The following is a 71344-nucleotide window of genomic DNA, read 5'->3' as shown; positions in this document are numbered from 1 at the left end:
ATTTGTCATTTTGAGCCTGTAATGCACAAATTCAAAACATATACTAAAAGTGTCATTGTGCGTGTTTACTTTTGAGGCAGATTTTACGACAACACACAAGCACCAATACATTTAAATCAACATATCAAGGCCATGTTATAGATTAATAAATAGATGTAACCATGAACAGAAGTAAACAGAAGTTAAAATACTGGTCGCAGGCCTCCATTTGAGTAAAAGAGGTAGGTCCAGGGACGGACTGACAATCTGTGCGTTCTGGAAAAGTCCAGAACGGCCGTCCAACCGAGGGCCGTCGGCAAAAAACAAAAACAAAAAAAAAGTCTAATAAAGCAATACAGCCAACAGCAGGGGCACTAATATGATCACTTATATGCTACGTGTAAAAAACAACAACTGAGGAAGAAGAGTCGGCCTATAGCCACTGACAGAAAGTTAGTTTTATAAGTCTGCACTTTTAAATTTGCTTACTTGAATAGCAGCTGGTCTCCTGTGAGTTGCCCGCTAAACACATTCTATAAATAGCCCCAACTTGCCGTCGGGGTTCCAGACTTCGAATAAATGGTATAATTTTGCGACCTTTTCAACTAAACGTTTCAGTTTGAACTTTTGTATATAGGTAGCCTATATAGTAACTATGTTTTATAATTACAAGTTTGTGTAATTTGGGGTTTCTGTAGTGACATTTCATTATCTGTATTTTATGGCATTGTACATTTTTTGTTTTTATTTGAAGGCTGAGGCTTCATTAATAAACACAACCCCAATAATCATCATTAGTTTTGAGATGTTACTTGCTGTGATTAGCTTGTCTGATAGGCTACAGTAGTGTGGCTTATAGTATCAGCACATCCTGGCTAGTGTCTGTTGCACACGGCTAGGCGAATGGGATGATGGGCCTATTTGGGAGAAAGTCCAGGGCTGTTTTTTAGCCCCAGTCCGTCCCTGGGTAGGTCTATATAGCTTCCCTTATTTTGTAAATAAATGCTGTTGGCCTACTAAAACAAACTGAAAAAAAAGTTCAAAACTGGTGAGCATTGGGTTTCAAATCACCTCTAGATTTAACATGACTCAAAACTAGATCATTTATGGGAAAATGTAAAGTGGCAGAACCAAGGTAAAGTATAGTGATTACCTAATTCATAAACAGTATCACAGAATTCATAATACATATGGTAATGTCATGGTAGGCCTACTTTGTGATACGTTTACTGTTTTCAAGTACTGTTAAGTGTTTCTGCTGTTGGCAAACATCTTACCTGCACCTGCAGTACAGAGTCATTTAACCATTTGAACCATTATGAGTGAGTACATTAAATGAACTAACTGAACAGAGTGATTCATTCATGAAGCGGTGAAAACTATTCAAAACAGTCGACAGTAAATAGGAATACATGAAATATATGAAAAATGCTTATCTGTTAGAGTAGGGTAATTTTCCTTGTCAAACAAAGTTTATCTGTGATATTTAAATAATACTGGAGCTTGTGGCAGGATTGACAGATCAGAGAAATGAAGCCTTTTATAGTAGCCATGACACTCCGTCATAAGAATTTGATTCTTTAAAAATAATTGTTTTTTTATAAGAAACTAATTGTTTTTTTTGTTTTTATTATTATTTATTATGTTATTTTAGTATTATAGTATAGCTTCTTTTTATGTTTGAATTTGTTTTTAGTTAAAGTTTTAGTATTTTTGATTGTTGATTTTTTTTGTCATTTTTATTCGTTTTTGTTTTTGTAATATCTGTATTGTTTTTTTTTTATAGCTTTATGTAGCCTAAATAAAAGAGATTTTTTTTCATATTTTATTTTATGTCAGTTATTTATTAAGTAACATAAATGCTTTTTAATGGTTATATAATGATATGTATAAATAAAAATAGTTCAAATAGTTCTGATTAAAATAAAATAAATAAAATAAAATAAAAACACTTTTATTTGTATGACAATCAGACTTGCCGCTCCATATGAGTTTTCATTTGAGAGAAAATTCTCCCTCACAAGGCAGCTCCCTGTGTAGACATAAAAGCTATACAAATAAAAGCAACACATATTTTTCTCATTTCCTGATGTGCTCAGGTAGATGAAGGAGGCATGCGCGCACGTCAGTGACGGGACCGGGCATCTTTCCCATGCTGTCCCATCTCTGAGTCACAGGGTCATAGCGGTGAGTTTGCCTTGCCTCTCTATAGTCCTCCTGGCAGTAACCGCCTAGAATATACAGCCTCTCCTCCAGGACAGCAGAGGCCGCGCCAACGTGGGGAATGGGAAGAGGAGTGAACACGGTCCAGGTGTCGTGTACCGGGTCGTACATCTCGCAGACCAGCTGGTTGGTGTAGTACTTATTAAGGTTGCAGACCCCGCCAGCTACATAGAAATGGTTTCTCATGCTCTCCATACAGTGCTGGGCCCGGTCGTGGGTCATGTCAGCGAGGTATGTGGTTCCTCTCACTGGGTGGTAGAGGAACATCGACATCAGGCATTGGTACTTGCAGTTGAAGCCTCCAGAGATGAAGATTTCACCTCCCCAGACGGTGGCAGCATGACCGCTTAAGGCTTGGTCCAAAGGATGGGTGAAGCTGTTCCACAGAGCAGAAAAGGCAATTGACTCATTTACAAATGACTCATTTATGCCTATGTTTTACTTATCCCAATTAATCATAAAAGAGAAAAGCCTGAGACAAAGCTGAAAGAGCAACCTCAACACAATAACATTTGACTTTGGACTGGCAAATCAAATGATTGTCCAAAGATTCTCCATCATTTACAGGTATGTTGTGCTTCTGAGAGCCACAAGATGTCAGTCAGTTTATTCATTCTGTGCATTCTGTATTTACATTTTTATTTTCACAATAACAGGTAGAATATAGTTAATTATTACTAAGGAATCTTTTAGAAAATATTTAACTTGCTCTTTTATCCTGTTTTACGTTTTTCTCCTACCTCCAGGAATCTGTTTCTAGTGAGTATTTTTCCACGCTGTCAAGATTTGTGTTGATGTCTTTGTCTCCTCCGATGGCATACAGGGCGTCTCCGCTCACCACCAGCGTAAAGTTACTCCTTAGTTCAAGAAGGTCTGCCAGCCTTTTCCAATGATCTCGCACAGGGTCGTACCTGTTGATGCAGATGTGCGGATAGAGAAAAAGTGAGAACAGGTGAAAGAAAAGTGAATAAATACAGGCTGACATAGCCACAGAAACACTACGATGCAATGCAAATTCTGTGTTTTATATGTTTTTAGCTAAATTGATAGAACAAGACTTAAAGACCTCATTACATTGTTTGATGAATCAAGCCACAAAACCGGACTTTGGATTTTGTGAGGTCTTTAAGTATGCATTACTTTACCTGTAAACAGATTTCATGACGTCATACTTTGTGTAAAAGTGGCAACCTCCAGCTACATACAGTTGACCATCATGGACCCCAACGCCATGTCTAAATCTGGCCCGATCTGGCATTTCTCCCAGCATTCTCCACTCTATCTGCTTCACAAGGCCTGTTCCACTTCTCAGAGAGTTAACAAACCAGAGCTGCTTGCTGGGAAGTCGTTGATCCATGTCTGGATTCAGCTGATCGCCTCCGACCAATACCAGGGCATCTTTGGGGTGACGCACACGTTGCGCCACACGGTCAGAGATGCCAAATCCAAACTCCTTCAGTGCCGATTTGTAGAGTTCAACCTCAGATTCTCCACTGCATTCCATGCTCAGGTTTACAGCACGAACTTCTCGAAATTCTTTGAAGGTCATAAATGAAAAACGCACCGCTTGCATGAGCTCTTCGGCCTGTGGGAGCCGTTCAGCGAGATCTGTCTCCACCCAAGCGACGACCGCTCGGAAAACTGCCAGCTCCGATGGAGTGGACAGCGCGTCGCATCGGAGGAACGCCAGAAGCTTCTCGGCCGGGAGGTCCTGAAACTTTGGGGTGGCAGATACTTCTTGGAAGTGTCTCAGGACAAAATCCTCAGCCAGCTCCATCAGCTCCGCCATCCCGTAGGCCTCTGCGAAAGACGCCACGTCCAGGCAGTTGTGGGCATCCATTTCTTGCTTTAAGAACTCAAGGCAGACCGAGATGACAGGCTGAATCTGAAACTGGAGGGAAGTAGAGGCGAGGTCAAACACGCAGCCCCATCCGAGCATCAGAGTGCCGCTGTAGGCCCAGTTCAGGAGGGGCTCAAGCTCAGCGGCTCCGACCGACAGCAGAGACACAGACTCCTGCTGGCTCTCCTTCATACCGCTGGTAAACATGCCTCTGAAGTAGTCGCTGCTGGCTGCCAGTAGCACCCTGTGAGCTTCATGAGGGCAAAGAATTGAGTCTTTTAAAGATGCTACTTTCTCTGTTCAAGGACTATTGAAATGTAATTTTCTAAATTTTAAAACATTCAAATATGAATGGTCACTGATAGAACTGTGTAGAATGGATGGAATGGAATCAAAAGGTTTGTGAAGTCATTAACATAACTGTCATTTTGTCTCTACCCCTGTCCTTCACTATTGAAGACTAGCTAATGACTATTGTTGTCTTTTTCTACAGCTGGATAAGTCAAGACCAGCATCTGACAAAGTGGAGGAATTTCTTCTGTCCAAATTAAAGTTTTTAAAACGTTCAAAGTTTGTGTTGAAAATGTGTTGATTATATGGAATCAAAAGGTTTATGAAGTCACTGACGTAATTGTCATTTTCCCCTGCCTCTTTTTTTCCACTTTTACTTTTTTTTTTGTCTTTTTCTACAGCTGGATAAAAGTCAAGACCAGCATCTGACAAAATGGAGAGAAAAACGATTGTTATTTTCTTGTGTTCAAATTAATTAATTAATTTCTAAATTTGAATAATGCATGAATGGAATGGATTCAAAAGGTTTGTGATGTCATCGAAATAAATGTATTTTTTTCTCTACCTCTGTTGTTCACTTTTAATGTTCTTCACGGTAATTTACCGGGATTGCTGTGTGAAAGGGGCTAATGAAGCAACCATATGGCAACATCCTGGCAACCAACCACAACACTAGCATTGTGTTGACTCATGGGCAAGCATCACTCTTTCTTGCACAAATGGTCACGATTTGTGTGGGTCCTCTAATCATATTTAGGATGTTACAATGTCTCAAGGTGTCTTACCTTGAAAAACCATTCCTTCTGCAACCAGTTCAACGTCACATCCCACTCTCTTGGCCCACAAGTCCTTCATGGACTGCAGGCCAACTTTCATCTGCTCCTCCGCTGAGATCTTACTCAGTCTTTCTTCCCTGTTACCTCCATCTTCCTCCTCTTTGGAGATCTCCAGGACTCTTGGTGCTCCCAGACAAAGAGCTGCAGTCTGAATCTGTGGCATGTCGTCTTTGTTCAGATTGCGGATGGCTCCAGTGTAGGCGAACTCCACCACTGCAGCCAAACCCGAACCGTGAACCTCGGGACCCAATCTCAGCGAGATCTCCTTCTCATCTCCATCCCTCTCCTGGAGCTTTTGCTGGATAAGGGAGCTCACCACAGCCAAGATGAGCGAGTGAACATGGAAGCTCATCCCATCCTCGGTGCTCAGGATCAGATCCGTGAGGATGTTCTCCATCTTCATCTCCCCTAGAGTCTGGAAGATCTCGCTTGGGTAACTTTGTCTATGATACCTTCGTAGAAGTTCATCTTCCTCCATATTATCGCACTCGTTGTCCTTCACTGCCCTCTCTTTCATTCCCATCCTGCTGTCGTTGTAGGACATGATCCATTTTAGCTTCCTGTTTTCTTCCTCAAACTTCTCTCCTCCTTCCTCTATCATCCTTTTCCTGCGCTCCTTCTCTCTTCTCCAGCGTTCCTCCCATTCCATGGGCAGATATTTTCTTGTAAATTCCATGAAAAAACAATACTTCTCCTTACTGCCGTTCTCTGTTTACAGCACTCAGTCTAGTCGGCACTCATGTATGCTTAAGTCATGTAATTCCCTGAAGTCAACAGCATGCTAATAATAGCTTATGAGTCAGTAGATCTAATTTAGATAGACATGCAACCTTTACAGAGGGGACACAATTATTAAGTCACAATTAATATGAAGATAGTGTTACAAGTTGTTTATCTTATTTTATTGTAATTTTTATTTTTTAAGTATTGTATAATCTGATGATGACTATCAGGGATACATTAAAATATATCTCAGTTCTTTTTTTTTTTTCATCTCCTTTAACATGATAATTATGGTCAGTTAAGGCGAGACACTATACAGGCAAAAACACAGTTTTTTCATGCATCTGTCAATTTTGAGATTTTGGCCTTTTTAGCTTGTCATAGTGTTTTTTCAGACTATAGTGAAAAGAAAACATCCAAAATACACTTTTAAGTGTATCTTTTATAGCACTTTATCTATTTGCTTCTGCAGATTTCAATTACCGTACATATCTTTAAAGGTAGGGTAGGTAATCCTGTTCAGAAACACTTTTTTTTATACTGGGTGAAATGGTCCTTCCATCCTGATAGTAGTCAATACATTATGTGTTTAGAAAAAGGAATGAAAAAAATCAGACCTCTGTAGCAGCTGCAGGACAGTAAAAACTCTGACCAATCACTGCCATTCGGTGCGAATGTAAAGAACCAATCAGATGCCTTCATGTCTCGTGCCCGCCCCGAGCCCACTGCGCGCGCTGCCCTGCGTGCACTCATCACATGTCACCGTTCCCGGAAATATTCAGCTCAAAGCACCTGCATATGCAGTCAGCGAAGGCAAACAAGGCAAAAACTACTTCCTCGGACCCTGCCCGCACTCTTGAACGACCTCCTCTGCTTCGCCCTCAACCCCGGACCTGTCCTCGAACCGACGATGCGGTACTTGTCTCCGGACTCGGAGTGTACGTTAGTCTTCATTGAGTCAACAATGTTTTCATCATGGAAACTCTTACATGCAAAACACCGTATATGTTATGAATCTTACACGAAATTCATCTTCATCACAGTGTAACTGATGGTAATGGAAAAACGTGTATCAATGCAACCTGTTTTGCCTTATAAATATAGCTCGTTACCGAATGAAACTTTACCATTATCGATATGCTAGCTTGATAGTGAGTACTAAAAGAAATCTTATTTGTTTATATTCATAGTGATAAAGTTAGGTATTTTATTACATGTGATTCTGACATGATGTCACTGTATGCACTGTGCTCCTTCCTCTCCACTCGTCTCAGGTAATAAATGCGTCTTGTTCCAGCCTGAGCGTTTGGCGCAGTGTTGCCAACTATTTTCAAAGGAAAGTAGCTAACGCCTTCCCTAAAAGTTGCTAAATGTCGCTAGATGACGTCATACGTCAATTAGCATATTCATGACGTCATCGCGTCGTACTTGCGTTCTGCCTGCCTATGTGTTTTCTCATTAAATTCATGCTCACAAACTGTATTTTAATATAATATAATATAATATAATATAATATAATATAATATAATATAATATAATATAATATAGCCGATTGTACAATAAAGCTGTTCTCATTTCATATATAATTTTTTTTGTCAGACAATTTAACGAGTAGGCTAGATAGTGAATGACTGCATTTTCTATGAGTAAAATTATCTGAATTGAGAGAGTTCGGGAACTGGGTGAAGTAAAGCACTGTAATAGTTAGTATTACAAGTGATAATCTCAAGAAAAGAAAGGGGAAAAAATGGTCAAACTAAATTCTTAAATATAAAACAAAAGAGAAGCAGATAAGTGCGTAGAAACAATTCATTCACGTCTGTCAGCTGCCGTGCTGCTGCTCCTCATTCACCGAACAGGGTAGACGCAGAGAGAGGTGTGACGGCAGGGAGAAAGCAAGACCTCGCGCTCGCAGGACTGTGCTGGCAACATTTGGAGGTCACTGAGGTTTGTCCAAAAAGTCGCTAGATTTGTCGCTAGTCGCTTTTTTGAAAATATGTCGCTAAGGGGGTCTGAAAAGTCGCTAAAAATAGCGACAAAGGCGCTAAGTTGGCAACACTGGTTTGGCGTCGCGCGTTCATGTGTTTTGGGGGCGTGGCTTTGGAAGGAGCTCAGAAGGGAGGGGGTGGAGTGAATGGAAATAATGAGCTGTGTTTATTGCAGATTAAAAGGTCTACAGTCACTCGATTTTTAAATTTTCTTTTTCAGAGTACTTACATTTTAATTATGTATTGGTATATAAAGACAGTTTAAACAAATTTGGAATGTTTTTTTTTTAGAAAAATGATTACCTACCCTACCTTTAAAGGCCGTTTTCTCAAAATTAGTTTTTTCTTTTGCTCTGAGCCATACATCTCCACTTCAGCAGCACTTACTTAACACCAAACTTTACACTTTTATTAATATCTATATTCTGAAGGTTTTTACAGAGGGGTTTGTGTTTATATAATTTGCCTGATTTTATACAACATTTTATTCCTAAAACAAAATTGGGAAAAAAAAATTTCTTTCTGGCTGTTGACAGTATTTTCTGGTTGATCAAAATCCTTAATGTAAAAACCTTTAACTCTATATGTTAAAAAAATTAAAGAAGAATTTTGAACCGGCTGGCTTTAACTAATGTTTAGATTTTTGTTCTAGAAATGTATGCAAATTAGTGCATATTTAATTGCACTAAGAAATAGAAACCTTGTAATATACATACATACATATATATATATCATTTAACTGGGGAAGTGTAGTGATATCTATTAGTTACTTTTTTACCCTATTCACCTGGGTTGTCTTGCCTTAAAATAACATATGACATATCTAAATTCTCAATAGTATAACCGTGTTTTCCTTTTTTTTTTTTTTTTTTGGGGTGAAAGTTTGTTTGTGGCGAAATGAAAACATGAAAACAGATTTTCTGTTTTATTTTTTTATCTTGTTTAATATGATCATTGTCATAGTCAAAATATGTCATGTTAACATGTCATGTTTTTGGTATAATTTTGAGCACAAATTCTGTTCAGTGATAAATTTGATATTTTAAGGAAAATTCATTAGAGACATTTACATCTTTGTTTGACAGATCAGAAAGTGTTCAGATGTCGAAAGAGGTGGATCAAGTCAAGCAGAAATACAGCAAAACACGTTTCCAAAAGCTGAGCTGGACCCGCCTGTTTGACGTCATCATTTGCCACGTCAAAGGGATTTGCAGCAAAAGTTAAAGGTTTCTTGATGAGAGCTGGTTCGCTAACTGTGTTGTGTACATGTCCATCTTCATTTTTAAACTATATAGATAACGTTTTACTTTTACACATAGGCCAGTTCATACCAGTCACACCATTTGCAGATATTATCTGGTGTGTCATTTCACATTTTACAGTATAAAGCGCAGTAACACATTCTTGATAAAAGAAACGGAGTATACCAGATGTATTGACTAAATAATTGGCCATAGCTGACAAATATAATAACATGCCCATCAACCATGCATTAAAAAAAAGTTTGTAGGTTATTTATATGTTAGTAAGTTGATATGTTTGTTTAAATCTCTTACGTATAGTCAAATGTACATGTTCTCTTTAAGAGATCATAAAAGTGAAAAAATATTTTTAGTGATGAATAATGTTATTAATTCCATGTGATGATAATGAACAAAAAAACAACTAACTTTAGAATAATTTTGCTATACTTCGAACTTGCTCAGAATCAAACTTTAGGTTATGAAACATGTTTTCATCAGAGTTTGATGGTTTGACCTTCCAGAAACGCTAATGCTACATAATACCAGAGACCCAGGAGACTTTCCTGAACATTTTTCCTCTGTTTACCACAAAGTAGACGTGCACTTTTTTTTTTAGAAAGATGATTCTTATTTAAGCACAGTCATGTTGTTTCTGTTTGGGGAGAAATCCAGGAATAACATACTGTTGAAAAGCACATCAAATCAAACACAAATAGCCATGTGACCGGAATGAACCGTATGTAATGTGACCATGTGGAAAAAAATCATTGTATTTATTCATGTAACATTAAAGATCTCATAAAATTAAAAAAAAATAATCATGTATCAACCTGATAGTTTTAATGTATTTGCACAGAAAAGAAGACAAGCATTTCAAATGCTGGATAATAGTGTATGAGATCTAAGCATTTAATCACCAGCAGTTTATTCAGATTTTTTTTTATGCATTGAATGATTTATGAAAATGTTCTGTACATCAACACCTAATTTCTAGTTTGTACTATTCTTTGTACTTGTTAACAGAGATGACATTTCGAGACCCAAGGTCGCTTACACCAAGTGGACAAGCCCACCCAAATGGGAACGTGCCCAATAAATGACCAAAAAAGGCCACGGTAAGAAGTTTTACTGTTCATAAAATAAACTTTTATGAACTTCTTTATGGCATTCAGTTCCATGAAACGTGTATAAACAGTGGAAAAGGTTTATTGCTCTTTGAAATCAAAATTCTTGGAATGGACAGAAACACTAACTGATTGGCTAATGTCCACTCTATAAAATACATATCCTTTGGCAATCCATATTTTGCCCTCATGAAAAGCATGATGGTTCCAGTAAACACAACCCTGCATACCAAGATGTGATTGGTTAGATGGGCATGTGGGTGTGTTTACCAAATACCCCAGTATAGATAGTCGGAACATTTGTCATGAAGCTGGAACACGTTCCCAAAGAAAACCCACATCAACAAAACATTTTCATGTTAGTACTCACAACAAATGAATGGGAACACTAGGCAAAAGTAGCAGATATCAGACAACACACATATGCTGGTACTGCCGGTTCAAATCATTGTCTTTCACATATAACAACAAGGCTCTTTTACAGTAATTCCATTTGTGACCCTGGATCACAAAACCAGTCTCAAGTCGCATGGGTATATTTGTGGCAATAGCCAATAATACATTGTACGGGTCAAAATGATTGATTTTTCTTTTATGCCAAAAATCATTAGGATATTAAGTAAAGATCATGATCCATGAAGAATTTTGTAAATTCCCCACCTTAAATATATAAAACATTTATTTTTGTGAGTGGATGCAGCACGGTCGCCAATAGAAATGTAGAACTTTAAAGGCTATTTTCTCAATATTTCAATTTTTTTGCGGTAAAATTGTTCAATGTATCTCGGCCAAATGGTGTCCTATCCTAATAAACCATACATCAATGGAAATATTATTTATTCAGCTTTCAGATGATGTATACATCTCTTAAAAAAAAAAAAAAAAAAAATACCCATAAGACTGGTTTTGTGGTCCAGGGTCACATTTGATAAAAATGGAAAAATCATGGAAATGTTCTTATTACATTTTCATGACGTTCATTATCTTGCTTATCATAGTTTTATGTGTTGTCATAATGACCCATTTTCCATTGATGCAAAGTTTAAATTCAATTACGTTTTTTTACATATAGTGCTTTTCACAATGCAAGCAGGTTTACGAAGGTTAGAGAGCAGTGGAACAACTCCCTTCAATGTTTTAGGAGGAAGAAACCGACTCAGTTAACATGTCCAAGCATGTGTTTTGGGCAAAATAACATACAAAAAAAGTAAACACAGATAGTTATTGGGTAATCAATTGTAAAAACTGATCGATCTGAAGCAATTGGAGAATGCTTTTTATTATTTGGAAACAAAAATTCTTTAATATCTCAGCAGTGAAATTAAAAAAAGCAATGTGTGACTTCTTATAGTTTCCTGCTTGTCAGATGTTTCTCCTGAGAAAGAGACCCCAGTAACCTCAAGAGTTTCAGATGCGATCTCAACAGTGTCTCAGATTGTGCTCATGTTTGCAAAGACACCAAAGTCTGACATAAAAAATCAGCGATCTCAATATGAACTCGAACATTTCACATCAAATGATCTGAGCTGCTTCTTACTGGATGACAATGAGTGGCTCATTTGGGTCTGATTTGATTTCAGGATAACTATTTGAGATTAAGTTGATGAGCAACATATGAGCAAGTCTCTCCATTTCATGTAATTGTTAGGAGAAACAGTCAATATGTTAAAAAGATCTAATTTGTGTCTCTTAATTTCCAGCAGATTTTGTGAGCAGGTTTGAGATGTTGCACATGCTTCTCTAATAACAGCTGGACAAACTTTAAACATGCTTCAAAACATGGAAAAAATCACAGGTTTTAGGGCGAGTTTCCAGCCAGGCCCGTCCAGTCATATGGGGTTATGCAAGTCATTTCAGACCAATAATAATTGCATTCATGATGCTCACTTTAGGAGAAAGATATGTGATGTCCACACATCGAAACTGTTGCTAGACAAACTCCATTTGACAGATGTGAAATCTTGGGAAACCAGTTCGTAGATATTTCTGAAGAAGACTTCAAAGATAGCAAGAGAACACAATACAAAGAACTGCCAGTCATGGTTCTTCAAACATGTTTGTGTACGTCTAATAATGGGTGTGTGTTATTAAGGTATAAAAGAAAACGCAACTCATGTTCCTGACAGCAGAGAAAGGTCAGTTCATCTCCACTCGGCTCGGCGCTGTGATTTCCGTGGATGTGTTGGAACATTTCTGTGATCTCCACAAGGATTAAAAGCAGGTCGACTTCTTAAAGTTTAAAGTCCTACAGGATCCACGATGGGCAAATATATTGATCGCATCAGAAACTTAATCCCGGGTCTGCGGCGCCCGGACAACAATGTCCCACCTCAAGGTGTTACCGTGGATGTGGGAGAGGTTGATTATGAGCTGGAAAAGAAAAAAATGTCGTTCTACAATCCGCTTGACCCCGTACCAAAATATGACTTTTACGCCAACGACACATTCTCTGGACGTATAAAAAGCACAAGACCATCACTGGATGTTCTGCGCAAACCAGTAAGTCAATTTTAATTAAATAGTTATTTGAATGAAAATTCTTGTCTAATTTATCTTATTAACACATATATTTGAGTCTATTGAATATTGTACGTGACGAATATTGTTTGGATGGCAGCACTTTGAAATTTGGTGTTGATTTTCTGTGTGTTTCTGTCAACAGCCGGATCCTGATGATCTTCCTCCACCACCAGAGGATGATGAACGGCCCAAAGTAAAGCTTGTTCGCTTTGGATGGGTTCTGGGAGTCATGGTGAGAAAACAGGAATCATATATTTGATCTCTTTAACATCGCAAGAAGTTTCTCCTAGACGTTAAATGACGAGCTAATGTTTAAGTCTCCAGCTTCTCCGATTTTTCTCCTGAGAAAAAAGACCCCGATTTGTCTCTACAAAGGAGAGATCTCAACATCAGAGAGCTGTGGGTGACCCGAGTTTAAATCTCGGCTCCAGTCTGGCCTCATACTGTCCTATCTATGTAAAAAGCAAAATATTAACTTTAAGTCAAGTCAAGTCAAGTCATCCTCATTTATATAGCACTTTTAACAATGTAGATTGTTTCAAAGCAGCTTTACAGAGATAAACATATAATTTAAGGTAACAGAGATTGTTTTGGCTTTATAGCGGTTCTTTAATAAAGTTATTTTCCAGATAAGTTTTTGGTTCATTGAAAATTATTGTTCATTTAAAAAATGTGTCTCAAACTGTACTCATATTTGTGAAGATAACTGCTGTCAAAAGCCAGATGTCTCCCTCAGAGAACTCAAAAACTTCTTATCAAATTCACACAAGAGCTGATGTTCTGAGATACTGTCCAAATTTATTTTATACCTCTATAGCCTATAGAATTCAGGTCACATTCAGCAAAAAAAAAAAAAAAAAAAAAAAAAATTTGAATACAAGTAATAGCTAGGCTATTCTCAAGTCTCTCGGTACATTTCACCCAAATTGTCATTATCATAAAGCGTCTGAATGTTTCTTGATTCTCATTACAGTGATGAGAACTGGGACATTATGTTTAGCAGGGATAAAACTGCTCACTTTTCAGTTAATTCGCCGTTTTGAAAGCAAAATTGTCACCTACTTGATTCTTGCAGAAACGAAGAGTTTTGTTTGGTGGGTTTGTGGCGCGAACACATTTGTCAACGTTCGTTCTGCACGCTTTCGCTTGACTACAGTAGCGGCCAATCACGTGGCTGACTCCAGCCGTAGCCAATCAAACGTCTCGCAATCGCACTGCTGACTAGAGCAGCGACCAATCGCGTGACTGACATCAGCAGCGCTCGAACAGGGATTCTGCTTCTGTGTTTTGCTGGACTATTGCGGCTTTTTCTCGATGCATACATTTGTATTTACATAATGTTATTATACATATGATTGTTTGATGCTATGTATATAGGTATGCTCCCACATAAAAGTGTATATAATTGTAATTTATTTATTGTAAATATTGTTTTTTAATCAAAGTAAATAAAAAATAAATAAAAAAAGAAGTGCACTTGAAACTTATTCTTTCATAAGAAATACCCTTTGAAGCATTTTTCAGATCTGCAATTGTCTCCCGTTCATGAGTTTAAACAATGTTGAAATAAACACACCACTAATGAGTTTGCTGTGATTCTGTTTCAGATTCGCTGTATGTTGAACATCTGGGGTGTCATTATGTACCTGCGGCTGCCATGGATCACGTCTCAAGCCGGACTCAGTGAGTTGATCACTTATCACTGCTCAAATTACTCTTTTTTTTCCTTTTTTTTTATGTTCAAAAGTCAAATGACTTTTAACAGTTTCATGTTTCCTCCCTCAGAGAATTGAAAGATCTAGACCTTATCTTAAGTCATTTGACACATTTGTACATTTTTGCTTGCAGTTCTGACCTACGTAATTATCTTCATGTCTATCGTTGTCACAACAATCACTGCGACGTCAGTGTCTGCAATCTCCACCAATGGGAAGGTCAAGTCTGGTGAGTCAAATGAATTGTTTACCATAAAAACAGGAACATTTGATTTCAAATGGGTTTAATCAGAATCTTTGTCTCGTTTTCCAGCAAATATATAAATATATGCTACTTAAAACAATATAAGTTTACCTGAGATTTGTAAAATTGCCCAAGAAATGCATTGTTTTTATTTGTCTTAAACACATTTTAGTGAGGTGTATTTTTTTAAACTAGTGAAGCCAACTTGTCAAAGCAAGTGAAAACAGACTTGTTCATCTCCAGGTGGCACGTACTTCATGATCTCTCGGAGTCTGGGTCCGGAGCTCGGAGCGCCCATCGGATTGCTCTTCGCCTTCGCCAACGCTCTCGCCTGTGCGCTCCACACAGTGGGGTTTGCAGAGACCGTCAGAGATCTTCTGAAAGTGAGACATGCACACATTGTAGGGCTTGAGGGAAACTCAGAGAGCAGCTTTATAGAAAACAGCACAGAGTCACATGACAAGAGTGATGCACGATGACGGGACATTCTGAAACACTTAACGTGAATCACGCTTAACTTTGCTAACTATAATGCATAGTAATAAAGCATTCTATGTACAGAGTCAAGAATATGAACTCAACACGTTTAATTACACGTTAAGTAGGGGAGAGCGGGGCACAACCTAACGCTTTTTGACTTTCTCAGTTTGTGTAAATCTACTTATGGTTCAGAGTATTTATTTTTTCCCACATTAATTTCCCACATGTCTAGTACAATTATGTGGTTTTGTTTTATTAATACAGTATATACTTTTTTCTTGACATACCCCGAAAGAATGGAAGTGAAATGTGACAACATGCCCCATAGGTGGGGTACATTGTAACATGTGTGGGGCACATTGTAACATAACATATGACAGCTTAAAATGTTATCTGATCTAATAAAAAATATATACAAAACAAACTAAAATATTTTCTAAATAAAATACAATTAAAAAACTTTTTCATATAAAATAATGGCAATTTCTAATAATTAAATATAAACTAATTTTTGAGTTTTGACTACGAACACATGAAAACACAGCTATACAACATAGTTCAAAACAAATAAATAATAAGTCATTTCTGAACATTGACTCTGAGTCTTTATTCACCTTTTTCTCACGTTTTCCCAATAAAATTAATAAAAGTATAGAATATAATAGCATATTTCTAATAGGGGCTCATTGTAACGCAGTGTTACAACATGCCTCCGCCTGCACAACTGGGATTTAAACCCTGCTAGTGTCTTCTGCTATATTAGCGAAGCATTAAATAACTATCTCAACTGTTAAATAACATCTTGGAGATTAAAATAATATCAGATTTGTCTTATTTTAAATAAACACAAAAAATAGAGATGAAAAATTAATTTAAGTAAGAAATTTACTTTTGCTATGGTTTAATAAATGTCTATGGATATCTTCCAAAAAAATAAATAATTTTGGCGGAATTTTTTTTTCTATATAGTGTTGATATGGCAACTAGTAAATACACAAAGTTTCGTCGTCCAAGCATGTGCGGAAGTATTTAAAACAAGCGTGTTACAACTAGCCCCGCGTTAGGTTGTGCCCCGCGCTCCCCTATTCTCCGAAAACCTTTATAAAGAAAACACTTAATGTGACTTAATTAGTGATATTAAAAGACCAAACTCAGTACACACTGCACTAAGCATGCTATGTTAAGCTTTTTCACGTTAAGTGTTTTTGAATGTCCTGAGATGACTGACAGGACAATGGCAGAAGCAAAAGCGCAAGAGATCTTTTGGTAATAAAAGTTGCATTTCTTTGTTTAAAGAAGTGAATTTGTGCTTGTTAGTATAGTTATAAATAACATTTGTTTTAAAGTAAGGAGAAAATTCAAAGATCTTTAATTTATTTGTGTCAGTGCGCGCTGTGACGTCATGAGACAGTTAATGGTTGTTTTCATTGTAGCTCAGGCTACTAACTAATAAATAGACTAATTAATAACATGACTTTTATTTTTATTTTTAAAGACATTTATTTATTTTAAACCGTTGTTTAAATCTCATCCACAATCGTTTTCTTTATTCTCAGGACTATAAAGCTCAGATGGTGAGTGATGTCGATGACGTGAGGATCATTGGTGCGATTACTGTCGTCATTCTGCTCTGCATCACATTCGCTGGCATGAGTTGGGAGGCAAAGGTATACTGTCCTCTGCTCCTATTTTTGATCATTTCCCAAAACTGCCTCTTGTAACACGAATGTTCTCCTTGGTTTTCGCTCCACCACAGGCTCAGATCCTGTTCTTCATTGCGATCATGCTCTCCTTAGCTAGCTACTTTATTGGGACGGTCCTCCCCCCCGACTCAGCTAAGCAGGCTGCAGGATTTTTCGGCTACCAATGTGAGTAAACAAGATCCAGATCGAATGTGGCCTTCAAGTGCATCTAGTTGTTTCTAAGTTTGGGAGTCTTTATTTCGACCTGTTGCAACAAAACAAATAAACAGTAGATGACAAGCTCTTGTTTATCAAGCTCAGAACTGCAATGTTAACAAAACATATGATTCATGCATGAGTAGCCCTATATTAGGATCCCCCTTGGAGATTAGGGGAGTGAGGTTTATAGCACAGCTCACACTAGCCTAATTTTGTTACAATCACCCCCTAAACCTAACTCCCATCTGGGTCACGGCACCACTGTAGCCCCTCCAGTTCGCACTGCCCACTCTAAGCGGGACGCAAACCCAGGCACATCTGCACGGGAGGTGGGCTCTCTAACAATGAGGCTAAAGACTGCAGTCTTTAGTGTCAGTCGCTAGATCGCCCCTTGAGATTAGGGGAGTGAGGTTTACACACTTTTTTTGTTGAAATCCAGACCTAAAACGTGAAATAACTTTGTCAAATTATGAACTTTCAACTTGATGTTGGTTTGTGTTGGAACAACCAGACCTAAACACAGTTTTCTTCTTCCAGATGATATTTTCATGTCCAACCTACTGCCTTCCTTCCGAGGTGTAGATGGATATTTCTTTAGGATGTTCGCCATCTTTTTCCCAGCTGCTACTGGAATTCTTTCTGGCGTCAACATCTGTGGAGATCTCAAGGTAATATTGCCAAAGTAGGAAAGTCACCATGCCCTAAAACACTACAGAAATGACTTGTGTTTGTGGTTTTCCAGGATCCAACGGGTGGGATTCCTAAAGGGACACTGCTGGCCATATTGTGGACCACCTTGAGCTATTTATTGATCTCAATCACATGTGGTGAGATTCGACCTTTTACCGTCACAATTGAAATGTGTGTCTTATTGGTGATCTGTTCTCCTCACTGAATCACTTCCTCTCTTCCTCCTCAGCTGCAACTGTTGTAAGAGATGCTTCTGGCAGTTTGAACGATAGTTTAGCGCTATCGAATTATTCTATCCACTGCACCGGTCTGGGCTGTAAATATGGCTGGAACTTTGACCGCTGTGAACAGAACTACACATGTACATCTGGACTGGCAAACAACTTCCGTGTGAGCGCATTGGCCCATATGGTTATAGTTTTCATTATTTTGTTGTTGGATGGATGGATAGACTTACTAATAGCTATTCATGTTTTTTCCCCCCTCCAGATTCTTACCACTGTTTCAGGATCTGGCATTTTGATTACCATTGGTGTCTTTGCCGCCACCTTATCATCAGCTCTGGGTTTCTTGGTGTCTGCACCAAAAATTTTCCAGGTAGATGATGTGACTGTTGATTTAATTTTGTGTAACCTGCAGTTGACTAACATTTTTGTATGTGTGTTTTCATAGTGTTTGTGTAAGGATAACATCTACCCCTACATCGGCTTCTTTGCAAAAGGTTATGGGAAAAACAACGAGCCTCTACGTGCATACTGTCTCACGTTTCTCATCGCTATGGCTTTCATCCTCATTGGTGAGTTCTGGATCTCCTCCAGATCAGTTACTGAGGTGTTTCTCCCTGCGGATGCTTTAACATTTGGTGTCATGTTGATATTTTCAGGTAATCTGAACATAATCGCTCCTCTGATCTCCAACTTCTTCCTCTGCTCTTACGGCCTCATCAACTTCAGCTGCTTCCATGCGACAGTCACCAGATCACCTGGTGAGAACTTCATCATCATCATCAGTTTTGCATTCTGAACAGATAAACAATAATGTACCGTGAAAATAAATAAATAATAATAAACAGGATGTAATAAAATGGATGTAAATGAAAAGCTAAAAGTTAGTTGTTGCTCTGTGGGAGATTAAAAATAAGGTTTAAAATGATGAATTCTGAGTGTTCATATAAAAAGAAAACCAACAGTTGTTGGGGGGTGAAATAACCCTAACCCTAAAATAAGAAATATCTTGGTTTCTATATTTTAAGTCATTCTGAAGCCCTTTTTGAGAGCAGCTCTTCTGTGTGTCTAATATTCATGTTTGTCGTCTGTCTCTCGCAGGCTGGCGGCCGCAGTACCGTTTCTTCAGTCCGTGGACGTCTCTGTTTGGTGCTTGCTTGTCTTTTATCCTCATGTTTCTGTTCACATGGTGGTACGCTCTTGTCACGTTCGCTGTCATCCTCTTCCTCATAGGTTATGTTTCCTATACAAAGCCTCGTGAGTAACTTTATTTTTTGTCTGGTTTGCTTTTAATGACCCAATATGTTGCAGATTATGACTTACATTTTCCACTTATCATCAAAACATAATTTATGTTCAGTTATTTGAATGCATTGACTGTTGTCTGATCGTGTGTCCAGAGATTAACTGGGGCTCATCTTATCAGTCCAGTTTCTACAATATGGCTTTGTCCTTCTCGATGTCTCTGAATGGTATAAGTGATCATGTCAAAAACTACAGGTAAGACTGTAAAAGTAAATATTACCAATCTGATCTGATCACGATACACCAGCCGCTCATGATAAGCTCTCTCTTAGGCCTCAGTGTCTCGTTCTCACCGGCCCTCCGAACGCCCGTCCCGCTCTGGTGGACTTTGTGGGCACTTTCACCAAAAGCATCTGCCTGATGATCTGTGGGAACATCATCATGGTAAGAACCGGAGCTGGGCCATTTTTGATGCACAGTCTTACACTGATAAGTCTATGATATGAAAGATCATGCAAATGGGTTGAAGCTATTTACTTTATTAATTTTAGATCCCGGTTTGAATCATATATGCATGCCCATTAAAATTCTGTCCAACGTCACTCAGAAAGGCATCACGTTATGAAAGTTAAACAGAATGCAAACACGAGCAGTATTTTATTTTGACAACTTAAATACATGCACTAAAGTTTGGAATCAGTGAGATTATTAATGTTTATAGCGATGGTATATAACTTTATGATGCACATTAGTGATAGTCATGCACCCTCCATCAGTTATATCTTTAATTTAATAGCAGAGTGAATATTTAGAGCTACTCCAGCAGGGCTCAACCAGTCAAGAGCAGTAAGTGATTTTCTCTTTGTCTTTTCTTGACAACAGTATGTTTATTAGGTTGCTGTCACTTGCTGCACGTATCCAACATACTGGTACACACACATTTTCTTTTCAACTGTTCACAGTCACTTAAAGGGATACTTCAGGATTTAGCATTAAGCTTTGTATCAGTAGAAAACCTGTAGTATTTTCGAATAACCGTGCTTTCCACCCTCATGTCCCCCTGAGATGAGAGATTTATGGATTTTTTGGCCAGAGGCTAAAGACTACAGTCAGTAGGAGGAGCTGTCCCGCATGTTTTCAACCAGCCCATAGAGGGTGGGATCTCACTCACAGAATGTACACATAGTATCAGCCGTCTTTCTTTGGAAGCTAAGCTAACAGGCTCTTGTTCTGTGGAGAAAGCTGAGTAGTAGGGGTTACCATCCTCTTTTTCCCGGACATGTCCGGCCGTCGAGATCGTCCAAAATGTCCGGGATTCGGGTTTTGCTTTCTGCAGTCGCCATTCATTGTTTACATGCAAACCTTTTGTTTCAATCTAACTTAATTCATTCTGATTGGTGAATCTGAATGTAGTGTTTACATGAACGCTAAACCGTTCTCCCGCGCCCCTCGTCCTGCTCGCCACAGTAAACATAATGAATGGCGACTGTAAAACGCAAAAGCCGAATCCCGGACAATTTGGACGATCTCGAAATCCCGGGCAAACTCATCAGAGTCTCACTAGTAGCCTAGCCTTGTTGTTTTCAACTGCGCTCTCTAACCGGTAGGCGTGGATTGGGAGTGGCCTCCTAGAGCAGCGAAGCAAGTGCATTCTGGGAGTGGCTTTTCTCAGTCTAGAAAGCTCCAAATTCAAAAATAATTTCACATTTCTTCTGACCTATTTTAAATACACATTCATCTTTCCAGAGGTAAAGTATCCCTTTAAGGCATAACAAAGGATACTTGCCTATACAGGCATTTTGACATAATATTGTTTGAATTTGTCCGTTCAAGCTCAAGACGACATGAAAGAGAAGATTTAATGGGCGCATTGTCAGAGAGGCAGCTTTCTGGCTGCGCGCTTTGGATGTTGCGCATAGAAAACATCTTGAAAACATGTGATTACTGTACCACATTCCTGTTGTAATGTTTGGAACCACTCATTATACATAAATCATGTAAAAGTTCATGTTTTTACCTGATCCTACGATTTAGTTTTATTTCAAATGACACATGTGTGCTGAGTGCGCAATCAGCAATCAAGAGCAATCAAGTGCGCTCTCTCTCTCTTTACCATCGGTTAATGTTAGTAATATGCTCCTTCTCCCCTTCTGCTCTCTGTTTGCTCTTTTGTCTGTTTCTTTGTCACAAGCATTGTATAGTATTGGTGGTTGGTATCGTAGCATTTTAATGAGTACGAGTATGAGTACACCAGCGCAGTATTGACCCGATACTGAAATCGGTACATCCCTATATAACATTGTTATTCAGGAAAGATGATTTACAAAAAACCTGATTGACACAAGCAGATCACCTTGATTTCACCAAACGACTTATTCAGTGCGCACTCATGATGTGAAGGTGTCATGGGTTTATTGCGCTCTCATGCTTTCAGGAGGACGAGAAGTCCAGTTTTCCGCAGCACAGCACCGATATGCTGGTGGACTGGCTGAATCAGAGGAAGGTTCGTTCTTTCTACACGTCCTTCAATGCCGACAGTCTGAAAGAGGGCACGTCCAATCTCATGCAGGTAAGACCGTCGCTAATCTGTTCTAACACCTTTTTCTTCTCCTCATTACATCCTTCTCAAAGACTCAATCATCTTTCTAGGCTTCAGGTCTTGGTAAACTGAAGCCGAACACCCTCGTTATGGGATACAAGACAAACTGGAAGGAATGTAAACCTGAGAGCTTACAGGACTACGTCAACACCATCAGGTGAGTTCAGATGCTGCTTTTGTTCACAAATATCAGTTTATTTGTCATTCAGTTCTTTGTATATTGACGTTGTTTCATGTTTTTTGTTTAGCGACGCGTTTGACTCCAGCTACGGCGTCGCAATTCTGAGAATGATGGATGGATTGGACGTTATGGATGCTTTGCAGAGTTCAGGTGTGTCCTGTGTGTTTTATACAGTTTAATAACTTAAAAATGCATTGGTGCTGCAGTTTGAATCATAAAACAAAGTTTGACGTGGGTCTATTTTGAGCAGCAGGCAGATCCTCTGCAATGGATAATCCGGCATTCGATGCAGACGAAGTCCCGCAATCCGAAAAAGATGAGACAGACCGGAATTCAGGTGACAAACACACATTTGAAGTCTTTTTTGTGCACTTTTACCCCATTGGCACTGCTAGTGAAGTGTTGTGACAAACTAGAACGTTACAATCAACCGTCTACACTGCAAGCAATGGAATCCTGATGTCATTACCCAGTCAGCCAATCAGAACAGTGGACATTGACATCCAGTCGACCAATCAGAACAGTTCCACTCTAAATTAATTACTTTATGTTTCAGACAATTAAATACACAGATGTAGAAGAAAAATATTGATAGTTTGTAAAAATTCACACTGATGCCAATGGAAGCAAGAAAATAACTGTTCAAATACAATCTGACTGCATGTTTTATACATACTAAAGGTCACTATAAGGTTTACTGTATCCTTCTCTCAGCTCACTGTTATGTTTTTAAAGGGGTGGTTGATTATGATTTCACTTTTCTAACTTTAGTTAGTGTGTAATGTTCCTGTTTGGGCATAAACAACATCTGCAAAGTTACAACGCTCAACGTTTAAAGCAAAGGGAGATATTTGCTATTAAAGAAATTGCTTTTTAAGGACTACAACAAACGGCTGGTAGGGACTACACAAGCTTCCTCCCGGGTTAGTGAGATCACCAACCCTAAAATTTACATAAACCCCGCCCCCGGAGATATTCAGATAAAGCAGTTTAAAACACAAAATACATTTACTTGCCCAGAAAGTTAAATAAAACCATTCAGACATACAGCGCCATTGTGACTGTAAAGTGTCACATGACAAGCTTGATGCGTCGCCATGGAAACAGGAATGTGAAACATTTTAAACTAACAGAGAATATTTTACATTTATTTTAAATTGAAATCCTGATGTCATCACCCAGTCAGTCAATCAGAGCAGTCCTGTTATAATCAGCAAAACTGCATTGTACACAGGGTGCACTAACTTTTTCTCAATCAAGCTTTGGCTGGTGTGATGTAAATGTGTTTTATACACGTCTCACCTGGTTTTTTGACTCCCCATCAGATATGTCTGACGATGACTCGAATGATCAAGTCAGGTCGGTGTTTCAGACGAAACAGGGCAGGAAGACTATTGACATCTACTGGATCTCTGATGATGGAGGTGAGATACGACTGCATGAATGATACTTAAACTCACTGTGGGAAAAAAGAAAAAAAATCATGGCATGAAGTTCCAAACTGGTTCAGTCTGGGTTGGTAGACAACCATGGTTTTGGTCTTGGTAAAGCTCAAGGGGGTCTGATAAACCTCCAGCACAATCCGTTTTCACTCCCATTTTCTTATTATGAACGCTGTTGCTCTCTTTCAGGTCTGACTCTTTTAGTGCCGTATTTGTTGACCAGAAGAAACCGCTGGAAAAAGTGCAAAATCAGAGTGTTTATCTTAGGAGACCAGCGGACCATGAAGGAAGACCGTAAAGAGTGAGTGGATCATTATATCATCATCATCTTGTACTACTAGTTTTGATATGCAGAAACAGTGGTTCTTTAAACGGTGGTTCTCATTTCAGCATGAAAATGCTGTTGAAGAGATTCCGGCTGGAATTCGAGGACATTGTCGTGATAACAGACGTGGATAAAGCTCCTCTGCCTAAAAAGTGAGAAATGTTCACAAATAAACATGGACAAAATCTTGCAGGTTTGTAGGAATGCTGCCTTAATGTGCTATCGGAAAATTTCCTACTCACCACTTCTGAACACTGTTTGGTAAATGGTCAAATTATTCTTTTTAATGTTTTCATTTACCTGTAGTGTGTAATGTATCTGTTTATGTTTGTATATAATCTACAAAGTAATCTACAAAGCTCATAGTCTCCCACAAAGTGATTTATTCTAGCTAACAGAGAACACTTATCCAGACCTGCCTAAAACGCCTCGATCGAAGTCCAGATATCACTTCCTCAAAAGCCCATATCACAATGTGAAATATTAGCATAATGCCCGCAAAAAGGCAAGGTTTCTGTGAATTGAAGTGTTGTCGTCATGTCGCGGAGACGCTGTGTGTTGGATGCGAAAGCAAAACCGCTTTTGCTTTCAGAGGTCAATAAGAGTTTAAGATTTGTTTATAAAGATATTCCTGAGCTGTACAACTCAAACGTTTTCTTGTGCACAGTGCATTTTACAGAGGACAGCTTCCTGAACCAGGGAGAGTACAATGCCGGCTATAAACTTTAGACTAGTTACCACTGTGAAACGTTCTGCTCAAGTCGTGCTTGTGTAACGGAGGCCAGTAAGAGCTGTGAGAGTAATCCTCACTCCCCTGATCTCAAGAGGTGCACTAGCGACTGACGCTGTGGTCTTTAGCGTCCTTGTTAGCGCACCCGCTTCCCATGCTGGAGATGCTGGTTCGAGTCCCACTTGGAGTGGGGTGAGTAGGACCGGAGGGGTTACAATGGTGCCATGACACGGATGGGTGTGAGGTTTAGGGAGTGAGTGTAATGTGGGCCAGTAAGAGCTGTGAGAGTAATCCTCACTCCCCTGATCTCAAGAGGTGCACTAGCGACTGACGCTGTGGTCTTTAGCGTCCTTGTTAGCGCGCTCGCTTCCCATGTCGGAGATGCCTGTTCGAGTCCTGCTTGGAGCGGGGTGAGCAGGACCGGAGGGGTTAAACTTACAAAGTGGGTACCAATCGATTGGCTTGATCAGCCTCATTTTCAATGACATTAATTTTAACTGTGCATTTACAAATGCTATAGAAGCCTTGGAAGCTTAAGCTCGCGATAATGGCGAGGCCTGTTACATTTCCGATGCACGCTTGAGGTGTTTGTCCAATCACAACCTAATGGGTGGCCAATCAGAGCACACTGAGTTTTTCAGAAGGAGGGGCTTTGAAGAAATCAGCGTGTTTCAGACAAACTGGGAATAAAGGAGCTGTAATAATGTACAGTATGTACAAATTCTTCTTCCTCTCTGTTCCTGTAGTTGGCAGCGGTATGAGGAAAACATCGCCCCCTTCATGCTGAGTGAGGAACAGGCTGGAGGAGACGTACAGGAGCTCAAGAGACTGAGTCCATGGAAAGTTTCCGACAAAGACCTGGAGGCCATAAAACCCAAGGTGTGTGTGCTTGCTGGTGTGGGTCGGTTTGAACACGAGTATGATCCATCAGACCCTCCATTTGACTGTCTTTTATTTTCAGGTGGAGAGGTCGGTGAGACTAAACGAGATCATCAAGAAGAACTCCATCCCAGCGGCTTTGGTTGTAATGTGAGTATTGCTAGTTAGAGCAGTTTACCCATCCCATATGATACGTCATTTTCATGCATCAATCCAAAGTGATTCACAAATGAGTGACATCACAAGCAATTGGTCATAGTTTTGCATAATTTGGGGCCTTTGAGAACGAAGGCAAAACCAGTTTAGGCTTCTTAACTCGCTTAACTAATATGACCAGCGTTGCCAGTCAATTTATGCCTGATAACAGCTCTAAACAGAATGTGTGTGTGTTTCAGTTCTCTTCCAGTCCCTGATGTCAACTGTCCCAGTTCTCTCTATATGGCCTGGGTGGAAGCGCTGAGTTACGGCATCCACTGTCCCGCCCTGCTCATACGAGGAAACCAAGAGAACGTCATGACCTTCTACTGCCAGTAAAACACTCACATTAATGTGGGTTCATCATTAAACACAATAATTCCTGCAGGTGAAGCTGCTGTCAGTGTCAGTCTTGTGAAGATGTTAAACTTGCTGTGAATCAGATCTGTTGAACTGAAATGAGCTGCTTAATCCTCTTGTACATTGATTCTATTACAATGTATATGTATATCACATGGTCATATGTCTGTATTATCTTCAAGGAGTCGACTACAAATAGTATAAATATATATATATAATATACAATTTATATTATATATAAATATAAAATATAAATGCAATGGAGTTATGTTGGTGGAGGGAAGTCATTTATCTCAGGACTTTCTTTGCAAAGTAGAATATAAGAATTTCATGCAATAATAATAAAGACACAATAAAAATGTTACAAAATGTTACATTTTGACTGTATATGAATGGTAAATGATTAGGTTGTTGTTACAAATACAATGTGAAAAATACAATTCCGTACAATGGCAGATATCTCAATTTTCTTTGATTGTCTCATTACACCAAGTAAAAAAAATAAAAAAAAATAAAAAACTGTTTTAAAATACATTAATGCTGTAATATCTCGAGATACTGTCTCGATCACAACATATATTTAACAGACTATTTTGCAGATGAGTATATTATTTTCTTAGGACAAAAGTGCCTGCCAAATGCATAAATGCACATGTAAACACCAGTTGATTCAAAGGCACTGAAAAGACTTTAAAAGATGATGAAGAAAAGTGAGCTTGATGTTTTGCATTTAATAAAATGACATGCACATATTTTGAAGTGTGACTTTTGGGGCTTCTAACCTAAAACACACACTCAGGTTTATTAATAATTAGCAAGTATGTTTGTTTAACCTCAAATTATGATTCTTAAATTTTAAACGTAAATGATTTATGAGGCTCCAATATTATCAGATTGTGCTTTGTACATAGATTACATATTGACTAGCAGCGTCTTCCGGCATGGCTCAGTTTCTGTGATCTCAATCGGCCGCACTCTTTTTCTTTATGATTATTTTGATGATTTGAAATGTTTAATGATTCTGATGATCCTTATGATTTTAAATAATTTGATTTTTTTTAAATCTGGTGTGAGTTTAAAATCACATTTAAAAAAATGTGGTGTGCAGCTCAGATCATTTGAGACATTTTGAGATGACTGACTTTTGAATGCAGACTTTGGTGTCTAGACAAACCTGAAAATAGTTTGAGACATTACTGATCTCTTTTAAAATTATTTTTTCTAGCTTGGTCAACCTTTTACGAATCCTGAATGATCTTATTTCCCACTGCTGAAATAAATGGAGCTTTTTCTTTTAGATGGATTAATATTCTGAGAAGCACGCCTGGCTGTGTACGAAAAAGTAGGCAGCTGACCTGTTGCCTCAATGCCCAATAACTTCCAATGGCCATGAGAGATACAGTAGATAGTCCTTACAATGGCATGCACTGTATAAAGGTCCTAGATTATGATCACAAGTAATTTTCTGAACTTTTTTAATGTTTTAGGAAGCTATTGTCTGCCAAACATGTTTAAATTATTTAAAAAAATGTAAATGTTGTCATCTGAACAATTAGCATGTCGTTAATGAACACACTTTATTTCTATCCCTCACAGCCTCGTTCAATCTTGCTAAAAATGTAATATCCCACACTAGCAAGGCTAAATACGATCTAAATGGTTGTCAAAGTGTGTGTCGCCCTCCACAGACGTATTGTAATGAGGGTAAGTGAGACTTACCAAGTTTTCAAATCTTCTTCACTTTCAACGCTCAAATATATCGCACTGACGACAGGCGCGACAACCAACGTGTGCCGTAGTTTCTTCTAAATGGCGCTCATTGTGCGCGCTTATGTAAACAAACGGTCTCGCGAGCGCGCCAGATTCAAATGAGGGAGGACACGATTGGAGTAAATACACCTTAAATTAGGGTAATGTTCTTCACATAAAGCAATCGAATGAATTCAGAAGCCTCGGGATAATGCACACGAATTATATGGACTACTTTTACGAGTTCGGAACTTCTCAGTTACAATCACCATCACCATCGTCTCGTTCTTTTTTTTTATTTTTTTTTTATTTTTATTTTTTTATTCTGGGTCAACTATTCTTGTCTGTACTTAAAATGTTTTGTTCTGTATTTTTTTTTTTTTTTTTTTTTTTTTTTTGCTAAACAAAGTACAATGCCCTGCTTGCCACAAATAATAATTGTGTTAATTACAGTGACAATGAATGAAGATCTCACTATTTGTTTAAAGCATATTAACAGTGTAGAGACAACAATAACTATGAATTAAATATAAACGAATAGTTTGTTGATGATTTGTAAGTACTACGTTACTATATACCTACTTATTATAAAGTGTTACTCAAAAATAATTAATTTAATGGGTGTTTTTTATTATTTTTTATTATAATTTTTTTACAGCTGTTTTTCTAATAAAAACATAACTGCTATTGTATGTTCCAGGTACTTTTTTTTCATCATTATATTGACTAGATTATCTCTGTCACTTGCTGTGTGTATACAACCCAGAAGACAAGAAGAAAATAAAGCAAAAGGAGATAACAGAGTAACAGACTAGCTTACAATATCAACATCAACGCAAGACAAAGGACTGGAGAAACTGAGGGCTAAGATACACAGGAATGGTATCAACAGAACAACATACAGTGGAAGACTAATCAGTAGTGACAAACCATATTAACAAACTAACCATAGTGACAAACAAGTGGTGGGAAAACTGATAACAAAGGACAGGTTTGAGAACCACTTCTCTAGTTCAAGACAGAGGAGTTGAACTGCTGGCAAATCCATAATATTCTGTCTTCACCTTTGCTGTTTTAAATCTTATTTATTCTTGCGTTCTTGTCACACTTGCTGTGTATATTAGTGATGTTAGCCATGACACCAAAGCTCAGAGGCGTGTGTCAAAAAAATTAAACAATTTCAGTGAAGCTTTGTATAGATTGTCACGCCCGGCTTTGCCGTGCTGGGTGTGCTTACTCCACCATGGACAGAATGTGTTTGGGCTGTCTCTCTCCTCCCAATCTGAAGGGGGAGCTGTCTGTTTTAGGTCCATCTGACAGCAGCTGATGGGCGGGACTGTTTAAGAACATCTATCTCCTGCCAGTGGCTCTCTCTGCTCTGCGCTGCAGGTCTCCGTTTCTGCTCTGGCCTTCTGGCTGGAGGCAGCACTATCCTACTCTTTTTTGTTTGTTTTGCATTGCACATAGTCAACACATTACTGATCTGCACTACACTTTTGTTTTGCTTTCTTTTGTTTTTCATTTACTGATTTGATAAATTTATTGATTCAAAATATGATTTCATTGTATAATTTAATATTCTAATAAATTTTGGATTTAACTTAACAAGCGGTGTGGTCTCCCCCTATGTCATTGCTACTGTGAGCCAGGTAGTCGTGACAAGATGCTTGATTCGTTCTATCAAAATCACGTGACCAATGACATCCTAAGCTTCATTTCACACACACACACCCACGTGACTGCTTCGTACCTTGATTCAAAGGTTTAAAAATGCGTGACACAGGGGGGCTTCCTCGTGGATTGTTAAAGTATATTGTGTTCAAACACTTCAAAACACTTTAAGCACTGCCCTCTCTCCAAGCACCAGTTATGTTAAAGAACACTTCTTACAATGTTCATTAAGTCTCCATAAGCATTGCCCATCCAGGCTACAGTAGCTTACATTGTTGTTCTGTAGGCTACAGCTTTACTATAATCGTGTGTGTGTGTGTGTGTGTGTGTGTGTGTGTGTGTGTGTGTGTGTGTCTTTGTATGCATGCACTTGCATTTAATTACTTTCTCTATTCATGAGTTTTATATGTTTACTGTAGACTTGGAATTAAGCCTTTCCCCCGTTATTATTTTATTTTATTATTTTGCAGTTATTTTGCCAAGAAGTTATTTTACTTTATTCTTCATATGTGTCAGGAGAGAAACTTGAAAAGATGTTGTATTCGTGCCAGGTCTATGTGTTTCTATGAAGTAGTACAGTAAGGATTGAGCTTATATACACCACTGAAGGACTTACAACTTCCTTGTAAGGTAGAAAAACATGTTGCTTATGTTTAAAATGTAACGTATACCTCATGCTTACACATGGTACAATCCACTTTCCATATTAGTAAACTGTCCTTCAGTGTATACATTTGTGGTACATTTGCATCAGTGGAAAACATTCCTTGTAAAGAATATGCCAACTGTACATTATCATTGGAACATGTTACATTGCACACATCCTCCTATGTTCATCTCCCTCCCAGCTCCCCTCCCTGTGTCTGACATATGGTCCTTACACACATGGGTTCATGCAATCTATAGTCTAGCTCATGCATTTTTAACTTCATAAGATAATACAACTGATTATGAATAATAATAAAAAATAAAACAATGAGATACAAAATATTAAATAATGAAATTATATTAAAATATTACATTTTAGTCTTCATTTACAAACAGGAAAAAAAAAATCACAATACATCCTTTATTGTTTTGAGTTAGTAATCTTTATTCACAGTAATCTTACATGTCTCAAGCGTTTCGAAAGCGATCTCAAGAAATTCTCAGATTGTGTTCAGATCTGCCAAAGTCTGCCATCAAAGGTCAGAGATCACAATATGAATATGAACTCAAACATTCCCATATAATCATTCATTTTATAGCACTAGACACTTACTGTTGGACAACTATTGACTCATTTGGGTCTGTTTTATTTACATTTGAGATGATGAGCTATGAATTAGCCGTGTCTGAGCAAGAGTCCCATATCCATTAATTTCCATTTAATCATTGTCAACTGATGTACTAAAAATATAATCTATGCCTTTTTCTTTCCACAGCAGGTTTGAGGTGTTGCACGCTGCTCTGATAACAGATGGATAAACTTTAAACTTGATGGTTAATGACAAGTTTCCAGGCCTAAATGCAAGTCATTCAGACCAGTAAACTCAATCAAGTGTCTGTCTGAGTGTCTGCACATCAACATGATCTGTAATCATTTCATTTATGATGGTGACTTTGGCTGAAGGAGATCTGATCTTCAGATGTCCAAACTTCAGTGTTTGTTTTGCTTCTTGCTTGTAATTTTGGCTAGTTTTATATTAATCACCTTTTTTCTACATGACTGAGTAAGAGTTTAGCTTTTGGCAGTCTCTATTTGAAAGATCTATGTGAAACCAGCCCGTTGATAATTTTCCAAACAAGATTTCAAAGATTGCTAGAGAAAACAATATAACCACCAATCATTGTTCTGCAACAATGTTTGTGTATGCATAATGTATGTTTGTGGGGGTGTATGCAAGTTGGCTCAATTAAGGTATAAAAGAAAACGCAACTACTTTTTCTGACAGCAGTTGAAGGTCAGTTCAAGTCCACTCGGCTCGCCGGATACGTGGAATGACTCGGCACTGTGATCGTCTGGTGTGATTTCTGTGGATCTGAAGGATAATTTTATGATCTTCACAAGGATTTAGGCAGACAGGGGCAGGAAAATCACAGGCAAAAGTACCACAGAATCCACGATGGTCAAAAATATTGATCGCATCAGAAACTTAATCCCGGGTCTGCGCCGCCCGGCCAACAATATCCCGTCTCAAGGTGTTACCGTGGATATGGGAGAGTTTGATTATGGGAAGGAGCAGGACAAGAGAAAAATGTCATTCTACAATCCGCTTGACCCCGTGCCAAAATATGAATATTACGCTAAAGACACGTGGACGGGACGTATAAAAAGCACCAGACCATCACTGGATGTTCTGCGCAAACCAGTAAGTGGTTATTTTAATGGAAAAAAAACATCTAATTGAATCTAAATTAATATTGTACATAATATTGTTTGGATGGCAACACTTTGAAATTTGGTGTTGATTTTCTGTGTGTTTATGTCAACAGCCGGATCCTGATGATCTTCCTCCACCACCAGAGGATGATGAACGGCCCAAAGTAAAACTCGTTCGCTTTGGATGGGTTCTGGGAGTCATGGTGAGAAAACATGAATCATATATTTGTTAAATAGCGAGCTAATGTTTAGGTCTCCCACTTCTTCAAGTTTCAAGACATCTCAATGTTAGAGCTTTAACCTTGTGCTTAGGCTCATTCAAAACTCTCCCAATGTCTCCTCTCACACTGTCCTATCAAATAAAAAATGCAAAAAGCCCCAAAATGTCTTAAACTGTTCATATTTGCCAAGACACATGCAGTCAAAAGCCTTATGTCTTCCTTGGAGAACTCAAATACTTCATCAAATTCTCCCAAGAGCAGATGGTCTGAGTCCATTTTATACCTCTAAACTGACTAGACATGGATGAATTTAAGGTCACTTTTCACCCCATTGTCAAACGAAATAATAAAGTACATTTCTCCCAAATGGTCATAATGCATATGAATGGTTTTGAGGGTTTTTTTTGTATGTAATTTTTTTGCTATTCATTTCAGATTCGCTGTATGTTAAACATCTGGGGAGTCATTATGTTCCTCCGGCTGCCGTGGATCACGTCTCAAGCCGGAATCAGTGGGTCAATCCTTCATCTGGTTTATCTGATTTAGTTCATACCCAAACTTCAGTCAAAGTCACCTTTCTTTCTTCAATGCCTTTTAAACAGTAAAATGTTTCCTCTCTCTGGGATCTATAGACCAGTTTTACAGACATTTTACATATGTGCCCCAGGAATGCCTTACATTTTGCCTTTTTGCTTGTAGTTCTGACCTACGTCATTATCCTAATGTCTGTCACCATCACAACGATCACGGCGACGTCAGTGTCTGCAATCTCCACCAACGGGAAGATCTACTCTGGTGAGTCAAATGAATTGTTTACCATGAGAAAGCAACATGTTTTAAAGAGATCGAATGAATTCATACGAATAAGCCACCAATTTGTCAAAACATAAAATAGTTACGAATTGTCATGAGATTGTGTTATTTCACCTGAGAATAAAAATGTGGAAGAAATGCATCATTTTTATTTGTTTTAAACAAATGTAGGGAGATTTTTATTTTATTTTAAGCAAACCATGATCTTTTCTCCAGGTGGCACGTACTTCATGATCTCTCGGAGTCTGGGTCCGGAGCTCGGAGCGCCCATCGGATTGCTCTTCGCCTTCGCCAACGCTCTCGCCTGTTCGCTCAACACAGTGGGGTTTGCAGAGACCGTCAGAGATGTTCTTAAAGTGAGACACACTTACAAATTAATGTATTTATTGTTGGGTTTCAGGAAATTCAGAGAGCTGCTTGAAAGAAAAAGTTCAATATTTGACCAAACACTGTCCATATTTTCTATGAAGAAAATATAATGTAATAAAAATGTAATATAATATTTTTTATGTGAGAAAATAACATTTTGCATCAATAAATGCAAGAAATTACATTTTGCATCAATAAAAGTAAGTCATTTTGACATAAAAAAAAAAATCTAATTCTCAGTACCGCTGTTTTTATCTCCCTCACAATCGTTTTCTCTCTTCTCAGGACAATAAAGCTCAGATGGTGGATGATGTCAATGATGTGAGAATCATTGGGACAATTACTGTCGTCATCCTCCTCTGCATTACATTTGCTGGCATGAGTTGGGAGGCGAAGGTACGGTCCCCTGCTCCTGTCTTTGCTCGTTTCCCAATACTTGATGGCATGACTGCCATTTATTCTTCTTGGTTTCCGCTCTACCACAGGCTCAGATCCTGTTCTTCATTGCACTCTTGCTCTCCTTGGCTAATTACTTTGTTGGGACGATCCTTCCCGCCAGCACAGAGAAGCAGGCTGTGGGATTTTTTGGCTACCAGGGTGAGTAAACAAGATCCAGATCTAATGCAGGCATTAAGTGCATCCAGTAAACTTTTGTTTATAATTTGGGGAGTCGATATTTTGTCCTGAGACAACAAAACAAAGAAAGAAAGAAATGGAAGCCCATTTCCACCATATGCAAAAAATCATTCTTCAATAAATCATAATTATAACCTAAGTCAAAACTACAGTATGACATATTAAGTCATAATTCTGAATTATAGGTATGTCATAATTTTGACATTTGATCTAATAATTATTTTCTTTTACATTTTATCCCAGAATTAAGACTTACATGATCAAATGATGGTGGTATATCAGCTAGACCAGCATAAACTAACCTCAAGTAACCTCAAGTGATACATCATGCTTGTCTGCTCTGGTTTTCAAAGAGGACCTATTATGTTTTTGTTTTTTTCAAATTGCTGTTTGTCAAATTTGGGAAAAATAATGTTTTTGAACATACAAGCATAAAATCCTATTCCAGTAGAGACCAAAAACGAAATCAAGTCTTTCATAATATGACCTCTTTAAAGCAGTTATGGCACTGATTATCCAAAAATTAGAGACTCATCCTTGTATCCTGAAGGTTGTCACGGGACGGTGAATCAAAGACGGCAGACAGAGATGAGGGATCCAAATGCAGGGAGATTTTAATGAAAATAAACAAAAGAAAACACTGAGGAAAAACAAAGAAAACACAGGGAACTGGGGCCTGTTTCAGAAAGGAGGTTAAGTGAAAACTCTGAGTATGTTAACCCTGAAATGAGGGAAACTCTGAGTTTTCTGTTTCAGAATGGGAGGTATGTTAAACCTGAGAAAGCAGAGTAAGTCAAGCCTGTTTCAGAAAGAGAGGTAACTTATACTCAGAGTCAGTTACCATGGTAACTTACTCTGTGAACCTAACCTGGTCGGGAGCAGGTTTTCTTCAGTAAACCCAGAGTTTATTTCGGTCTCCTCCCCTTTTTTAAAGAGGAAGTGGTGTTTAAACACCTCATTCATTCTTTCAGTACATTTTTATTCATAAAATTTATCTTTTATTAATAAATAAAATATTGCTGTTTTTTTTTTTTTTTTTTTTTTTTATAAGATAAAGTCTATGACTCCTTAACTGGCAACTGAAAATACAGTAGTAGATTAGAGTTACATAATGTAGTTGTGAACAAATTCTACAGAATTAAACTGTGGCATTTACTGGAAATCACTGAACTGTTCATCTGTGCAACAGAAGGTGATGGACCGTCCTCCTGCTGTTCTTCCACACTCTGGGGACGGCGCGGGGAGAGATAAGAATACCCGTTTATACTTAGATTTAAACTTAGATTCTGTAGGCATAATGTGACATAAAAATGTGAAAAAATCTGAATGTGTAGATTGTTTGATGTGTAGACACATAATGTTAACATTACCTCTGTAGGCCTCTCTGTGGCAGCAGAAACTCTTTATCCCCTTGTGATGAGCATTTGGTTGAGTACACTTTATAACACTATTTGTCATAATTTCTGGTGTATTGATAGGCTACTTACGACTGCCTGGGGTTCTGTTGGGACAGGAGGCTCCAAAAGACAGATATTACCATCAGAATCTATTGGGACCAACAAAAATCCTAACCCAAAGTAAAATAAATGGAAATATCAAAAATAGCCTATATAAAAAATAACACATATGTAAACCTCTTACATTTTATGAAGGCCCTTGGATCTTCGGGAGTGACTGGCTCTGAAGTCCCTCCAGGAATTCCCTCAGCCAAAAATGCTGCTACACTGCTAGACACTGGATGCTTTAGTTATTTAATATGTCACATGTTTGTAAAGTCAGGTAGCCTACACCTATGATATGCTCAAGCCTTACCTGACTGAATTATGTTTTTATATTTAATTTTCAGCTGCTGCCATGTTCTTTTAATACCTGCAGGATTGCACCTACATGAAAATTAAAATTAGGTTGAATAACATACTGTTCTTCCAGTTTCACCTCTGATATTATAACAGTTGGGCAAGTTACTTGTATTACTAACTACAAATGACATCTTCAACATTGTAATTAGATTAATGTAATAATGACTATCTTTAGAAATTATTGGTCTACTTATTACTAATTACTAAATCCCATGTCAACCTTAAACACTTGAACAATACAAGGAGAGACAAGAAACAGCACTTTTAATGCTTTCAAATAAACAATATACAATTGCATGAATTATTCTTGAATTGACCAAAGTGTGTAGAGGGAGAAGGTTACATTAAAAATATAACGTTTAAAAATGTATGTTAAATAGCCTATACAGAATTGTTCTATAGTCTAATACAATTACATCAGATTTAACTTTAAATTACAGAAGAATTAAGAGTAATCCCTTTAATTAAATTACAGTATTTAGATTACTTGGTAATTAATTACACCCATCACTGTATAACAGTAATTAAAATGTGAAGAAATATGCAGACCTCTTTTTGTCTGGCGCTGTTGCCATGGTGACTCATAATATCTGTGCTCCATTGATAATGGCTTTTTATAGTTGTGGTGCACGCGCTTAACTCAGAGTCAGTCAACTCAGAGTTGATTGAGCTAACTCATTTCAGCTGTTCTGAAACCAAAAACTCAGAGTTTCCCATCTCAGGGTAAGTCAACTCAGAGTTCAAGTTTTAACTCAGAGTTGGTTGAACCTCTTTATTGAAACAGGCCCCTGGAGACACCTGCATGACATCAAACAATGACTGACAGAGAACCAGAGAATACAAGGGCTATTTAAACAGAGGGGTAAAGGAGCTTAACAAGGGAAACTGATACACCTGGAACAGACTAATGAAAGTGGAAAAGACTACAAAACCTTCAACCTGGCCACAGAAAACAGGACACATGAATGAACACAGAAACTAGACAGAGAAACTACAACATAAAAGTCCCAGAGAGCACAAGACACAGAAGCAGATCTGATAAAGTTATTGTTAATATCACAGCCAGAGCGTTTGATGAAGGTACTACTAAACCTAACCACAGTTTTTATTCTTCCAGCTGAAATTTTCATGTCCAACCTACTGCCTTCCTTCCGGGGTAAAGATGGTTCTTTCTTCAGGATGTTTTCCATCTTCTTCCCCTCTGCCACTGGAATTCTGTCTGGTGTCAACATCTGTGGAGATCTCAAGGTAATCTTTTATTTTTTTCAGGAGTAGAGCGTGTATAAAAGGAAAGTCAGTGTGCCTTTAACCCTCTGGGGACCAAGCTGTTTTTGGGGCCCTTGAGATGTTCTGACATGCTCTGACATTTGTGCTTTTTTCAGTTATTTATAAACATGTTAATGGCAAAGGTGTAAATTCACTCTATATAGCACAAACAGGCCTACCATAATATGCGAGCAACATGTATGTAGATGTTTGTATTTTTAAGAGAATAATGTTTATGCGTGGTTATTTAAAAAAATTAAAATGAAAGTTGCTGAAATAAGACCACAAAACTCATACAAAATATGTGCCCACAAGACTTTTGACTAATGGATGTTTTCTCTTGGAGTTCTAGCTTCAAAATTATGTGAAAATAGTCTTGCTTTATCGTTCACAAAAAAAAAATACATTGATTTAAATGGTGTAAAACAGGTTTTGCTTGGAAAGCCAATATGCGAGGGGGAGGAGTAGTTTACACCTTAGATTACCCAGTCCCACCCACTCTGCATAATGACTCTGCATAATTAGCCATTCATTCAGGTGTGACACTGACTGAGCCACAATGCAAGGACAAAATAGCCTATATATTTAGAAGAAGACTTATATTGACCATTTAAGATTTTGCTTACATCTATCTTGTAAATATGTTTTGCTATTTTATTAAAAAGGTTACAATTACAACAATAATTACAATTTCAGCAATATTTCTGCAAAAAAAGTACTCTTTCTTTGTAAAAAAAAAAAAAAAAGATTATAGGCCTACATTTTATCATATGTATTCATTAGTTTGAATATAGCCAACATTGGAACATCTTAGTCTATGACTTTATTTTTGACAAAATAGTATTTTATATATATGAGCAGAAAAGCTTATTTGATGTGACAGTATATTCTACAGTAAAAACTGTACCCAAATCTAGTCAACAAAATGTTGTCTTTCATACTTCGCCTGACTGTAACGCAGTAACTGTAACTGTAAAAGCAGTTTATTCTTTCACACACAGACGCGCGATTCATATTTAGGCTAAACAGTCTTTACAAATATGTACCCTTCATTCATCTCACAGAAACGCTATTCATATTATAGAAACGCGATTCATCTTTTTGTTTACATAAGCCTACAACGTTATTCCATAACGTTATTCCACATTAACACTTGAGAAAGGATAACTTAGCCTACCTCACTCCTCAGCGGGATCTGCTCCTCATATCAGCACGGAAAATTTTCTCCATAAGGTAGGCTATATTATGCCTCTTTGTTTACAGCTGATGTGGGGGCGTTTCACAGACTGAAATGGTTCTCAGAATTTGCGTTTGAATAGCACGCGCTCTCCGGGGCGTGGTCAAATTACTTTTGAATGGCTCCTAATGAGCTCGACTGGAGTCGCTCTCTTTTTATACAGATTACAGAAGCTGATAATATTTGTTTTTTATATAAATTACTTCATTTAAAAGCTGCGATCTCAAGCTTTATGCCCGTGGGTCTGTTTGCCTGTTTGACTGAATTTTCGCGGAGTTATAGATAATTTTCGAACGCGTTTCAAATGGGAGTTTACTGACAGAGAGAAGGCAGAAATAGCATCATGTTAGTTTTTCTTTATTTGTCAAAAAGCAAAACACTTTATTTGTATTGTGAGTATACAGAAAAAAAATAGAAACTGAACAGGATCGATTGATGTATTACACGAAAATGAAAGATCAAAATTAACAGAGCATTTTGTGTTTATTTTTCATTGCTAAAAAAAAAAACGAGCAAAACGCGCGGGCGCGTTTTTGGTCCCCAGAGGGTTAAAACGCTAAAGAAATGATGCGTGTTTGTCCTTGCTTTTCCAGGATCCATCAGGTGGGATTCCTAAAGGGACACTGCTGGCCATATTCTGGACCACCGTGAGCTATTTATTTATCGCAATCACATGTGGTGAGATTAGACATTTTTCTGCTCTGTTTTGCATCTTAAACTCATGCAATTAGTGAAATGTGCGTCTTATTGTTGATCCGTTCTCCTCACTGAATCACTTCCTCTCTTCCTCCTCAGCTTCAACTGTTGTAAGAGACGCTTCTGGCATTCTGAACGATAGTTTAGCGCTATCGAATTCTTCGATCCACTGCAGCGGTCTGGGCTGTAAATTTGGCTGGAACTTTGACCGCTGTGAACAGAACTACACATGTAGCTCTGGACTGGCAAACAACTTCCAAGTGAGCCTTCCAACCCTGTTAGCACAATTTTTACGTTTGGTGAGCTGATTGCTGGAAGGTGGAGTAGATTTAACATTCACACTAATGCATTTAACAAAATGAGAAGTGACACTACATTTTTAATGGGGTTTTATCAGTACATTCTTTGGGAATCAAGCCCATGACCTTGGCATTGCTATTGCTCATATTTGTTGTGTCCAGTACAATGCTGTTACTGTTAAGTAAAACTATTAAAAACTTATTTTGTTCTTGCCATAACAAACACAGTTACAGCAGACAGAGAACAACTAACATTAAAATATAAAGAGTCAAACTGTCCAACTAAAGCAAACACTGATCACCATAATGATGTATTATCAACATCTAAACCTCTGTTATCTCTGAATAATTCTTAATTGGTTAGTAATAAGTGAAGCTGGTGATGCTGTCTATGGAGTTGTTCAATCCTCCTCTGCTGAGATGTCCCCAACTAAGCAAGCCAAAAGCCAAGGCAACAGTGGCAAGGAACCAAAACTCCATCAGTGACAGAAAGGAGAAAAAAACCTTGGGAGAACCCAGGCTCAGTCGGGGCCGGTTCTCCTCTGGCCAACAAGCGAATAGTGTGTGATTATGATCCAGGCAGCATTACAGGTCAGAAGTCAGATTGGATCAGAACATTCAGAATATTTATCCAGTTCCATCTGGTTGGAAGTTGGAGTCATCACGCCGGTATGGAGACGAGTTTGTTGAGGATCAGTGCCGATGGCTGTCGTGTCGGTGAGGCCTTCACAGGGGCTGATGAGGCTGGATCTTCAGGGATGCGTCATGGATGGGTCCAGGTGCAGGTCCACCATCTGATCTGGATACAGCCGGGATCCAGCTGACTTCAGTGAACAGAGGAGGGACTGGTTGACACTTCAGTACTGCATATTCATCGTGTCCAGGCACAGGTCCTTCATCAGATCTGGATCCGGTGGACTGCGGTAAACCTCGGATAAACAGATAGACTAATATTAGCATAGACGCCATCCTTCTTATGATGTACCAAGTACATCAGGATTTATGGGAAGTGTTCCCGGTTCCAGCTGATCTAAACTATGCAACCTAACATTGAATTATAGAAGTCTATAATGTGTTATGTGTATACTAGGTCAAAGAGATGTGTTTTTAGTCTAGCTTTGAACTGACAGAGTGTGTCTGCTTCCCGGACAATGTTAGGAAGACTGTTCCAAAGTTTAGGTGCTAAATAGGGAATGGATCTACCGCCAGCAGTCGATTTTGATATTCTAGGTATTGTCAACTGGCCGGAATTTTGGGATTGCAATAGACGTGAAGGACTATAATGCGTTAAGAGCTCGCTCAAGTACTGCGGAGCTAAACCATTTAGTGTTTTGTAAGTGATCAGCAATATTTTAAAATGTATACAATGTTTAATAGGGAGCCAATGCAGTGTTGACAGAACTGGGCTTATATGGTCATACTTCCTGGTTCTAGTGAGAACTCGAGCTGCTGCGTTTTGGACCAGCTGTAGTTTGTTTTAGAGTTCTCAACGGGCCTGAAAATTACAACCCGACCCGACCCGGACCGACCCGTGGCTTTTAAAGCCCGGACCCGATGTAACCCGACACATCAACATGAATTATCTGCCAGAACCCGGCCCGACGGCGCGTCAGGATTTTTTTTCTCCTACACGTATTATCATGACCAGCAGACACGAATTCAAATCAACCTTTAATGTTCACGCCTTTTAACAATACAAACAACTGAAACAATAAACTTTAAATATATAAATAGGCTGTAGTAGCGACGGTGAATTCACCTGCGGCAAGTTTACTTTTCACCAACTCCATCTTCTTCTCCAGGCTAAAGGCGTGCACGCAGCGGCGTCTGCCCCCGCCCCTCTCCATGATGCATGTTGCACGCAGCAGCCAGACTTTTAACACTCTGCTAGTGGTTTACATATAAAAATTTTATTTAACACAGGGATTTTACTGTGATGAATGGATAGATGGATGGATGTATAAATGGATGGATGGGTGGATGAATGGACTGATGGCTGAATGGACGGATAGATGAATAGATAGATTGATGATGGATGGATGAATGAAAGTATGGCTGGCTGTCTAGATAGATGGATGGCTTAATGGGTAGATGGATAGATGATTGGATGGATGGATGATTGGATAGATAACTAAGGCTGTTTTTCTCCAGATTCTTACCACTGTTTCAGGAACTGGCCATTTGATTACCATCGGGATCTTTGCCGCCACCTTGTCGTCAGCGCTGGGTTTCTTAGTGTCTGCACCTAAAATTTTTCAGGTAGATCATGTGACGGTTTAATGATAATGTTGTTTATCTCGAATACAGTTGATTGTGACATTGTGTGTGTGTTTTCACACAGTGTTTGTGTAAGGATAACATCTACCCCTACATTGGCTTCTTCGGGAAAGGTTATGGGAAAAACAACGAGCCTTTACGAGGATACATGCTCATGTTCACCATCGCTTTGGCTTTCATCCTCATTGGTGAGTCCTGGATCTCCTCCAGATCAGTTACTGAGGTGTTTCTCCCTGCGGACGCTTTAACATTTGGTGTCATTGGTCTTTTCAGGTGATCTGAACACAATCGCTCCTCTGATCTCCAACTTCTTCCTCTGCTCTTACGGCCTCATCAACTTCAGCTGCTTCCATGCGACGGTCACCAGATCACCTGGTGAGAACTTCATCATCATCATCATCAGTTTTGAACTGTATAAATGACAGACTGGATTAACAGACAAACATTTGATTTATTTTTCTTTTTAGATCTTTTGTTACCATTTGAGGCAATATTTTTTTAATAAAACAGGCATTCAGAATTATGCTCCGGTTAAGTTTAGACACTTTAACTTTTTTAAATGTAATATGATTATTGATAAATGAATGGAAATTAAGATTTAAAGTTCATCATGGCTCTGTGAGAGACTGAAAATGGGGTTAAAATATATGTTTACAGTGATTTAGTCCATAATCTGTGTCTAATATTCGTGTCTGTCGTCTCTCGCAGGCTGGCGGCCGCAGTTCCGTTACTTCAATCCGTGGACGTCTCTGTTTGCTGCTTTCTTGTCTTTTGTCCTCATGTTTCTGTTCACATGGTGGGCCGCTCTTGTCACGTCCGCTATCGTCCTCTGCCTCTTAGGCTACGTCACCTATAACAAGCCTCGTGTGTATATGATGCATATTATGACTTTTTCCAATTAAGATTAATAGAGCATAATTTATCTTCAGTTATTTGAATGCATTGACTGTTGTCTGATTGTGTGTCCAGAGATTAACTGGGGCTCATCTTATCAGGCCAGTTTCTACAATATGGCTTTGTCCTTCTCGATGTCTCTGACTGGTGTGAGTGATCATGTCAAAAACTACAGGTGAGACTGTAAAAGTAAATATTACCTATCTGATCTGATCACGATACACCAGCCGCTCATGATAAGCTCTCTCTTAGGCCTCAGTGTCTCGTTCTCACCGGCCCTCCGAACACCCGTCCCTCTCTGGTCGACTTTGTGGGCACTTTCACCAAAAACATCAGCCTTATGATCTGTGGGAACATTATCATGGTAAGAACTTGAGCTGGGCCATTTTTGATGCACACTTTTAAACTGGCAATATGAACATGATAATGTATGTGTTAAATTCAAAATGAAATACAAAATTCCTATAATTTCTTATATAAAGATGTTTTCATATTGTGCAAAACTTAGTAACTCTGGCCCAGGGTTGATATCCTTAACAAAAACTATTAAAAACATTTCCGTTATTTGAAATGGAGCTGAAATAAAATAAAATGGCATTGTGTGAAGGGTTGAACCAGCCTGGCAGGTTGTGGCAAAAACTAGCAAAAACTAGCAAAGCTGAAACTAAAGCAAAAACACTTGCGTCACACCTGGCTCTGCATTGCACCGGGTGTTTGATAAGGCCCATTGTGTCACCAAAATCCTCCTCGGAGACGCCAACTGAAACCATGCCGCTCGCTCCAGATGATGGGCGATGGTCATCGCAGGCGAATCAGCAAGCTCTGGGGAGAGCAAGGCATGCGGGTGCTGGGCCCTGTTGCTCTTCCCTGTGACTGCTGTTTCTTCCGTCTTGGCTCGAAAGGGGAAGACAATGGGTATGGGGAAGAGAATGAGAGTGTGCAAGCCGGGATCGCTCTCTTTAAAAAAAGTGATCCGTGAACGGGCTGAAAAGGCGGGCTGAAAAGCCATTTGTCTGAGCAGGTGTACAGACAAGAACCAATCAGAATTCAGTATTCAGAGAAAATAGGGGAAAGGTCATACATGATTTACAGAAACCAGATCAGTACACATTTGCTTAGTATAGCTGATTCTCCTTAAATTTTAACATCAAATGGCTTATTCAGTGCGCACTCAAGATGTGAAGGTGTCGTGGGTTTATTGCGCTCTCATGCTTTCAGGAGGACGAGAAGTCCAGTTTTCCACAGCACAGCACCGATATGCTGGTGGACTGGCTGAATCAGAGGAAGGTTCGTTCTTTCTACACGTCCTTCAATGCCGACAGTCTGAAAGAGGGCGCGTCCAATCTCATGCAGGTAAGACCATCGCTAATCTGTTCTAACACCTTTTTCTTCTCCTCATTACATCCTTCTCAAATACTCAATCATCTTTCTAGGCTTCAGGTCTTGGTAAACTGAAGCCGAACACCCTCGTTATGGGATTTAAGATGAACTGGAAGGAATGTAAACCTGAGAGCTTACAGGACTACGTCAACACCATCAGGTGAGTCCAGATGCTGTTATGCTGTTTTTGTTCACAAATATCAGTTTATTTGTCATGCAGTTCTTTGTATATTGATGTTGTTTAATGTTTTTTGTTCAGCGACGCGTTTGACTCCAGCTACGGCATCGCAATTCTGAGAATGATGGATGGATTGGACGTTATGGATGCTTTGGAGAGTTCAGGTGTGTACTGTTTTTTTTTTACAGTATAATAACTTGAAAATGGATTGACACTGCAGTTTGAGGCATAGACAATTTGATGTGTTTTAATTATTTATTTTTTTGGCTGAAGGCCGATCATCAGCAATTGACAATCCGGCATTCGACGCAGATGAAGTCAAGCAATCCGAAAATGACGAGACAGACCGAAATTCAGGTAACCAATCTTTTTTCTGCGCTCATAAATATAATTTGACAAACCCTGAGGACATTTAACACCCAGGTCAATAACTATGATGATAATGATAAATGTGAAATAATTGAGTCCACAACACAACACAACACAACACAACACAACACAACACAACACAACACAACACAACACAACACAACACAACACAACACAACTATACTGATAACGACACCGAGGAATGATTGATCATTTGAATCATTTTCAGAATTATTTTTTTCCTGCCTATAAATGATAGAAACACTGGCAGCCAATCAGATTCAACTTTACTTTAGAGCTTGAGCAGAAAAAGTGTCAGATGACAAAAATGTAGCATGCGCTTATAATAAACAGAATGATACTTTGCGTTGGTGTGGATACTAAAATAGTTATCGTTATAGTTATCCTGACAGTTATTGTTCTTGGTGTGAATGGGCCTTAAACAATCATAATCTAATAGAACATTAAATAATAGAATGTTGTAATCAACACTTCAAGACCTGATGTCATCACTTTCAGCCAATCAGAATGCTTCCATTATAATCAACAAAGCCGTGTTGTTTCAATCAAGCTTTATTTGGTGGGATCTGACCTCTTTTTTGACTCCCCATCCAGATATTTCTGATGATGGCTCGAACGATCAAGTCAGGTCAGTGTTTCAAACGAAACAGGGCAGGAAGACCATTGACATCTACTGGATCTCTGATGATGGAGGTGAGATACAACTGCATGAATGATACTTAAACTCACTGTGAAAAAAAAACACGGCATGAAGTTCCAAACTGGTTCAGTCTGGGTTGGTATTGGTCTAGCGTCTGGACCGAAATTGTTTTGGTCTGGTAAAGGCGGTCAAAGCTCAAGGGGGTCTGATAAACCTTCAGCACCTAACAACTCTGGCGTGGCCTCTTCTCTTGCTCTCGAGAACTCCTCTAAAGCTGTCTTGGCAGCTGCGGAGGCCACTCTAGGGTCGACCACAGATGAAAGGAAAGCAACAGTGCTCATTACAGGGATCCCTGACTGGCTGAAGGGAACAGACTGACCCATTGAGGCTTCAGAGTTCTCTAGGTACAGGTCCTCTATGTGCAACCGCAAGAAGTGGTATATTTGGTAGATATGCCTGCGGAAACTCATACTATTCCCGTTCTCGTCAATCTCATAGTCTTCCTCGTACATCCACTCATTATATGTGTCAGTGTCAAGAATCCATCTGGCATGAACCTTCAAGCACCTGTCTGGGTTTGGAGGTTCCTCCACATTTGCTGATTTAAGTGAGTCATAACTGTCTGGACACATACCCCAATGAACCATCACATGCCAATCCAATCGCATGACTGGTCGAAGCCACTCTTCTTCATCTGCTGTGGGGGATGATGGGTATACCTGGTGGGTGACTTGTGACCTCTGTCACTGTGCCCTGGTGTCGCACAACAATGCCTTTGAGTTTAAGTGCTTGCTTCTGTTCAAGATCAGGGGACAGGTACACCACAGGTCTGCTTAATGGAGGTGATTCACCGCAGCCCAAGGCCAAGGACAAAGAAAGAAGTGAGGTCCTTTTGTGGGCCTTGTGGGATGGTACAGGAGATTCATCCCAGAGTTTGCCTCCATCGCCACTCCACTGACCAACCTTCTGGCTAAAATGGTGAGGAACCCCGTACCTTGGACAGAGGACTGTGAGACAGCATTCAGAACCCTGAAAGAAAAGATCTGTTCACGTTCGGTCCTGCAAATTCCTTATTTCACCCAGCGGTTCCTTGTTCCAGCATAGGAGCTGTCCTGGCCCAGGGGACCACTGGGGAAGAGAAACAGGTGGTGTTCCTCAGCTGCAAACTGTTGCCTAGAGAAACAAGATATTCAACCATTGAGAAAGTGTGCCTCGCCGTCAAGTGGTCCCTTGACAGCCTCCTGTATTACTTGCTTGGAAGGGAGTTTGAGCTAGAGACAGACCACCCGGTGGTATTTGGCACTTTGGCCCTTCCACTACAAGGTCCGCTACATACCCGGCAGGATGAATGTTAATCGCTGACTTCCTGTCTCGGTATCCGAACAGTGCGCAGCCTGGAGAGGAGGAAGGTAGTGTGAAAAAGGGGACCTGATCTGGCGGTGAAATAGCACTGGCACACACTTTAATTACATGATTACATTCATTCACGCAGTATTTCCTGGCCATAATACATACTCGGACATTCAAACATTTGATAAGTTTGTTGTAAATGTTGAGGTACATCACTGGATTGTGTTGTATTGTATGTCATACCTGTTACATGTTGAGAGTTGTTGAATTACGGGTCGGAGGAGGCGGCGGCGAAAGCGAGCGCTGAGTGCGCATCACCTTAATGCCGCTATAGATATCTCCCGCCGACACCGGAAGCAGACTAAACTATTTGTGCCTCACAAGGGGGAGGCCGTTATTGTTTGTGCATGTTGACGGTGATCACTTGTGAATGTATTGGATGTTTTATATCATTGTCTTTCTGATTTTTATGTTTGTATGTCACATATGGTAATATATGTGTAGTATATGTTTATTTATATGTGAATACATTTACCATACTCACCTGTTATTGGTAGGCTCCAAAAGGGGAGGAGCCTGGTCTTTAAAAGAGCACCCAAAACGCTGGAACTTTTTCTCTCGGTAGGCTGGATAAGTGAGTGAGTGAGCCACGAACAAATCAACACCTGTGAAGTATATAGTGGATACGTGGACATATTTTTGGAGTTTGTTCTCTTTTGTGTTGGAAGTATTTGTTTTGTTACTTTGTTATTTTATCCCTTCAGCCCTTGTAAATACTGTGCACTTTGTGGTTTTCACGCTACTTCAGTGTAAATAAACACCACCATTGCACCATAGTGTAGCTGTGAGTTGGATCATAATTTTCTTTGTATAACATCTTGGACAGTTCCTCGTCCAGAAGGTGGGCAGTCGAACCCACTTTTCTACAGTTTGCTTTCCCATTTTATTATTCTGAAGGCTGTTGCTCTCTTTCAGGTCTGACTCTTTTAGTGCCGTATTTGTTGACCAGAAGAAACCGCTGGAAAAAGAGCAAAATCAGAGTGTTTATCTTAGGAGACCAGCGGACCATGAAGGAAGACCGTAAAGAGTAAGAGTGTCGATGATCATCATTTCTTAACTAGATAGTTTTGATATGCAGACAAGTCAATGTGTTTCTCATTTCAGCATGAAAATGCTGTTGAAGAGATTCCGACTGGAGATCGAGGACATTGTCGTGATAACAGACGTGGATAAAGCTCCTCTAGCTAAAAAGTGAGAAACATACACAAGTAAACATGCAGACAAAAACATGCAGGTTTGTAGTAATTGTTGTGGTTTGCTTCCTCCCTGCTCCTGTAGTTTGCAGCGGTACGAGGAAACCATCGCCCCCTTCATGCTGAGTGAAGAACAGGCTGGGGGAGACCTACAGGAGCTCAAGAGACTGAGTCCATGGAAAGTTTCCAACAAAGACCTGGAGGCCATAAAACCCAAGGTGTGTGTGTGTGTGTGTGTGTGTGTGTGTGTGTGTGTGTGTGTGTGTGTGTGTGTGTGTGTGTGTGTGTGTGTGTGTGTGTGTGTGTGTGTGTGTGTGTGTGTGTGTGTGTGTGTGTGTGTGTGTGTGTGTGTGTGTGTGTGTGTGTGTGTGTGTGTGTGTGTGTGTGTGTGTGTGTGTGTGTGTGTGTGTGTGTGTGTGTGTGTGTGTGTGTGTGTGTGTGTGTGTGTGTGTGTGTGTGTGTGTGTGTGTGTGTGTGTGTTCTTAGTTGTCCGAATGTTACGCGAATATTTGTAATTTTTTTTCATGTTTCAAACATTATGGGAACATTACTTTTTAATATTCTCTGAATGTTCTGAAACTAGACGAATGTTCAATTGAAAATTTCAGATAAAAACATTCCATAAGCGATATATAAATAAGGTATTTGTGCTATTTTTTGCTAATGTTTTGAGAACATTATTAAAGACTGTAACTATTCACTACTTTGAATGAACATTCTGTTAATGTTACTGGAAAAATGTTTGTTCATAACTTGCCAGAAAGTTATGAGAATGTTCCCCGTTAGCTGGGATCCATCAGTTCCTCTATTTACCTGTCTTTTGTTTTCAGGTGGAGAGGTCGGTGAGACTAAACGAGATCATCAAGAAGAACTCCATACATGCTGCTTTAGTTGTAATGTGAGTATAGATTTGATATAAAATTAACAATAAAATAAACACTAAAATTAAATTAAAACTAATAAAAATGACAAAAACACTAAAACTAACTAAAATTGGTAACACTTTTCTCATTTGTTAATATTAGTGAAATAAAAAATACAATTGTTCATTATCGGTTCAGTGAATTAACTAATGTTAACATAAAACTTTTGATTTTATATATTTTTTTAATATTTCTTCATAAGCACAGTTTGTATTGTCTCTAAAACTAATTATGAAGCATCTAAGGAGGTGTTTGATTGGTAGTGTGTATGTTTAATGTGTCTCTTCATCAATAATGTGTGCGTGTGTGTGTGTGTGTGTTTCAGTTCTCTTCCAGTCCCTGATGTCAACTGTCCCAGTTCTCTCTATATGGCCTGGGTGGAAGCGCTGAGTTACGGCATCCACTGTCCCGCCCTGCTCATACGAGGAAACCAAGAGAACGTCATGACCTTCTACTGCCAGTAAAACACTCACATTAATGTGGGTTCATCATTAAACACAATAATTCCTGCAGGTGAAGCTGCTGTCAGTGTCAGTCTTGTGAAGATGTTAAACTTGCTGTGAATCAGACCTGTTGAACTGAAATGAGCTGCTTAATCAGCTTGTACATTGATTGTATCACTGCGGATGTATATTTATATCACATGTTCATATGGCTGTGTAATCTTCGAGGATGTCAGGTCAGACAGATTCGGCTTGAAAGAATACAATAGAAATACAGTGCAGTTATGCTGGTGGAGGGAAGCAATGCAACTTTGTTTCATGCAATTTAAACAAGACAAAATTATAATATTTTAAAATATGTTTATTTGTTCTTGCTTTGTAAAATTACATTTCATAGACCAAAACATTATAATGAAAATTTGAGACAATTTTACATTTTGACTGCATATAAATACTAGATTATTATGAATTACAAGTATGTTCTTGATCTGCTTTTCAATGTGAAAAAATATAATTTAGCACTATGATGAACATCTCAATTTCCATTGATTGTCTCATTACACCAAGTAAAAAAAAAAAAAAAAAAAAAAAAACATGTTATAAAAGTTGTTCAATCACATGGAAATAAAAGATTTTTAGCATCACAACTTACAGAATTTACACTACAGCTGAAATAAACTCAGATTGCATGGAGTGTTTCTGTTTCTGTGTAATGGCCCCCTTTCAATACAATTATAATAAAGAAAACTGAAGATATTACAGTATTTATCACATAATTAAAATGACAAATTATTTAAATTACACTTTAACTTCAGCCCTTCACCATACCAGACCTTGACACAGACATGGGTTCGAGTTCACAGCAAAAAGAAAAATTAGAACTACAATAATACATACTGTATAATGAGCTTTAAGCAAGAGGATAAATGAGCAAAAATAATAAGGCAAAACACACATTTGATACACTGAAAAAAATCTACATTTACAGTGGCCTCAAATATATTTAGATTTATACAATGCCAAGTCATGGGTTCAGTTATCAGCAAATGCATTAACTCATGTAATATATTTAATAATAAAGTGTAATATTTTTTATACATGTTATATCAATTATATGCACATATTTTAAAGTGTGATAAGTGTTTGAGGCTGCTGTAGCTTATTTTAAAGTTTTTTTTTTGCAGCAAACGACAAGCAAAATCTATGAACTGCACATGGCCAAGTGAGTCGGCACATTAAGGCAAGACACCATAGGTAAAAAGGGTTAAAAAAATGAATAGATATTATCACCATAGGTGATTGATTACATTAAGAACTGCAATGTATTTTGTAATACAATGTTTTTCTGAAATGCTATTTATAAATATGCATATGAGGCAATATGTAATGAAATATGCACTAACTTGCATACATTTCCAGAACATAAATCTGAACATTGGATAAAGCCAGGTTAAAACTTATCGTATGATTTTGTTACAGATAACAGTTTTTATAGAGGGGGATTTTGGATATCTCTTTTTATCACAGCATAAATCAGAAAATACTCTCAACAGACGGACAACAATAATTTTCACCATGTTTTTAGTAATACAATGTTGTGTAAAATGATATGAATTACAAACCCCTCAGTAAAAACCTTTAGAATATAGATAAGAATAAAACTGTAAATTTTGGTGTACATTTTGTTGAGAAAACGGCTTTTAAAGATGTGCATTGTAAGTGAAATCTACAGATTCAAATAGACAAAATAAAATAAACACTTATAAGTGATTTTGAATGTTTTTTTTTTGGAAGTCTGAAATAAGACATTTTATAAAAAGCAAACTAGCCCAAAAATCTCTAAATTCACCAGTGGATAAAAAATAAATAAAAAACCCTATGCATTTTGCCTGAAGTGTCTTTGCCTTAAAGAGCCAAGATAAGCCAGTTAATCACGTGAGACTTTTACTGGCAGTAGAAGGTCATGACGTTCTGCTGGTTTCCTCGAATGAGCAGGACGGGACAGTGTAGACCGCAGCTAAGCGTGTCCAGCCAGGCCATATAGAGAGATCTGGGACAGTCGGCCTGCGGTACGGGGAGAGACCTGAAGCACAGGGGTGTTAATAATTAACAGGAGTGTTTACCCTCCAATTATGATTCTTAACATTTCAGATATAAATGATTAATGAGGCTCCAATATTATCAGATTGTTCTTTCTTTGTGTATGAATCACATTTTGACCAGCAGCCAGTAATGGTTAATGGTCTTACAGTCAATACTCACACTAGAACCAGCGCGGCGTGCTTCGAATTCCTCCGTATGATCTCGTTCAGATGCACTTTTTTCTCCGACTATCAAAGGAGGATGAAAAAAATTGAGCTGCCAAGTGGGATTTATGAATTTAGCTGGACATTGAGGTCCAACACACACACACACACACACACACACACACACACCTTGAACCTCAGTGCATCCATCTCTTTATCCGTGACTTTCCATGGATACTCTGTCCTCTGCTGTTGCGCCGTCCTCTCGTCCAGCTGTGCCTCGTTCAGCCTGAAGGGGGCGAGCGTTTCCTCGAAGCGCCTAGTACTAATGACAACAAAGAAGTTCTGTCCCTGTGTTTGGGTGTTAAAAGTCTTATATTTCACACTAAATTCACCCCTGTTCGGGGTAAACCTACTTTTTAGCAAGTGGTGGCCGTTCGCTGTCCGTCATCACGATGACATCATGAACGTCCAGTCGGAAACGCTGGAGCAAAGTCATCATTCTGAGCAAACAAAGACATTTTATTCATAAATGAGTTACTCAATATATACGAGAAAATAGAGAGTCATTCAATATACAAGCAGGCTTACGATACAAGACACTCGTCGCCATAAAGATTCCAATGATTCAATGACTCTCCTAATTCTGTTGTTAATATGAATGATTCTGATGATCCGCATGATTTGAAATAACGAGGTCTAATGTTCTTGTTAAATCTGATCATTTCAGTGATTATAGAGTAAGATATCACTTGATCTCGGGAGAATTTGATGGAGAAATGCTTGAGTTCATATTGAGATGCCTGACTTTTTTGATCTCAGACTTTGGTATCTTGTCAAATCTGAGCACAGTTTGAGACATTACTGAGATCTCTTCTGCTTACTGGAGTCGTTTCTCTCAGGAGAAACATTGGGAGACTTATTTAACCTAAATGCGGTCTAGAAGAATTAACCGAGGTATTCAAATATCCTCTGTCATAATGATTCAGATGATTCTGATGATCAACGATTCACGAGTCTCACTCTTTGCGGTCGTTCTCCATGGTTTGCTGTTCTCCAATGATGAACACTCTGACTTGGCATCGCCTCCAGCGTTTTCTTCTGGTCAACAGGTATGGCACTAACAAAGTCAAACCTGAGACAGAGAGAGCGAGGATCACATTACTCAATGGTTTAGACTTAACTGAAGGGTTATCAAACCCAAATGATGACGACTGAAGCCTGGTAATGATTACACTCGGTATCTCACCTCCGTCGTCAGAGATCCAGTACACGTCAATGGTCTTCTTCCCTTGTTTATTCTGGAACACAGTTTTGATCTGATCGGTCACCGTGCTCTTTGTGTTGTCGACGTCTACGAGGGAGAAACAGATGAGAAGAGAACAAAGAAGTGAGATAAGGACCGAAGAACAAAGAGAAGACTCATCGATCGGCTTGAGTTGATTCACCTGAATCGGCGTCTGAGTTCTGCGGATCAGACTCGATGGCCTCGTCCATCTCAAAGGCCGGATTGACTGTCAGAAACACAGGACAGAATTAGCGTGATAATCCACATGTACATTAAAAGCACACACACATTTGCACACGGGACATACCCTCAGTCTGTAACTCGTCTCGGACGTCCAGTCCGTCCATCATGCGCAGAACACACACTCCGTGGTTGGAGTCGAAAGAATCACTGAGACCAAAGAAAAATACTTCATTGAATCGCACAACAACATGTCCATGTCACATTTCAATATTTTTGCATAAAAGAAATGAAGCCTTTTTTAGGACCATTAATAAAATTAAGCACATTTTCCCTTTCAAAATTGTAAATGGAGATTCTCTTTAGAAAAGGATACTTTACAGTGTTTTATATTATTATAATTAAATATATATATATATATATATATATATATATATATATATATATATATATTTTTTATTACAATAAAGACAATAAGATGAATTACTGGGCACGTGATTTTGTACATTTTCAATATACAAGCAGACTTACGATCACTATTCGGTTTTAAACATTAACATTTATTTGTAAAGTAACTTGGATTAATGTTGTTTAATTCATTTATTGACAGGTTCCAATAATTCTGATGATTCTCCTGATTCTGATATTTCATATAACAAATTTTCCCTCCAAATTGTAATTTTCGAACTCAGTGGAGATTCTCTTTAGAAAAGGTTATTTTATTTTAATTTATGCTGACTTTTTTTGCATTACACTAAAGAGAATTGTATGTTCTTTTGCATTACTGGGCATGTGTTTACGTCAATTTTCAATATTCAAGCAGACTGGCAATCGCTTTTCACTTAAAAAAAATATATGCCATTGATTGTAATAGACGTCAAATGAAAATTTTCACATTTTCCCTCCAAATTTTACATTTCCTTCCAAATAGTTATTTTCGTTCTCAATTGAGATTCTCTTTAGAAAAGGCTTATTTATGTTGTTGTTTTTTTGTTTTAAATAAAATCTGCACAAATGGTGTCTACTTTACCGGTAAAATAATATTTTCTTTATTAAATATTTTTAAAATATTTTTTTGTATGATTAATTGTGCTTATTTTAGCCAAATATAGTTTGATATTTCCTTCTAGACAGATTCTAGGGTTTGTGAGGTAGTTTTCTCTCACTATATGGTGTTGATGTAGTCCTCTATGACTTGACTGCTGCTCTCCTGCCAGTTCATTTTGAATCCCACCACCAGTATATTCGGCTTCAGCTTTCCCAAACCAGAGGCCTTAAGAGGGGAAAATGATCACAGTTTCTACCTTAATTTGAAAACACCAAAAAAACTCCCTAGAAAAAGAATAATAATAACCAGCATAGAGAATAAAAATCACTTTTATGCATAAAACACAAGCAGTCATTATGTGCAATGAACAAAATCACTTTTACATACAGTAATTGTTTCGCTGTATTAATTCATGTCAAAAACGATTTGCGCAGTGATCCGTTCTGCTCATGTTTCATGAACGAGGTTTGTCACCTGTAGAAGATGCCGGGCTCCGTCTCTCAGACTGGACGCCTTGAAGGCCGTGTAGAAGGAACGAACCTTCCTCTGATTCAGCCACTTTATCATGTCATAAGTGTTGCGCTGGGACACAACCGACTTCTCGTCCTCCTGAAGAGACAATAACAGATCCATGATATTCTGCTCTTTTGAGGGCAGAACGTTCTCATTTAGAAGAGTTTTAAATACCAAGAAATGAAAAAATAAAGCATTTCTACATGATACAGCTGGTTCTTACCATGAGAATGTCTCCACAAATCATCAAACTGACGTTTTTGGTGAAACAGCCCACAAAGTCCACCAGCGCTGGACGCAGATTCGGAGGACCCGTCAGAACCAGACACTGAGGCCTGATGAGACGAAACGAACGAGTGAACATGTGGGTAAACAACACGTAATTTAACATTTAATTTATTGTGAATGAAAATTAGGCTGTTCAATGCGCTAGAAACACGTATTTTTCTACACTATTTAAAAGGTTTTAAAAATTTAATTTATTAGATTATAAAGATGAAATTATGACATTATAATAATTTGTCATAATTATGAGATAATAAAAAATATTGAAAAGTAATGAGACAACGGCCTTATTTATGACACACTAAGTCATAATTATGAGATAAAAAAAGTAAAAATTACGAAAATACCAAACATTTTAAATTACAATTACTTTAGAAAGTCATAATTGTTGGGTTTTATCTCATAATTATGACATAGTAAGTCATCATTTTGGTTTCTTATCACATCATTATTATTTTTATCTACGAAAATACTTTTTATGTCATAATTATGAGATAAAAAGTAATTTTTTATATTAAAAAAGTCATAACTTTGGTTTCTTATCTCATCATTATTACTTTTTATTTCAACAATGACTCATAATTATGACAGTCAACATTTTGGCTCTTATCTCATAATTATTTTTTTTTTTTTTTATCTAAAAATTACTTTTTATTTCATAATTATGACAGTCAACATTTTGGCTTATCTCATAATTATTATTTTTTTTATCTAAAAATGACTTTTTATCTCATAATTATGACTTAGTACATGTAATCATTTTGGCTTCTTATCTCACAATTATATATATTTTTTTTTTATCTAAATATGACTTTTTAATCTCATAATTATGAAGAATGTTAACAGACAGTGCATTTACAGTATCTCATTCACATCCCATTAAAACCTCCTGTAGCATCTGACCTGTAGTTTTTGACGTGATCTTCGACTCCTGCCAGAGACACGGAGTAGGATAGAGCCATGTTGTAGGTACTGGCCTGGACAGACGAACCCCAGTTCACCTCTTGAACGACACGAAAACATCATTACGGTCAGTAAAAGCACACCGTTTCAATGCGATCTTTACTCTGATGGGTCATCATGGTCCTGCTCACCTGGTTTCTTGTAGGCCACGTAGCCGAATAAGAAGATGATTAAACCTAAAGAGATGAGCGCGGCCCACCAGGTGAGCAAGAACATCAGTACGACAGAAATAACGGCCCCGAACAAACCCGTCCAGGGGCTGTAATACCGAAACGATGGCCTCCATCCTGAGACGAACAGCAGAAATGACCAGAAAACAGAGGATAGAAACAAAAAAACGTGATCAACAGACTGAACAAACTTCCAAAGTAATGTAACTCAACGTAACTTCACATGATTATGAAATACTCAATATTTAAAATATGTACAGAACAGATAATCAGACTGATTTTGCTAAGGTATTTTGAACTCACCGGGTGAATTGGTGATGGAAGCGTGGAAACAGCTAAAGTTGATCAGCGCGTAAGAGCAGAGGAAGAAGTTGGAGATCAGAGGAGCGATTACGTTCAGCTCAGCTGCCAAGATGAGAGGGGAACGTTAAAAGTGATTTATACCATAAAATACATGACATACAGAATATGTGCGACACGCTAAAAAATGGTGGGTTGTTTCAACCCAACTTTGGGTCAAATATGGAAAAACTCAGCCGTTGGGTCAAATTTTTAACCCAACATTTGGGTTTGATCATATTTGACCCAACATTGGGTTAAAACAACCAACCATTTTTTAGAGTGAATAGTAGTTCACGTATTGTATTTAACATCAAGATTTAAGAGTTAAACTGTATATGAATGTTTATCTGTTAAACACCTTTTGTCTTCACTAGTTCATTTGAAATGATCCTGCATGCGAATTTGAAAGTATAAATATTTGAATATATCATATTTTATGCCCTGAAACGGCATAAACAACAAATGTGCATTTAAAATATAAGAATATACAGTATTAGCGTTGAATATTGCAAGTTGAGATGAATGTTATATGTAGCTTTATCAGATATATTTTTGACTCACCAATCAGAATGAAGCACATGGCGATGATGTAACACAGCAGATAAGCTCGCAGTGGCTCGCTGTTTTTCCCATAACCCTTCCCAAAGAAGCCGATGTACGGGTAGATATTGTCCTTACAGAGACACTGTGCCAAGAGGAGATGTTCAAAATTCTTTGAATTTTATAAGCCATGCTCACTTTGATGATCGTATGAAGTTATATATTAGCTATTATCTGTGTAAGGTGTGGTGCTTCACCTGGAAGACTTTGGGTGCGGAGACGAGGAACGCAAGGGCGGACGACAGGGTGGCTGCGAATATGCCCGCGTAGATCAACGGACCAAAGCCCGAGACCTGGATCAGAACCTGCGGATTTGAGCAGGAAAGCACATGAATGTAAAATAAAGTTCATCTGAACAGTGTCCAACATTTTAACCAGTTAATCTCTACTCTAAGGAAACTAATTCACACATTGTCAACGCAAACCATAGAAATGTGTCCCCTGAGATTCTGAGGCAAGTGGATTTTGAATACAATAAATAAATACATAAATACATCAAGTAATTGAGTTAATAAATACATTTAAATAAATAAATAAATAAATACATACATAAATCATTAACTCTAGTAACCCAACTAATAAATTAATTTAAATAAATAAATGAAAATTAACTCTAATAACCAAAGTAATAAAATAAAAAAACATTTAAATAAATACATAAATAATTATGATTAACTATAGTGACCTAACTAATAACTACATTTATATAAACAAATAAATTAACTCGAGTAACCAAAGTAATACATAAATACATTAATAAATATAAATAACGAATTACTATAAAAATACTGGCTAAATTAATAAATCATAATTTACTCTAGTAACCAAAGTATTAAAAAATACATTTAAATACACATGATAAACAAATAAATTATGATTTACTTTAGTAATGAAAATAATAAATAAAAAAATACATAAATTTAAATATAGACACAAATAAATGACAACTCACTCTAGTAAGTATATAAATATAATAATTTTAAATAAATAAATAAATAAATAATATTTAACTCTAGTAACCCAAGTAATAAATACATTTAAATATATAAATAAATTCTAGCAACCTAATAAACAAAAAATAAAAAATAAAAAAAATAATTTATACTGAAATCAATTTTAATAATGCATGATTATTATAGGTCAAAACAGCATTTCTATAAAGTACTGTGGCAGAAATCATGTACAAATCTAACTTTTTCTACTTTTGGTCAGTCCAGTTCGGCCACATCTTTGCAGATCACTTGCTTTACACTGAACATTATGATCTACACTGAACATTATGATCTACACTGAACATTATGATCTACACTGAACATTATGATCTACACGTCCTTCTGTCGCTCCAAACGCTTTTTTCCTGTTCTGTTCCGATCCATACACACATTCCTGGTGATCACCGGCTGTCTAGTTGAGTGGTGTTTTGCAACTATAACCAACAGACCAACCCATCTGACATGCAAACACCACAATCTGAGTGTGTCAGAAGCGGATCTGTTCACCTGGAAGTTGTTTGAGAGGCCGAAGGCACAGGAGCCGCTCTGCTGGCACTCGGTGAAGTTCCAGCCCAGACTGCAGCTCAGACCCTCACACACCTCGGTGAAGTTCAGCGGAAGACTGTCGTTCAGGTTCCCGGAGGCGTCGCGCAGAACACACGCTCCTGTGGGGACAAACACACACTTCAGGACAAAACTGAGACATCCTCACGCTGCCATTATTATCACTGCACGCATTCTTCATATTCCATGTTTGGTTCCCATGGACAAGAGAGCAGAATGACATGTTTTATTTTGCCATTGACTGCAAAAATGATGTTTTTCCTCAGTAGTTTTGTCTTGTTTTCCAGTACAAATATCTAAACATTCTTAAATCGAGATAGATTTACATTTACATTTAAGCTATAAAGTCTTGCTTTCTGAAAAATGTATCCAAATGAAGCGAGTTTGTTTGAAAACAAGAAAAAGTATTTGCCAGTATCATGTTTTCCCTTTGAGCGAAGTTCATTTTTGTGACCCCATCGGCAGATATTATTCCTTCATTTAAGCTTAAACTCATTTAATTTCAAATGGACATTTTCAGAAATAGAGACTTAATATTATGTCAGTTTACTTAATTTTTAGGTTCAAAGTGAATTGACTCCTAGCTAACTTGTGTTTGCAAGTCTTAAGGCCCATTCTCACCAATAAAGATAACTATAACGGTAACTATATTAGCGTCCACAAAAGCGCACATTATCGTTCTGTTTATTAAAAGCGCTGTCTGCTGCTTTAAATGCTTTATCTCTTTAAAACAGGATGGATTCTGATTGGCTGTCAATGTTTTTATCGATCGTCAGCTGGAAAAAATCGTTCTGAAAGTGATTCCAACTATATCATTCCTCTGTGTCGTTATCATTATATAGTTGTGATGTGGACTCTGCTATTCTTTTAGATCCAGAAAGATTTTTAGAACTATATCTTTATTGCATCGTATAGTTATCGTCCTTGTTGTGCTTGTTTGACTTTTGGCAAAAATCAAGGCTCATTCAACTATTTCTCCAAGAATATCACCACACAACATCAAAACTCATGTGTCACATTAAATCAAAATCTTTCTTCCAAGACGTGATTCAAATCAATAAAGATATTCTTAATAAATGTTCTTTTTGCAAAAAAATTCTTTGCAAACATGAGCAGCCTGTTATTAAACTTATTAACTGGTATGAGCTAGAAATACATTGACTTATTGAACATTATTGCTGATACTCACTGCCTCTATTGGCATATGAATTTAATACAATTAGGTAATGAACTGAGTAAGTTCTGTTGAACGCTTGATGAAATACTCACCCACAGTTGAAGATATGGCTAAATAACTAATGGTGGTGCAGAATATGGCCATCAATGTCCCTCTTGGGATGGCGATCTCAGGCTCCTGAAACATTCACAAACACAGCATTTGATTAATACCATATTTGCCATTTCAAAAACACTGAGACAAAACGTAAAGTTTATTTATTCATTCATGGACTTATGCTCCATGTGTAAAGAAGAACCATAAATGACTCAAAGCTCAGTAGCGTCACTTTGGTTGTGACATGTTTGCAGATGTTGTTCACCTTCAGATCGCCTGAGATGTTCGCTCCGGCGAGGATCCCGATGGCAGATGGGAAGAAGATGGCAAACATCCGGAAGAAGTCCCCGTCTGGCCCTCTCCAGTCCGGGAAGAGGTTCTCCATGAAGATCTCGCCTGGCAAAAACAACGTGGATATCAAAATACATTAGTTATATTGTAATTTCCGGAGTGAGTTTAAAGGAAAAGTTGAAACATCTGTCATTATTTATTCATTCTCATGTTGCTTCAAACCTGTATGCTGTTAATGGACAATCTATCCAACTTTATTGTTGTTTTTTCATGGAAAGTTTTTTTATAGGGACACCATAACATTTTTATAGAGACACCATAAAATTAGTCCATGTCTTCTAGCTTTGTCTGGTATTTAAGTCACAAATTCATAAACAAAAAGTTTTACTTTTCTGTATCGCAAATTTTCAAGCAACTATTGCATAATAGTTAAACCCAGACAGCAACATATAGTTGGCCCAGATCTGGGCCACATCTGGCACATGTGGATTCAACACGTGGGCCGGCTGCTGTCTGGGAAGCTATTAACTTTATAGAAGTTAAGCATTTCTAAACCAATCAAACTTCTAGGAACTTGACAGAGAGTTATTTTTGGGATGCGGTAAAAACAGACACTTGAGCGTTCGACACTCACTGCGATAACTGAAGAAACCCATCGACTGTTTCTGGGGAGTCGCAGGAATCACGGTGCCAACAAAGTAGTTGATGAAGGCCACCATAAGAACCAAGAAGAACAGGATCTGAGTCTGTGAGAGAGTGAAAGCAGAACCATTGTGAAGGAAAGCACTAACACTATGAGCTGATGGTTTGTGAGAAGAAGCTCAGAGTTTCAGAACAAGGGCTTTGTAGAGCCTCTAGAGGAGAGTGAGGGAACTGCAGGCTCATGAGATTCAGATAGAACGGCTCAATATAAAAATAAATTGAATTCAACTGTATAATTTTCAAAGAATGAAATGCATAAAATGTTCATTAATGTGCTTAAATAAGAAAAAATTATAATAAATAACATTCGACTAATGATCATCCATTAAAGGGTGAAAGGTTAGCTTTTCTTGAAATCTTAGATAAATAAATTAGATCAAATGGATTCAGCTGACAAAAAAAGGTCAGGAACCTAAAAAGTGACAAACCAACCAGAAAGCGTTAAATTTCAATAAGAAACAGGTCAAATTTCTGTAAAAAAACCTCAATGCTTTTCAATACACAATAACCAGGTTTATGTATTTATATATAAATACATGCAATATAAGCAATTTGAATAAATGCATTTTGAAATATATTATTTAAATAAACCAAATAGATGCAAATACTTAATGAAGACCTATGGCATGAATTATTGAGTGTAGAAATCTAGCGTCTTTCATACCTGCTCATTTATGTAATAATAACAAATATGTGTCTTTATTAACTTATGTTAAAATCGACAGTATTGTAAAATTTGAGGAACGTACCTTCGCCTCCCACTCCATCCCAGCCAATGAGATGAGAAGCAACATGGTGACTGTGATGGATCCTATAATTCGGACATCATTGACTGAATCCACAATTTGGGAGTCATACTCCTGTTGGATCATAAACAAACATCATCTCACAATCAGCAAAAACACAAGATAAAGTCATGCAACAAAACGACCGTGTTCGTTTCTTACAATGAGAAGATCTCTGACCGTCTCGGAGAATCCCACCGTGTTGAGCGCGCAAGCGAGAGCATTGGCGAAGGAAAACACCACGCCGATGGGACCTCCCAGCTCAGGACCCAGTGTGCGGGAGATCATGAAGTACGCGCCGCCTGACGGGTGGAGGAGAGACAGAAGGACAACCATGACTGCTATGTGGATGCTAACGTCTCTTCAGTGGTTTCTAGAGATGGTTGGTCTAAAAGTCAAGTCAAGTCACCTTCATTTATACAGCGCTTTTAACAATGTGGATTGTTTCAAAGCAACTTTACAAATTAGGAAATTACAGTAACAGAGATTGTTTTGGCTTTACAGCAGCTCTAGAATAAAGTTATTGCCCAGCTAAAGTTAGTTTTTGATTGATTCACTTCCATTGTAAAGGTCATTAGTTATTAACTTAGGGGCCGCTAGCACGACACCGTTTTCCCAAAACACACGACGTGTCAGTTATACGCAATTTATTGGTACTATTTGGTAATTTCATGACTTAATAATTGATAGCGTCACTACATCGTTGCATGCTTGTAATTTCATCACCATCAAATTGAAACCTCACAACGTTGCCAGAATGATCTCCAAAGGTTATAAGGATAACCAAGAACGTTCCAATTATGTACTATATTCGTAATATTTTGGTAATTTCATGATTTATTGGCAACGTAACAGCAATGTTATGTGCCCATAATTTCATTACCATCAATTTCAGAATCTGTATGTATTTTCTGATGACAAGAATTTGCTACGTGGGTAATTAATGTGTAATTAATGTATAATTAATGTGTAATTAAACGTCAGTCACAAAATTGAAATTTCCTTTAAGATAAAATGAGTTTTTCTTTTCACCAAGTCAGAATAATAGAGGCCAGAAATAAACTTTGTTCAAAAGTAATTTGATTTCAGCCACTGGATTGGATCAAATCTTTAAAATGGGTTCTTCTTCTTCCTGTTCTTCTTCTTCTTCTTCTTCAAAAAAGGTTTTGGTTCTGATCGGGATCAAACCCACAGTTCAGAACTTCTTAGTAGGATTGAGGTTTGTGTAACACTACAGTTCTTTGCTTAGTTCGCACCATCAATATGAAACAAATTAAAAATTGGTTTCTTGCTGGTTACATCACCAATTAATAACTTTTATCAATTTGACTTTTGATCAATTGTAACTTCATAAATGACTTTTCGAATGCATGAATCAAACCCATTTCTTTTTTTCTTTTTTTTTTTCTTTTTTTTGTCTTGCAATTCATCCTGATCCCAGTAGAAGTGCGGATTCAGGGTGGATTTCAGGAACAAAAATGTAATAAAACTTCTAAATTGTATTTGAATCATGCAGCATACATATTTATTTATATTTTGCATTTGCAATACAGTGATTACGTAGAAAAAGTGCACATTATGTTAAGACTTTCAGCACAGTAAAGTAAAAAAAATTTGGGGTTTGATTATTTTATGGGGACAATATCTATCAACTCTTTTTTTTTTTTTTTTACTGTATATTCATCAGTCATCTGGAAAAGTTTGAATCTGGATCAGATAGATCCAATCCACAATTGTTGCTTTGAAAAATAATTTCGATCCTGGTTAAACTTTTTGTCTGTAGATATGACTCCCTTATTTCAATTAGAATTTGTTAGATTTTTTTTTGCCCCAATCTCTTAGAAAAAGCAACTGCACACTTCTCTGCAATAAGCCACATCAATATACACAATATATATACATATGTCAATGGACTCACCAGAAGAGACTCTCCCATTGGTGGAAATGGCAGATACAGACAGTGCCGTTATGGACGTCACAAGGACTGACATCAGTATAATTACCCATGTAAGAACTAAAGTAGAGGAAATAAAAAATAAATAAATAAACGAATAGGACACGATGTCTTGTACAGAGCTCCAGTTCAAAGAATAGTCAAAACACATCAAAGATAAGTGGCCATCAGAGATTACACACACAGTTCTGGGAAGTCCTTCTATAAAACATTTTCACAGGGAATTTCTTAAGCAACATTATCTTTACTAAAGTAAATAGCCCGTCTGGCCTGTGGTTCATTAAAGGAAGTTGTTTTATTGCATTGCGCAGACGCTTTATCTCAGACTGTCTTTTCCCGAGTCACCAAAAAGTATCCACTCACGGATTCCTGCTTGAGACGTGATCCAGGACAAACGCAGGAACAGAATGACTCCCCAGATATTCAACATACAGCGAATCTGAAACACAATAACAGAGCCTGTACAGTATGGATATGTGTGCGTGGCCGTTTGAAAAGCACGAGTGTGTATTTTTCACTGTTTCTCACCATAACCCCAGTCACCCATCCAAAGCGCACTGGTTGGGAGGTCTTCCCTCCTTTTCCGTTTTCCTCAGACTCGTTTCCACTCTCTTGAAGAGCCGAAAGGCTTCCCGTACTAGAGACGCACGTGTTACTGCAAGTTTCTCCATCCTAAACCAATACACACACACACACACACACTCTTAAATCACAACATTTAAGTAGGCCTGCATACAATGTAAAAAAGTTGCTGCCTTAAATTAAGTCATTTCAACTTAAATTACATTAAACTGACTTAAAAGATGAGTTGAATCTTGTATAACTTGAACATTTCTTAACTTAATTCTATGAGTTAAAGCAATGTAAAAACATAGGTTGTCATAACTTTTTCATCATACTTTACGTAATTTTTACATTGTACAAAGTATGTTACAGCAGATGATCTTGCAGGCGTTACAGTTTCGGGACTGCATTTCTAAAACTGTGCTCGTACTTTATACTATTTTATAGCATTTACTGTTCAGCTGAATTCAATGATTTACTTTTTTAATTTACCTTTGTCGCCTTTGGCTTTTGGCTTGCTTATTTGGGGACACTAAATATTCAACAATATTATTGATCTGCTTGCATTGACACAATTATATGAGAACTGAACTGAGCTGGACGATGACATAACAGTTTTCATTTTCACTGTAAAGCTGATTTGAAACAATCTGTATTGTAAGAAGCGCTATATAAATAAACGTGACTTGACTTAATTATTCAAATTTAATTGATATATTATTCATTTCAACTCCTAATCCTAAACATAACCGCTGACAACCCTCTTGACATTTCTAAACAAATGTGTTTAATTTTATCAAGTGTTATCTTGGAAAGAAAACCCTGATTTTCATCTGCATGGGAAGTAAGCTAAGGAGCGTTGTAATAATTAGTTCCCTTGTTTTAGTTAAATCAAAACGAGGGAACGGATTAGTTCAAGGTGGCCACGATTTAGGCTACTAAAACGAGGGAATAAATAAATAAATCGTGGTTCAATATAAGATGAAAAGATTTAAACCAATTTAATAATTTCCGTAGCTATCGTTTTGCGCCTTCTTTTATGCGGTCTCATCGGATGGAGTAGATTTGGTCAGGTGGCGCTGTCACATAAAACAAGGGCCCTAGAAATGCAGTCCTGAAACTACAGCCTCTGGTACTTTTCTATTGTTTCAACGCGCGACCCACATCGCAAGCCTTGCGCAGAGTCTCCAGCGAGGGTCTGCTGCGCCTGATGCGGCCCGTGGCAGTGGCGTTGGCGTAAAACTCCAGATGTGGCATTGCATCCATGGGGCTGTATATGGACGGTCTCCTATTGTCCTGCCTCGAGTTCAGAGCCTCAGACGTCCTCCGTGCCGGCGTCTCCACCGTGACGCTCGTCTCCTCGCCGGCGCTGTGAGAGGAGTAATGCGGCAGAGCCTCTTCACTGACCGAGAAGCGACCGGAGGGCAAGATATCTGACCCCTCCAGCCTGCGTTTGGAGAAGCGTTGACCCATTTGTGCACGCTCAGAAACACTGCTTTGACTGTAAAGTAAAAGATAATGCATTTTAGCAATAGGTTTAGACCAGGGGTGCCAAATCCTGCTCCTGCACAGTTCATCTCCAACCCTAATCAAACACACCAATCCTTAAGATTCTGCATTACTTCTAATCTAATTCTACTTCAATCAAACTTGTGACATTGATATTAACTCATTGTACAGACAGATTTTGATTTGGGCAAACTAAGCTTTAAGAATACCCCAAAATATTCAATAACTTACTTTATGTACTTCTAATGGTTGACAGCTGATCTCCTCTTCTTTAATTCCTGAATGAACTTAGAAAAAAAATGAACAGAGCACAAAACCTCCAACAATATTAATCTAAAGAGCTTCCATCCTATTATGAGCAGTTATGCAGTTTTGTCTTCTGTTATTATCATGGCTTTCTTAATTTATAGCAAAAGTTACACCTCCTCTCATCCCACGTGGACGCGCGCTACTTCTGAGACGCGTTTCTGCGTAACTGATGACATAAAAGATGTCAAGCGCGCTGTTTCCTCTTCGGATTATCCTGATAACGGTATCTGTGTCAACCGGCTCGGATTAATCATTAACCCAAATAATAACATCTAATATGGGACTGACATTACATTACACAGAAGGCGACAATAAATGCGATGGGTGGTTAAAAGAGCTAGAAAAATAGTCAGACTCCTGATTTTTGTGATATGATTGAAAGTTTCCTATTTTGGCTTCATTGTACGGAGATTAAAACGTTTGCATTGGACGTTCTTTATATACACTTGATACACAAGTGGTCCTTATCAAAATGAACACCAAATGACACATAAGTAGTGTGCTTTGTTACCGAGTTTATGATCTTTTTGCAGAAACTCCTTTTACAAACTTTCTGTAGACTTTATGGCCTCGAGGTCTCAAGTTCACTTGTGTAAAAAAAATTAAATAAAAAACATGATGGTGTTCAAAGCACCTTTATAGAGTGGAAAAAGACCTGATTTGTCCACACACACTCACACACACTTGTATAAAATCTTTATCTAGAACAATTTGTTGGCTAACCGCTCATTACTGTCTGACTGAGGTAATCATGGGTTCATCTGGCAGAACTTTGCATTAAAAAGAGGGCGTGCGACTCTGTAAGACTGTAAACGGGCGTAAAGTTGCCAAAACTGTTCAGATAATTCCTGGAATTAAAAACAGCACTGAATATAGGGGCCAGGATTAATGTTTTGCAGAGATTTCATGAGAGAACGTCATTTATCACACCATAAATGCTTTATTATTATTCACATTTTATCTTTGTAAAACTCGGATGCGCACATTCATTCGCCTTAGGGATATTTGTATAAGAAACCCACAGGATTTCAATGCCATAATAGTCAGAATAATAGCTGACACATTTTTTAAGCAAACACATCATTTTTCCTGATGTTGAATGCAACAAACTATAGATATGAACATAATGAATTAAAGTTAATAACAATACATTTCAACAATACGTGTTGATTCCGAAAAAAAATCTTTATGAAGACGATACAATAAATCATGTAATTTTCCATATATGGTGGTAGTAAGTAAACATGATGCAGAATATCTAACAATAACTTCTTTAATTAACCAGGAGAATATACACAGGTTAATACATGGATAATCATTTCAATGACCCACAAACTAAAGAAGAGAATTGACAATAAACTGAGTTTAAAGTTTAAGTTTAAATACATGGGGAAACATAACAATAGACAGCTGAACATAATCAGTAACAAAGGAGACTAGCTAGAACATAATCAAGACTAAACTGAAGCACAAGAAACAAAACTCATACCGACAAGACATCTAAACGAAAACATATAATTTGTGTGAAATCAAGGCTACATTATAATTTACAAAAGAATGATTAATATTAGGCCTGTAAACCATACATTTACACATAGTTACTTATTGTTAAAAACTGTTGTCTGAAAAGATGTAAATGAGAATCATCAGGATTACACTAGGGGAGACCGGGGACAGTTGCAACAGGGGATGGTTGCAACATTTCATTTTTCTCCAATCAGAAACAAGCTAGAGTGATGACACTTATACTGTACATGCACAGTTAGACCCTCCACCCACCAAGAAGACAGTAGACATATTCAACTTCTGCTGCTGCATTTATTGAACAAAACTTGTTTTGGAGGTATGAAAGTAAATTTTTTCATGAGATATATTTTTGTCATACTGTCCTGAAATTTTGTATGAATTAATCAAAACTTACTTCGTTTGAATTATTGTTTTGTTGACTTCTAAGTGACATGGTTAGCATGTGTCAAAGTCAGTGTGTCTAGCAGGCATATGATGTTCTGTCATGGATGATAGGGTTGGGGACGGTTGCAACATGTTATAAATTGCATGTTTAATAAAAGTTTGTTGCATTGCAAATTGTTAAATTCTTCCTGTCTGACACTGAAATATGGAGGGATTGAATACCATCTGTAACTCCTGCACACTGAATCTATGTAGGCCTATGTTCTACACATGAACAAACAAAACTCAATAACTGTTATTTGATAAATATGACTAAATAAATAAATAATAGGCTACAATAATATTATTGAAATAAATAATACTATAATATTATAGTAGGCCTAAAACAGTTCATATTTTCAGAATTCTTTGCTCATTGAGACAAAAAGCTTAAGTTAATTAATGAAATTTAAGGTATTTTTAACATGTTGCAACCGTCCCTGGATTGTGTTGCAACCGTCCCCTGGGTCGGGGTCAGTTGCAACATCTGACTTCTTCCATTCAAATAAATACTGTGAACGATATGTCATATATAATCATCTTTAAATGGTATGGGTAATTAGCAGAGAGATGCAAGTTTAATATATACAAATTTGGTTGGTCTAGTCCAAATAGTCTCTGAGTAATTGAGAGAAATGCAAAAAGTGTTGCAACTGTCCCCGGTCTCCCCTACTATAAAACTAAAAAGCAAAACATGCGTTAAATTAATGTGAATGATTATATAGACTTTATTTTATGCAAGAGTGAAATTAACTCTGTCATCATTCATTGCCACTCTTCTCTTTATTCTTTATTTCTTTATTCTATATTAGTCCAGTGGTTACAAGCCACAAATAAAAACATATAGACGGCTGTCTAATTTTGAAGTAGCTCAAATCATGTGAAGAACCACAAACAGACTTAACTATAACAATTTTTACAATAACTTTTTGTTTACTTTATAACCGATTTACAGAAAGCAGCCGTAAACACATTCCCAGACGGCAGCTGTTTTAAAGGACAAGAGCTTCCAGCACTTTCCTCGATATTCTCCACAGAAATAACGGTGAGCTGGAGTAGGTTAAACTGTAATCAAGGGAGTATTGTAGAGTCATTATTCATGTTTAAGAGCTTTCGTGTGTCAGTCAGTGCACACATGCCTGTGTTTCAGCGGGTCACCTCTGATATAATGAGTGTGATAGCAGGACTGAGGGAAGTTCAGGCCTCGTATAACAAAACCAATGAAGAAAACCTCCTCGTTTTTTCTTTTCTTTTTAAAGGTATTGCCAAAAGACATTACTTATTAACTTTGTAAAAGATAAAGTATGTTGGGCCACATGTGCTTCAAAATATGTACGCTACTGTAAATACAAGAAGTAGACATATTTTTGACCCTTACCAACTCATTAGATTGAACTATTAATCTTACACTGAAATGTGTAACTGTAACTTAAAATCAAATTGTTTTAGGAAAAAAATAAAAATACATTCTTACAAAATAAGAACTTGGGTGGTAAAATAAGAATATATATTGTGCTTTGTCACTGTTTTGATGACCTTTTGTGTTTTGTTGCATGATCAGTACAGGCCAAAAGTTTGGAAACATTACTATTTTTAATGTTTCTGAAAGAAGTTTCTTCTGCTCATCAAGCCTGTATTTATTTGATCAAAAATACAGAAAAAAAAAGTAATATTGTGATATATTATTACAATTTAAAATAATTGGTTATCATTTATTTCTGTGATGCAAAGCTGAATTTTCAGGATCATTACTCCAGTCTATCACATGATCCTTTAGAAATCATTCTAATATGAGGATTCATTATCAAAGTTGGAAACAGTTCTGCTGCTTAATATTTTTTCATAACCTGTGATACTTTTTTAGGATACTTTGATGGATAAAACGTAAAATAAAAAAATAAATTTAAAAAAAGAAGCAAATGTTTAAAAATAGAAATCTTTTGTAACAGCAATATCCACTACTGGTCAGTCATTTGGGGTCAGTAATTTTTTTTCTTTCTTTTTTTGAAATAAATCAATACTTTTATTCAGCAAGGATGTGTTAAATTGATAAAAAGTGATAGTAAAGAAGATTTATATTATTAGAAAATATTTTTTTCTTTTGAATAAATGCAGTTCTTTTTAACCTTTTATTCATCAAATATATTAGGAAGCAGAACTGTGTCCAACACTCATAATAAATCAGAATATTAGAATGATTTCTAAAGGATCATGTGATAGACTGGAGTAATGATCCTGAAAATTCAGCTTTGCATCACAGAAATATATAATTTAAAGTATAATAAATTGAAAACCAATTATTTTAAATTGTAATAATATATCACAATATTAAAAAAGAAAATCTGTATTTTTGATCAAATAAATGCAGGCTTGATGAGCAGAAGAAACTTCTTTCAAAAACATTAAAAATAGTAATGTTTCCAAACTTTTGGCCTGTACTGTATATATAGCTGGTTCAGATAGTTTTTCATTAACCGAGTGATTTCACTCTTTTAAAAGGTTACTAATGTCTCAGTACAAAACCGGAGGGAAATTAGAGAAAAAGGATGCAAATATGCCCATTCATCTCCACTGTGGTTCTTCTGTGAAAGGCAGACATGCAAGTGAAGAAAGAAGAGAAAAAGAAACATCCTCAAGTCTAAAAAGAAATGTTATCGAAAAAAAATCCATCATCCTTACTCCTCCCACTTCAACAACTCCTCCCACTTCAACCTTTTCCCCGCCCACTTTCAGAAAACCTCCTTCTATAGAACCCCTCATTGACCCAAAGCTCCGCCCCTTTGTGTTTTCCACACACTACGAGGACTCGAGGAGGAGGGGCTTCTACTGGACTGCAGTTTAAAGCTCCTAGGCAACCTCCACAAAGCTCAGTGACTGGTGCTCGCTGCTGTCAGTCAAAGGGCAGAGGCGTGGCTGTTATCTGGAGAGGCGGGGCTTAAGGAAGTGGAACTGGATGGAGGACGGATGACTCCTGCAGGACTGAAGACTGTACTGGACTTCAGCCACAGCAGAGAGGTGGATAGAGGAGAAACGGATGAAGTGCTGGAAGCCTGTAGGGGTTTAGGGTTTAGGGACTCGAGTGAGTGTGTGGTGGAGACGTTCACGTCAACGGGAACAGAGAGAGGGAAAGAAGCCTGCAGATCATACGAACACTGTGGGAGGGAAACGTTGGCTGTATTGTCATCAATCAAGCAGACAGTGGAGACCGTTTCCCTGGTAACTATGAGATTTCGGGGTATATATATGTGTGTGTGTGTGTGTGTGTGTGTGTGTGTGTGTGTGTATACAGTGCTGCTTGAAAGTTTGTGAATCCCTTGCAGAATCCTGCTCAAAAGTTTTCACCCCCCGGCTCTTAATGCATTGTGTTTCCTTCCGGAGCATTAGTGAATGTTTAAAGCTTTTTTTTAATAGTTGTGTTTGAGTCCCTCAGTTGTCCTCATTGTGAAAAGATGGATCTCAAAATCATATACAGTCACCACTGGGTTCAAATATGCAAAAGATACTGTAAAACTGAAGAATTTTAAGGACTGGAGGATTTTTCTGAAGAACATTGGATGTTTAGCTGCTCAGGACAAACAAGGGACTCATGAACAACCATCATTAAAAAAATTTAATAAAAAAAAACAGTCATGGATCATCCAGGTAACAACACACAGTATTACAGTTTTCAGTCGCATTAGTACATTTCTCAGATCAGAATTGAAATTCTCAAAACTACCTGTTCAATCTTCATTGTGTCACTTGTGCACATCAAAAAAACAGTTTCTCATTCTTTGAACAAATTGCAAATTGCTTTGGTACATCCATGCAAATGATTACGTCCAATTCTCTGCCGTTTCCTACATTATCAATTGTTTATGTCAGGTGGATCAAAATGTATTATAATGGGTCTCTGTTGAATAGTCTCACCCCCCACAACATTTAGGCATTAG

The 71344-nt window shown here is 37.8% G+C and overlaps 4 protein-coding genes and 1 long non-coding RNA gene across 6 annotated transcripts in view; 3 read left to right on the top strand and 2 right to left on the bottom strand.

Annotated features, from left to right (window-relative positions):
- Nucleotides 1-1759: 1759 nt before the first annotated feature.
- LOC309489479 (kelch-like protein 33) lies at nucleotides 1760-5910 on the bottom strand. Its single transcript, XM_082158288.1, has 4 exons — nucleotides 5119-5910; nucleotides 3348-4293; nucleotides 2943-3113; nucleotides 1760-2578 (listed from the first exon to the last, which is right to left on the bottom strand). The coding sequence occupies exons 1-4, from the start codon at nucleotides 5843-5845 to the stop codon at nucleotides 2059-2061; spliced, it is 2364 nt and encodes a 787-aa protein (XP_082014414.1). The 5' UTR covers nucleotides 5846-5910; the 3' UTR covers nucleotides 1760-2058.
- A 6456-nt stretch (nucleotides 5911-12366) lies between these two features.
- Nucleotides 12367-26351, top strand: LOC309493495 (solute carrier family 12 member 3-like). Its single transcript, XM_082162655.1, has 26 exons — nucleotides 12367-12747; nucleotides 12911-13000; nucleotides 14376-14451; nucleotides 14617-14712; nucleotides 14971-15110; nucleotides 16764-16874; nucleotides 16964-17075; nucleotides 17646-17776; nucleotides 17851-17935; nucleotides 18028-18188; nucleotides 18288-18395; nucleotides 18471-18594; nucleotides 18682-18783; nucleotides 19124-19279; nucleotides 19423-19522; nucleotides 19600-19711; nucleotides 21702-21836; nucleotides 21917-22023; nucleotides 22115-22197; nucleotides 22298-22384; nucleotides 23373-23471; nucleotides 23679-23790; nucleotides 23880-23966; nucleotides 25291-25423; nucleotides 25506-25573; nucleotides 25819-26351. The coding sequence occupies exons 1-26, from the start codon at nucleotides 12508-12510 to the stop codon at nucleotides 25955-25957; spliced, it is 2994 nt and encodes a 997-aa protein (XP_082018781.1). The 5' UTR covers nucleotides 12367-12507; the 3' UTR covers nucleotides 25958-26351.
- A 4974-nt stretch (nucleotides 26352-31325) lies between these two features.
- Nucleotides 31326-49640, top strand: LOC309492686 (solute carrier family 12 member 3-like). 2 transcript variants are annotated; one of them, XM_082161683.1, is made up of 26 exons: nucleotides 31326-31749; nucleotides 31874-31963; nucleotides 32417-32492; nucleotides 32681-32776; nucleotides 33011-33150; nucleotides 33449-33559; nucleotides 33649-33760; nucleotides 36776-36906; nucleotides 38755-38839; nucleotides 38957-39117; nucleotides 41308-41415; nucleotides 41498-41621; nucleotides 41707-41808; nucleotides 42142-42297; nucleotides 42403-42502; nucleotides 42580-42691; nucleotides 43546-43680; nucleotides 43761-43867; nucleotides 43967-44049; nucleotides 44159-44242; nucleotides 44870-44968; nucleotides 47241-47352; nucleotides 47430-47516; nucleotides 47604-47736; nucleotides 48349-48416; nucleotides 48767-49640. In XM_082161683.1, the coding sequence occupies exons 1-26, from the start codon at nucleotides 31504-31506 to the stop codon at nucleotides 48903-48905; spliced, it is 2997 nt and encodes a 998-aa protein (XP_082017809.1). In that variant the 5' UTR covers nucleotides 31326-31503; the 3' UTR covers nucleotides 48906-49640. The 2 variants fall into 2 exon arrangements, with proteins under 2 accessions (XP_082017809.1, XP_082017808.1); XM_082161682.1 differs by having other exon boundaries at nucleotides 38957-39156.
- Nucleotides 49641-50462: 822 nt separating this feature from the next.
- On the bottom strand, nucleotides 50463-65482 carry LOC309492685 (solute carrier family 12 member 3-like). The gene is made up of 27 exons (XM_082161681.1): nucleotides 65385-65482; nucleotides 64809-65145; nucleotides 63609-63752; nucleotides 63444-63519; nucleotides 63045-63140; nucleotides 61289-61428; nucleotides 61091-61201; nucleotides 60274-60385; nucleotides 59614-59744; nucleotides 59345-59429; nucleotides 58019-58176; nucleotides 56717-56824; nucleotides 56481-56604; nucleotides 55881-55982; nucleotides 55539-55694; nucleotides 55348-55447; nucleotides 54383-54494; nucleotides 54121-54255; nucleotides 53765-53871; nucleotides 52726-52808; nucleotides 52579-52644; nucleotides 52380-52484; nucleotides 52154-52265; nucleotides 51547-51633; nucleotides 51320-51455; nucleotides 51147-51214; nucleotides 50463-50967 (listed from the first exon to the last, which is right to left on the bottom strand). Exons 2-27 carry the CDS (start codon nucleotides 65115-65117, stop codon nucleotides 50829-50831), a joined length of 3102 nt encoding a protein of 1033 aa, XP_082017807.1. The 5' UTR covers nucleotides 65118-65145; nucleotides 65385-65482; the 3' UTR covers nucleotides 50463-50828.
- A 4879-nt stretch (nucleotides 65483-70361) lies between these two features.
- Nucleotides 70362-71344, top strand: part of LOC309491193 — a 3398-nt gene continuing 2415 nt past the window's right edge. The window contains exon 1 of the long non-coding RNA XR_014202961.1: nucleotides 70362-70628. This is a non-coding gene — a long non-coding RNA (uncharacterized lncRNA). The remainder of the gene's footprint in view (nucleotides 70629-71344) is intronic.

The sequence above is a fragment of the Leuciscus leuciscus genome, assembly GCF_965113295.1.
Source record: "Leuciscus leuciscus genome assembly, chromosome: 2".
Lineage (NCBI taxonomy): Eukaryota > Metazoa > Chordata > Actinopteri > Cypriniformes > Leuciscidae > Leuciscus > Leuciscus leuciscus.
Note: the sequence above shows the minus strand (reverse complement) of the source record. Positions and strands in the feature narration are given on the sequence as shown.

What these genes read in the sequence shown, in the direction of transcription:
- LOC309493495 (XM_082162655.1), top strand. Translation starts at nt 12,508, where the DNA reads ATGGGCAAATATATTGATCGCATCAGAAACTTAATCCCGGGTCTGCGG. An exon ending in ATGAAGGAAGACCGTAAAGA is followed by an intron (nt 23,791 to 23,879) that starts GTGAGTGGATCA and finishes TTCTCATTTCAG; the next exon opens with CATGAAAATGCTGTTGAAGA. An exon ending in CCAGCGGCTTTGGTTGTAAT is followed by an intron (nt 25,574 to 25,818) that starts GTGAGTATTGCT and finishes TGTGTGTTTCAG; the next exon opens with TTCTCTTCCAGTCCCTGATG.
- LOC309492685 (XM_082161681.1), bottom strand. Translation starts at nt 65,117, where the DNA reads ATGGGTCAACGCTTCTCCAAACGCAGGCTGGAGGGGTCAGATATCTTG. An exon ending in CTCTGCGCAAGGCTTGCGAT is followed by an intron (nt 63,753 to 64,808) that starts GTGGGTCGCGCG and finishes GTATTGGTTTAG; the next exon opens with GATGGAGAAACTTGCAGTAA. An exon ending in AGCCATATCTTCAACTGTGG is followed by an intron (nt 58,177 to 59,344) that starts GTGAGTATTTCA and finishes TTGTCCCCACAG; the next exon opens with GAGCGTGTGTTCTGCGCGAC.
- LOC309492686 (XM_082161682.1), top strand. Translation starts at nt 31,504, where the DNA reads ATGGTCAAAAATATTGATCGCATCAGAAACTTAATCCCGGGTCTGCGC. An exon ending in ATTTATCGCAATCACATGTG is followed by an intron (nt 38,840 to 38,956) that starts GTGAGATTAGAC and finishes CTTCCTCCTCAG; the next exon opens with CTTCAACTGTTGTAAGAGAC. An exon ending in GGATGCTTTGGAGAGTTCAG is followed by an intron (nt 44,050 to 44,158) that starts GTGTGTACTGTT and finishes TTTTGGCTGAAG; the next exon opens with GCCGATCATCAGCAATTGAC.
- LOC309489479 (XM_082158288.1), bottom strand. Translation starts at nt 5,845, where the DNA reads ATGGAATTTACAAGAAAATATCTGCCCATGGAATGGGAGGAACGCTGG. An exon ending in AGAAGGAATGGTTTTTCAAG is followed by an intron (nt 4,294 to 5,118) that starts GTAAGACACCTT and finishes GCCCTCATGAAG; the next exon opens with CTCACAGGGTGCTACTGGCA. An exon ending in CTAGAAACAGATTCCTGGAG is followed by an intron (nt 2,579 to 2,942) that starts GTAGGAGAAAAA and finishes TCTGTGGAACAG; the next exon opens with CTTCACCCATCCTTTGGACC.